The sequence below is a fragment of the Diabrotica undecimpunctata genome, chromosome 4 (genome assembly GCF_040954645.1).
Source record: "Diabrotica undecimpunctata isolate CICGRU chromosome 4, icDiaUnde3, whole genome shotgun sequence".
In the NCBI taxonomy this organism is placed as follows: Eukaryota; Metazoa; Arthropoda; class Insecta; order Coleoptera; family Chrysomelidae; genus Diabrotica; species Diabrotica undecimpunctata.
The window spans coordinates 79,801,876-79,867,854 of record NC_092806.1 but is presented as its reverse complement, the minus strand read 5'-3'; the positions used below and the strand labels follow the sequence as shown (position 1 = coordinate 79,867,854).

Sequence of the window (65,979 nt, the reverse complement as noted above, 5' to 3'; positions counted from 1 at the left end):
ATCAAAAGTATGACTAAAGAAATTCTCTGGTATGACCATAATGATGTTTTTGCCATTCTACAAGAATTGTGTTGTTTCCTATAATTACTTTAATTGTACTTGTACATGAATTGCTATCTTACGTGATCTTTGACCCTTTTGTTATCTAGATCTTTGTTGTATTTTTTGGGACATAACCTATAAAGAATAAATCTGTGAATATTTAATTATTCAGTTAAATATTTTAACATATTTGATTTACTTCTATTACAATTAAAATAAAGTATTTCTACAGTGGTACTGTTGTAACAGTGTGGTTACATTTACTTTTTAAAATGTCAGAGCAATTGTTTGCAAGTTCGATTTCTCATTTCCAGTTTTCAAAGTCTGTTTTTTTTTCAAATTAAATCACAATCAAATCACAGTCGAACTTGGCGCAAGTTATCGCGCAAAGTTGGTTTATAGTATAGTATACTTACTGAAATTTTGTGTTTGGTATTAATATTTTGTGTTTGAAATTAATATTGGATTAACTATTTTAAGGTATGTAATATATTATAAAAAATATTTATTCTAGAGAATCAATTTCCATTTTGTTACTGTGTCTGAATTTAAGATGTTCAAAATATATGCTTAGATGTATATTTGTTTTTGGATATATTTATATGTGTGTAATGCATTACAATCATTATAATTATATTGTCTGTATAAGCCGTACGCTAAATAAATTGGTTATGTAAATTTTAGATGAGTGGAAATGGCAGTAAATATGCACCTTACTCAACAAAGGAAAAAGTTCTCCTAATCCAGCTGGTAACTGAAAACAGTGTGGTAGAGAATAAAAGGACACACGGTGCTTCGGCAATGGAGAAAAAGATGGCTTGGGAGTTCATAACAACAAATTATAACTGCCAGCCTGAGGTCAACAACATCAGGACCAGCGACCAGCTTAGAAAATTGTGGAACAACCTAAAACAAAGGTAGAATACTTTTATTAATTTAAGCAAATGCTTAAGTATTGACCAATAAATTTTTTTATCATAGGAAACGCAAAGAAACAACAGCACTGCGTCACAGCATGTTAGCTACAGGTGGTGGTCCCCTGATAAAGCCAGAGTGTGATGCAGTGCTGGAGTTAGTTGAAGAGGCTGTTCCCAATATAGACGTCAGCATCGACTGTACTTTTGATAGCACAGCAGTCTTTGAAAAAGGTAAATGTACTAAATTTGTAACTGTGCTTTACTCATAGTATAATTGTAGGCCAAAAACAGTTCAACCAGCTAGGAAGCTTAATAGCAGGACCATCAGTAGCCTCTGACCCCCCTCACTTCTTTTCCACTACAGAGTTCAAAGAAATGGACTTGTTATGTAAGTATGATGTAATAATTTTGAGCAGTCTTCCTGTACACTTAATAATAGTTTCAGGTAATACTTGTAGTGTGACACCTGCTGTTCATACAGAAGAGGATGATGATGATGTGCTTCAAAGTGGTAAGTGTTTTAAATGTAGTTAAAGCCATATGTAACAATAATATCAATTTTAGCAAACACTCCTACTTCTAGTAGGGCACTGAGTGCTATACCACAAATATTGTCAGAAAATAAACAACGGTTCAAGAAAATGAGGGATACCATCAGACCGCAAGACGAGATTCACAGGATGAAAATGAAGATTTTGGAAGAAGATATGCTGAGGGCAAAAGCCTTAAGAGAAGCAGCTGAGAAGGAGAGGCAGAGAGCTACTGATGAAGCTTAATTAGCTTCATTGAAGTTAATAGACTATAAAAAAAGGGTAATTATAGATTTTATCATGTTTGACTTGTTACTAGAATTTGGCTATAATTAATTGTATATTTTGAGGCGCTAGAAGATCTTTTTCCTTTGTTGGGTACTCTGCATTTTTAGAGAGAATGTTAGGAATAAGCCACAATATATTTATTTACATATTTTATTTACTGATTTTTTTTCAATCTATATGACCAGAGGCTGTTATCGTAGATACAAAATTGTGATTTATTTTCAGAAAATAAATCAAAATTTTGTATTTTTGGTAACAATATCTGGTCATAGAGATCAAAACATCAGTAACTATAACATATAAATAAACATTGTGGCTTATCCTGTGCCGGTCTCAGCTTGGGTAGAGGAGGGACCCTGAATTAAGTAGGGGTCCTTCAGCACTTTGCGCAAGACAGACTGGGCGGGGAAGTCCTCAACCCCGACACGGCGCGTCCCAATGGCTGATAGGGGAGTTCCTGTAGATATACAGGACAGGTACGAATAAGGCTTAGCCAAATAAGTACCCGCGGATCAACTGAGGACATGACATTAGGCAGCAGTAATGTCATTACTGGATTAAGGCTGTGGGAAAATAAAAAAAAAAAAAAATCCTGTAGGCTTAATTCTAGATACTCACAGGCGCCACTCGCATTACGAGTCAATCGGTTGTGACACTGCGATGGGGAAGGCAACGGGAAACCACCCCATAAATAGTCCCTAGTTCATTCATCATGGTTAATGTAAACCAATTTGGAGAATATACTGATCATGGACTTCGGATACCAAGATCCGGCAGGGGAGGAAGAACACAAAAATGTAAGGCTTCCCAGGTCGTCAACCCACGAAATCCTTACCAATATTTAAACACTAATAAAGATAAAGTGTGCACGTGGAACGTTCAAAAAATCTGTACTTGGAATGTTCGAAGTATGTTTGAAGGGGGAAAGATACACAACACCATTCAAGAAATGAAAAGACTAAATATCGACGTGATGGGAATCAGCGAGATGAGATGGCCAGGCTCGGGACAGTGCTGTGTGGATGAGCATATGGTATATTATGCGGGAAACGACAAACCACATCACTGGAATGGCGTAGCATTGATTCTGAGCAAAAAGGTCGCTGGGGCTGTGATCAGCGTGATACCTCTCTCTGACAGGGTCATTCTGATGAAGCTGCAAGGCAGACCCGTTAATACGAACATCATTCAAATTTACGCTCCAACATCAGAAAAACCAGAAGAGGATATCGAGGAGTTCTACGCAATTGTACAAAAAGCACTAAAATACACCAAGAAGAACGAGCTAACCATCATCATGGGTGATTTCAATGCCAAAGTTGGCAAAAGCAGTGTAGAAGACATCGTCGGACAACACGGCTTAGGCGAGAAAAACGAAAGAGGAGACCGACTCATACAATTTTGCCGTGAAGAAGATTTTACCATTGCTAACACGTGGTTTAAACTTCCCCCGAGACGACTTTATACGTGGAAGTCACCTGCAGATACAGCCAGCAATATCATCAGAAACCAGATAGACTTTATTCTCATTAACAAAAGATTCAAGAACAGCTTGACTTCGGCGAAGACCTACCCAGGAGCAGACGTCTCATCGGACCACAACCCATTAGTGGGCCAGATAGAACTCAAACTAAAGAAACTCATCAAAAATAAACCTAAACAGAACCTGGATTATGACACTCTAAAAGACCCCGTAGTTCGTCAAAACGTGAGAGATACAATGAGACAAAAACTAGAAACGGCTCAACAACAAGAACAGAGTGTAGAACAAAAATGGAGTTATATCAAAGACGTCATGCTGAATGCGGGAAAAGAACATCTGGGAAAGAAAAAAAGAGTAAAAAATAAAGAATGGATGACTGATGACATTCTACAGATGATGGAACAAAGAAGATTAATGAAAAACAGGGACGCGAAGAAATACCAAGAAACCAACCAGACAATTAAAAAAGAAATACGAAGAGCCAAGGAGACATGGATGCAAGAAAAATGTAAAATAATCGAGGAGCTCCAAGAGAAACACGATCATATAAATATCCACCGAAGGATTCGTGAAGCCACTGGTCAATACAAGAGGAAAAACACACACCTCCTCATAAATAAAGACGGTAATCTGGCGACGACAGTGAATGAGAAGTTGGTTACCTGGAAAATATATATCGAAGAACTTTTCTGGGACGACCGCGGCAACCTTCCGGAAATAAATTGCATGACAGGGCCGTCAATTCTAGAAAGCGAGGTAAAGGCTGCTTTACAACAGTCTAAGAATGGTAAGGCTACAGGTCCGGACGAAATACCCGTTGAACTTATTAAGGTGATGAGTGAAGTGAGCACGAAGGAGTTAACTGAACTGTTCAACGTCATATACGATTCAGGTAATATCCCAGAGGAATGGCTATTGTCAACATTTGTAACGCTACCAAAAAAACGATCTGCGAAAACGTGCTAAGATTTCCGAACTATCAGTCTTATGAGTCATGCACTTAAAATTTTTCTTAAAATCATACATGCCAGAATTTACAAGAAATGCGAAGAAAATGTCGGTGAAATGCAATTCGGATTCCGCAATTCTATGGGTACACGTGAAGCACTTTTCACCTTACAAGTCCTACTTCAGAGATGCCGCGATGTCAGTTGTGATGTCTATATTTGTTTTATTGACTACGCCAAGGCATTTGACCGTTGTCAGCACCAGAAGATGGTCACCGCACTACAAAGAGTTGGATTGGATGAGAAGGACATTCGGATCATCATGAATTTATACTGGAACCAGCGTGCTCAAGTCAAGGTCGAAGACCAGCTGACCGACCAAGTGAAGATCATGCGAGGAGTAAGACAAGGATGTGTGCTATCGCCGACTCTTTTCAATATATACTCTGAGGAGATTTTTAGTGAAGCCCTCACAAACCTAGACATGGGAATCCGAGTGAACGGTGAATACATCAATAATATCCGCTACGCCGATGACACTGTGTTACTAGCAACCAGCCTAAACGATCTGCAGGCCTTACTAGACCGAGTGCGAACTGTGAGCGTAACATACGGACTGAACCTTAATATTAAGAAAACTAAATTCATGGTTGTCAGCCGTACAAATTTAGATCCCGGGGCACTAATGGCGGGTAGCGAAGAGATCCAGAGAGTCGACAGATTCACTTACCTCGGAACTACCCTCAACGTACAATGGGACTACGCTCAAGAGATTAGATCCAGAATTGAAATGGCACGGTCTACATTTATTAAGTTGAGATCCTTGCTGTGCTGCAGTGATCTTAGTTTGGGAACTAAGATGCGAATACTGAGGTGCTACGTTCTTCCAGTGTTACTGTATGGAGTTGAAGCCTAGACACTGACGCAAACCACTGAAAAACGAATCGAAGCCTTCGAGATGTGGATATACAGAAGGATACTAAAAATATCTTATGTGGACCATGTCACCAACGTTGAGGTCCTACAGCGCATGACAAAAGAAAAAGAAGTGCTTAATTTAATTAAACAACGCAAGCTTGAGTACCTCGGCCACGTGATGCGGAACGAAGAAAAATATCGAATTCTTCAACTTGTTATGCAGGGTAAAGTATTTGGCAGAAGAGGACCGGGACGCCGTCGTATCTCGTGGTTGAAAAATCTCCGACAATGGTTTGGGATGACCTCAGCGGAGCTGTTTCGCAGAGCAGTCAACAAAACCATGATAGCCTTGATGATCGCCAACATCCGGACCGGATAAGGCACTGAAGAAGAAGAAGAAGTGGCTTATTCCCAACTGAAGATAGTGTTAACTCGGTCTTACAGTGGCCTTTTCACTTTCGGAGCACTGAATGTCAGAGGAGGGTCTGTTTTAACAGGTAGGCATTTGACGTTGAATCAGCGACGAGAGGGCGTTTTAAAGTACCTCGGGAACTATCGCCGGGACTACGAAGAATGAATCCTGTACTAAGGTCAATCAGGCGGCGTCCTGGACTGAGATGTCTTTTGAAGATTTCAGACCCCCCTCTATAAAGACGAAAAAAAATTAAAAAAAAAAATATACTTTGTGTTGTAAAATCATGGTTATGTTCTTTCTATTCTCCTTCCTGTTTATTTTATTTCTAGATAGTATTTAATGTAGATTTAAGGTTCTTAATATTTTAATTTCAGCTGGTAAGATATGGTTTTACCTTTTTATTTGTTGTATAGTCTTTTGTTTTTAGATTATGTATGTTTCTCTTTCAGTTTTTTTAAGTATTGATTGCTACATAGATCATATTTTTATGTTGTTTACTGAAAATTATTAAAATGCTGAGTTTGCATAATTTTTAGTAAATTGCGCCACTTCAATATATATATATATATATATATATATATATACACTCAAAAATGTTTTGCATAATGTAATATTTTCAAAATTATCCACTAAATCTGTTGAAATCTATTTTTTTAACAAAATACTTTATTATATATATAAAATTGTATGTTTTGAAAAAAACAATAAACAAAATTTAAAGGATTAACAATTTATTATTATCATTTATAATATGTATTAAAAATATATTTTTTAAAATTTGTACAGATATGGGAACTAATACTTAATATGCCGTATTTCCACCTCTTCCATCAATGCAAGACTGAATGCGATATCCCATGCTTCTTATAAGTGTATTAATGTAGTTTTGGTCCATGGTGCCCCATTCTTCAATCGCTGCTATTCTAAGCTCTTGTAGTGTCCTTGGGGGTGGCTGCCGGGACTGAATTTTTCTTTTGAGCATATCCCATCCGTGCTCAATGGGATTGAGGTCAGGTCAGCAAGGTATCGTCATATTACCATTGTAATATGACGATATCTTCTGTCTCTAAAAAATCTGTCACATGTCTCGTACGATGGGGAGGCACATTGTCGTCCATAAAAATAAATTCTGGACCAACAGCTCCTCGCCGCAAGCGTACAACAGGCCTAAGAATGGTATCAATATAAATTTCTCCATTCATGTTACCAACAATAGGAATTAAACGAGTTTTATTATTTAACATGATGCCGCCCCAAAACATTACGGAGCCACCTTGATATGGAACTCTTTGGACAGCTTGGTTAAGTCTATCCTGTCGATTTGGGTTCCTCCAAATCCTAATTCGTTGATTATCCGACAAAAGGCTAATTTTGGCTTCATCAGAAAATAACAAGTTTCCCCTTCTGTTGTCATGACATTGTAATTGTTCATTGGCCCATTCCAGTCGAGTCCTTTTCTGCTCAAACGTAAGCTTTGGTACAAACAATGATCTTCTTGTAAATAAATTCGCCGAATGTAACCTGTTTCTAATAGTCTGATCGCAAATTACAATATTATCAGCTTGCTGGAGCTCTCTTCTGATAGCTGGAGCAGTCATAGAGGGGTTTTTTCGGGCAGTTAACGTTAAAAAGCGTTCTTGGACATTGGTAGTAATACTGGGTCTTCCGCTTTTTGGACGATCGCTTACAGAATTCGTCTCTCGATATTTTTTCACAATCCGAGACACATCACTCTAATTAACTCCAACCTGGACAGCAACGTCAACTTGTGTGTGGCCTTCCTCAATCAAAGTAACGATTCTAGCTCTGTTGAACTCATATATCACTTGTCTATTCATATTGTTCACTACAAAGTGAATAAAACGCAAACCAATTTTTACCAATATCGGTTTTCGAAAACTGATGAACGTAATATGAATACTGAGAATCTTTGTGACGATTAAGAAACAAAAAACAAGCAATAAAATACATTATTTTAGTAGACAAAAAAAAATCTGTGCAAAAAATTTCAAATGAGATACGTTCAGTGGCGTTACAGATAATATGCAAAACATTTTTGAGTGTGTATATATATATATATATATATATATATATATTATTGTGATATTTAAAGTCTTGGTGCGCCAAGCAATAATTAGCTAATTAATTTTTTTGATTAATTAAAATTATTTAAATGATATGATTATGACTCTATCACAATTTTTAATTCTTTTATCTCAGGGTTAAATTCGTGCTTCAATATCTATGCTATTACATGTGAAAGGTAAGGTCCAAAGAATACCGGAATAACAAAAAACACATATGATCTAACACTATATATTGAAATAAAAATAATGAAATAATTCACACTCAAAAGTTTTCAATAAACAAATCTCATATAATGATTCTCAAAATTTTGTTCTACGTACGTGAACAATCAAAATTAATGGTACAGACAATATTAATTGAAATCTCAAAATCCCAAACTATTCTAACTCTCCTAATCAAAATATTTATATCCTTTCTAAATGAAGTGTAAAAATTGTGTTATCAATAAAAGAAAAACTGCAGAAAACAAAAATATCTCACTCCGATGATGAGTGGTCCAAATCCTTGTTCCTTGTAGACTATATTATCTCCTCTCAACCGCTCCCTATGTAATCAGCAATCTTACAACAGATTGTTGCAAGTATATCGTCCTTAATGATCTCCTTCAAAAGCACAAATCATTCAAATTATGATAGCCTTTCTCCTCTCGATAAACTGAATCTCTCGTTGGCCCGAGTGAAAAATGACTCTTGGAATATCTTCTCTTTACGATAAACTGAATCTCTCGTTGGCCTGAAAAGTGACTCTTGGAATATAAGTAGAGAAATATGACTTACAATATTTTGCTGCTTCAGCTTCTGTCAGATACACTAACTCCACAAAAACTCACTAACATTCAACACTACTGCTTGCTACATTTCGGGAACCGCCAGAGAACAATCACTGTTCGTCCTACAGACTTGGAAAACCAACTCATTATCTTTTCTCTCTCCTAAATCTAGCTAAACTTTCATTCCTACATACCTATCCCACCTTTTTCAATCTCCGCCAATCAAAACTCGTCACAATTCCCCATTTTTTCATTTCGATAACAAACAAATTTTTACCTATAATTATAAAATTTCCTAAAACTTATTTACAAATAATATTTTTCTATAATTCTTAAAAACTAACAAAAACCTCTTTCTAAAATCTCTTCTATTGTCTTTAATCACTGCATTAATGTATTTGGAAAACCCGGTTCAATTGTCTTTTGGATTTCACTTAAAATTATGCGGGTCACTCAAGTATAACAAAGAAATAATTTATGTATAGCTTACATTTTGTTTAGTACAGGTAATCCAAGAATTTAATAACTTTCCTTCTTCGAAATATTTGTTGGTTATTCTTTCTGAATTATTTTAATGTTTTTTTGAAATTTGAAATATTTTAAACAAACCAATATTTTTCTCGATTTTATATATCATAACAAATCCCCTCCATTTGATCTGCCGAAAACTCTTTGTTAAATTTTAAAAATGACAAAAGTTTTCTAGGATCAAATTATTTCACTATGTTATTAAAATCTACTTATGATACTGATAAATGTCGTGAATGTTAAAATACCCCGTATATTGCCTGTCTTTATACGGGATTGGATATATTTTCGTTTTACATTTTTCCAAGTATTTTCCCTTAAAAGAAAGTTCATAATTTTTAGCCACTCGGTTTACTTCATTAATAAGATCTCCATGGTTTCCTAAAATCTTCTCTATTTTCTTTCCCCTGTTTTCTCCACAATTTATTTTTCTTTCATCCTCCTTTTGTTCACATGTGTTCACTGTCCATAATACTTCTTCACAAAATTCTGGATTCTCGTCCATCAGTGCCATTTTTTCTTCTGTTTTCTTTTTATCCTCTAATTCCCTTTGGTATTCCGAGCACCATGTTTCTATTCCTTTCATTTCTCTGATGATACCTTCTTTTTCTTCCTGCTTCCATTCTGTTTTATCGTCGGTTGCCAACAATTCTTCTGTACCTTCTATTTCCTGTTTTTCTCTGGTCTCCATCTTATTTTCCTGCTTTCTTTTCGAACTCTTCTTCTTTTTCTTCCTTCTCTTTTTCTTGTTACGTTCCAAATTTAAAGTAAAAAGTCCCACCTCTATTTTATCAAAATTTAAATAATTCAGGACGTGTAAGAGCGGTTGCCTATAATATATTATAAGCAAGGTGGCGAAAATAAAATTAGTAATTTTCAAATAGGGGTAATGTCTGGCAAATTGTGCTGAAGTTAAGGGAACATGTCCTCTTTTTTGTGAAGAAACTAATTTAGATCGTTCTTTCTAGAGTTATCTTGGAAGAATTGGGATCATAAAATTGAAATTTTTGAATCTCGGTATTATTCGGTGACCTCCGTGTGTCAAGTTGTCAAGTGTTCGGAAAGACGACGGAAAGAAAGTGATTCCAGGTTTGACGGTGTAACTGAAAGGTTGGGCTAGATTAAAAACGGCATTTTGTTTTTTGCTTTTGCTGCTGTTCCATGTGGGATCTGGACTAGTCCGAACCGTGTGGATATTCAAGGGGATTTGCTGCCTTCGTGGAAGGTTTTTTTTTTGGAATATCCACAATTTCGCTAAAAAAAAGCGGATCTACAGTACACGTGAATACCGGGAGTCGTATTTAGATCAAGAAATTAGCCTTAATCACGAGTCCAAATAGCCGACTACGCTTCGGTCCAATTTGGGATATTTCAAACCCCTAATCTGGCTAAGAAGGGGTTGGTTTGTTTGTTTTTTTCTGCTTCTTCTTCTTCGTATTTTTCCGTCTGGCTGTAATTTCCAACTTTTCAACATTGTCACACAAGTCTATGTACATCGGCAATCGTATGGGATTTTGGATTGAAGACACGCTGAACTATAACTGGAATTCCACGCGGTGAAGTATATGAAAATTCGAGGTATGGATCGATAATGAATTTTTCAACGGAAGATTTAAGCGCCGTCTAATTTGGTTTGCGGAATACAATAGTTTTTTTTTTAAAGATTATTTGCTGTTAGTTTTTATTTTCATATTTACAAATACTTTACAGATTTTTTTTAAAGATAATTTGCGGTTTATTTTATTAATTCAATATTTACACATACCTATTTTAATTTTGTAAACTGCGTCTAAGGGGGGGTTATATATTTGAGATTTATTTTTTTTATATTATTTTCTGCGCACGCACTTGAGCTCACGTGGTGTCCTATTTGCGTTAATTATTTTTTTTTGGTTGGGTATTGAACCGCACACCCCTTAGCGTCCGGTACTTTTGATACGTCTTACCTTTCATTTTGTTCTGTTAAATAAAAATAACTTATGAATTTTTGTTAGGCAAGTAGAAGCCGCATTTTTATATTATTTTTTTATTAAGCCTATGGTAAAGTTAAATAATATTGTAATATGTATTTATTTTTAACTATCTTGGGAATCTATTTATTAAAATTGACTAAATTCTAATCTGACAATTTCATTTATTTTTTTTATTTATTCAGGTTGTATACTGTTACTTAGTATTTTAGTAGTAAACCTATTGGTAAGTTGGTGGTTTATTGAATAATAACGTAGGGAAGGCTGTGGGCCAATTTACCTGGCGCCCCTGATATAACTTCGGATTTTTTTGTTTTGTGGACCGCACGACCATCTCCACTGTTTTGTCTAGCCGCGAGCCATTCCCAGACTGTCACCGTATAGTACTTTTCTTTCCGGGTGTACGTCTGATTTATATTTGGTACATTTTGTAATTTTTTTTTATATAGATTCGGTTTTGGACGCCACATATTTTGGCGCCCAACGTGGGGCCCTTAATTAATTAACCTTTTTTTGTCAACCCCTTGTGTAGATTCCTTTTAATTAGTTAACCTAACGTGTTTGGGCTTTAATTGACTAACTTTGATTTATTTACTTTACCACTGGTTTTGCACTTAGTAGTAGTCTTAGAACTTCGTGTTTAGTGGAAGTGTATGCCAAGAAGTGCTTACTAGTTTTTTTTTGTGTGACGTGAAGTTGGAAGAAGCCAAAAATGGAACTTAAAAGAAGATACTTTGAAGTGGTGTTGTGGAACTTAGAAGAATTATGGATATATTAGGACTTTGAAATATTTCTATTTCAGTTGGAGTTCAAATTTATTTTTTTGAGAAGTTGGACTTCGAAATTCTACATTGTGGTTTAACTTACTTATGTTAGGGAATGTAAAATCTTTTTTTGAGATTATGTTGTGACTTGTAATTTGTTCTGAAACAATGAAATTTTGAAAATCTTTTGTGAAATTTTATAGATTGAATAAAGCGACTATTACTTTTATTTTGCTTTTGGTTTGCTCCCATTAATAAAGTAAACTGTACCTGTGTGTTAATATTTTTACTTATATCTTGATTTTGTTTGAATATTTGCTCCTTTCGGTTGATACAGTTTTTTTTAAATTTTGAACTTTGACAAGATGGTGCGAAAACTTGTACCCAACTACTTAAGGAAAGAGGAACTGGAATATGAACTCAAAATTCGTGGAGTGTCTACTGGCACTGTTGAGTCTATGAGGTCTAGTCTGTCTGATGCACTTAGTCGTGAGGCAGCAAATGAAAGCTTTAGATATCCTGAGCACCCATTCACCTTTTCACAGGATAAAACTGCAATCGAGACTAAACTTGCGGAGCTGAATAGGGCTGTTGGAAAGTTTGCTGGAACTCCTACTTGTGCTGAGTCCTTGAGATTGCGGACACAGATTAACCATGTCTTGGGGAGAATTGATCTTATGGTATTGCCAACAGGTGATGATGCAGACGCAGCCCAGGTTGTTAAGTCAGACTTTCTTGCTGAGATTTTGAAGTTGTCACAGGATTTACATGATAAGCAGCATCCAATCGGATCTGGTTCGGTACCAGTAGCGCTCGATGTGATTTCGGTTTTAAATCAGTCTTTTCAGGCAGGGGTAGGACAAGTTCATGCTTCTTCTCCTGGAGCGATGTCACAAGCTGGTAATAATGTTTTTTCAGGGTCTGTCTCTAGTTTTTCTTCTGGGATGATACTTCCTCATAAATGGGGAATAGAAAAGTTTTCAGGTTCTGCTAGGGGTATGTCTATTTCTGCATTTTTTGAGATGGTGAATGAATTGAGTCTCGCTCGTCATGTACCAGATAGTATACTTTTGGAATCAGGTATAGATTTATTTTCGGATAAAGCCTATCAGTTTTATAAAGATGTTCGTCTACGTGTAGGGAGTTGGGCTGAATTAGTTGAAGAGTTTCGTAGGGAGTACCTGTCAGCTCACCATGGGGAAGCGCTTTTTGAAGAGCTTCGGAGGAGAACTCAGCATTCGTCTGAGACTATTGGAGTTTACTTGGCAATAATGAATAGTTACTTTAATCGCTTGCGTTGTCATGTTCCAGAGGAAGTTAAATTGTCTATAGTTATTAGGAATTTGCATCCGTTCTATCAAGATAGATTACGTGATCCTTTGCCAGCTACCTTGGAGGAACTTCGTGTTCTATGTCGCAGTATGGAGGAAAGACGTGATTGTATTAGGAACTATGTTGAACCGAATAGTAGGAAAATGAATACTTTGGAAAAGGACCTAGCTTATATCAGTGTGGATGCTGAAAGTTGTAGTAGTGTTAGTGAGGGTCCTGTTGTTTCATCCGAATCGGAGTCCGCTAGAGGAAAGTTTAGGACTTTAATCTGTTATCGTTGTAATCAGTCAGGCCATAAGGCAGTAGGGTGTCTAATGAAGAAGGAGGCTGTTCACTGTTTTAAGTGTAAGAAAGAAGGGTTTACAGTCAGAACTTGTCCTTCGTGTAATTCGGGAAACGGAAGGAAGCGCACCTAACTGGTCGAAGAGGTGTTGCCGACGTTGACTCGACCAACCTACGTCCTATTTTAGACTTTATTTTACATCATTCCGAAGGAGATGAACGTCCATATTTGAAAGTTAAAGTCTTAGGAAAGGAAATTTTGGGATTATTGGATTCTGGTGCTTCAAAGACCATTGTAGGAAGAACTGGTTGGAAATTTTTACAAAACTTGGGTTTAGAGTTGGATACTTCGAAGAAGACCGTTTGTAGAGTGGCGAATGGTCAGATGTGTGAATCGTTGGGGGAATGTTTAGTACCTTTCATGGTTAGGGATCGCTTGCGTGTCTTGCCAGTATTAGTTATTTTGGACGTACCGCACATTCTGATTTTAGGATCTGATTTTTGGCGTGTTATGGGTATCGTTCCAGATTTGAGGCATAACGAATGGTATTTTTCGGACGCTCCAGCAATGGTAGGTTCAGTGGATCATCTCCGAGGTCAAACTATTTTGACCGATGCAGAGAAGTCGCAATTGGAGGAAGTTATTAATAGAAGTCGTGAACTAATGGGCACTTCTCTTGGTTGTACTGATGTCACTGAGCATGTGATTGTTTGTAAATCTGCACCCATAAAACAACGTTACTATCCTGTATCCCCAGTAATCCAAAGCCATATTGATAAAGAGCTAGAAGATATGTTGGCGAAAGGAGTAGTGGAGCGATCGAATAGTGCTTGGTCGTCCCCGATTCTCTTGGTGAAGAAAAAGGTTCCAGAAGGTGAAGAACCAAAATGGAGGTTCTGCGTAGACTATCGAAAGCTTAATGCCGTAACAGAGAGGGATGGCTACCCATTACCGTACATCTCTAATATTTTAAATAAATTGAAGAACGCGCATTATCTTTCCACCATAGACATTAAGTCGGCGTATTGGCAGGTACCTGTTGCTAAGGCTTCCAGGCCTTATACTGCTTTTACGGTTCCTGGTCGAGGTCTTTTTCAGTTTTGCAGAATGCCTTTTGGATTACATAATGCCCCGGCTACATGGCAGAGGTTGATAGATCGTGTCCTCGGTCCGGAGTTGGAACCCTATGTTTTTACTTACTTGGATGACGTGGTCATCGTGACAAAGTCTATTGAAGAACATGTAAGGATCTTAGAGGAAGTCTTTAGACGCTTGAGAGAAGCTAAGTTAACCGTTAGCTGGGATAAATGTCAATTTTGTAGACCGGAACTAAAGTATTTGGGTCATGTGGTTGATAGGAATGGACTACATGTTGATGGTGATAAGGTCAAGGCTATGCTACGTATCCCAACACCCACATCCGTCAAGGAAGTTCGTAGCATCATAGGCACATTTTCCTGGTATCGAAGATTTATTCCTTCCTTTGCGACACTACTAGCTCCAATTACAGCGATATTGAAGAAAGGAAGAAAATTCAATTGGACCCCGAGTTGTGAAGAATCTTTTCAGAAAATAAAAGAATGTCTAGTTTCTGCTCCGATACTTAATTGTCCTGACTACAATTTGCCTTTTGTTGTCCAATGTGATGCCTCAGGATATGGAGTGGGCGCCGTGTTATTGCAGCCAGGCCCGGATGGTGACGAAGTAATTAGTTTCCTGAGCAGATCACTAACGCGTCAAGAAAGGAATTTTTCCACGACGGAACGGGAATGTTTAGCTGTGTTATGGGCAGTCGAAAAACTGCGTCCTTATTTGGAGGGTGTTCCGTTTACGGTCGTGACTGATCACGCATCCCTCGTATGGCTTCAAAATTTGAAGGATCCTACTGGAAGATTAGCTCGATGGGCGGTAAGATTGCAACAATATGACTTTAAGATTGTGCATCGGAAAGGAAAAGAACATGTTGTCCCCGATTTGTTATCTCGGTCAGTTCCCGTGCTTGATATGGTTGAAGAGGTTGTACCGCTTCCTAGTGGTGATAGTTGGTATGATAAACTTTGTAGAAAAATCGAGTCTAATTCCTTGAAGTATCCTCAGTGGAGAATGTCTGGTGGCAAACTTTATAAATACATCCGTCCCAGTCATGGATTTTTGGTCGAGGAAGTGGACAATTGGAAGGAAGTCGTTCCTAAGGGTCAACGATTGGAAGTGTTGAAGTTGTGTCATGATAGTCCTTTAGCAGGTCATATGGGGATCCTGAAAACTTATAAGCGTATTAACGAGAAGTATTTTTGGCCGAAACTGCGGAGTGATGTGTCTCGTTACGTTGGACGTTGCTCACTGTGTGCCATGCATAAGGTGGAACAAGGTAAGCCCAAAGGCTTTATGACTCCTCAACCTAAAGCTACTCAACCATGGGAGATAGTAGCAACCGATCTTATGGGACCTTTCCCAAGATCAACTCAAGGCTATAAGTTTATCTTAGTGGTAATGGATGTGTTTAGTAAATTTTCTTTGGTATTTCCGTTGCGATCCTCAAAAGCCGTGCATGTCGTTAAGAAAATAGAAGAAGAAGTTTTCCTCGTATTTGGAGTTCCACGTCTGTTACTATGTGATAATGGTGTCCAGTATACTTCGGGTATTTTCAAGAAAATGATGGAAACCTATGGTGTCTCAGTTCGTTATAATGCGTTGTATCATCCACAGTGCAATCCATCTGAACGCTATAACCGAACCCTTAAAACAATGATGGCAACTTATATAGCTGACAACCATAGGAAGTGGGATGAAAATTTGGCCAAACTAGCATGTGCTACGCGCACTGCATACCACGAGTCGACTGGTCAAGATCCCTACTTCATAAATTTCGGTCGGAAGATGGTAGTGGATGGACGAGATTTTTCCCGAAAGGACAAACTCGGAGACCCGGAGGACGAAGTAGCTAAAATGGGATATAATCGATCGCGTGGACTCCAGGAATTATTTGTTGATGTTAGAAAACGTTTAGATAAAGCTTCGGCTAAGTGTGAGAAGACCTATAATCTACGGAGACGTCCAGAGGAATTTCAGCCCCATCAGTCAGTATGGCGGAGAAATTTTGTGTTGTCAGATGCCGCTAAATATTTCACGAAAAAGTTAGCTCCTAGATGGATAGGACCCTACTTCGTGAAGAAGAAAGTTTCCCCCTGGACATATAGTTTAGAGGATGAAAATGGCAAGGATCAAGGTATTTGGAATATTAAGGATTTAAGGATTAGTAACCCGACTGGTGATCCCGATAGGATTTAGGTCGGAGTAGAACGGACTAGCAAAGTTTTGTCTAGTCTAAGTAAATTTAGTTAGTCTTCTGAAATTGGTTGTATTTATTTTTTTTTGTTGTGTCCGTGAAGGATGACTGAGTGTTGGCTATGATCGGTTCTTAGGATGTATTTGGATGGTCAACCGATTCGTTTTTTTTTGTGTTAGGTAGCCAATACGAAGTCGTAGGGTTGCGGTAGCCTTAATTTCTTTTGATTTATGGAATTGAATGTCACTTAGGTTTGGTCAGAAATATGTTGTCTTCGATGATATGGCGTTGGGATTTGTTTTGATGTTAGTAAGCCATTCTATTTAATTGGGATTTTTTCGAAGCCACATAATTATGTTTTGGTGAATCTTGTTTTATAATAGCTTAGTTTTGGATGATTCACTAAATTTCGTTGTATACGGATTTAAATTCTGGAAGACCTATCTCATTTTTATTTTAATGAACAATTGGAATTACACTACTGTTTCGGTAGATGTTTCTCGCAGTATCAGTAAGAGTGGAATGGTGGAGAGTTTCTTATGGACTCATGTTATGCGAGGTATAGTGAAGTACTAGCGATGCCCCAGAGCTGGGAGGTCGCGAATAAGGGCAACATCCAGTAACCGACCTAATCAGTGTTGTCAGATTGACGTTGGAATTTGAAACTATTCTACTTGATCTCATACGATGAGAGATGACTGTTGTGTGGAAGTGGAGTAAGTGTTGTAAGTAAGTTGTTGCTTTGTGCGTGTGGTTTGAGATTGGTATGTCTTTCGTTGTCCAAGTACTTGCGCATGGTGAAGACGGTGTGGATGATGATTGTGTTGTGGACTTCGCTCGGAGTTTAGGTAGTGTGTCGCTAGCGCGAGGGAAAATTTTCTTCGTCTAGTTTTTCCTCGTAAATTTTCCTCTGGGAAAGGGAGGTGTTGTTACGTTCCAAATTTAAAGTAAAAAGTCCCACCTCTATTTTATCAAAATTTAAATAATTCAGGACGTGTAAGAGCGGTTGCCTATAATATATTATAAGCAAGGTGGCGAAAATAAAATTAGTAATTTTCAAATAGGGGTAATGTCTGGCAAATTGTGCTGAAGTTAAGGGAACATGTCCTCTTTTTTGTGAAGAAACTAATTTAGATCGTTCTTTCTAGAGTTATCTTGGAAGAATTGGGATCATAAAATTGAAATTTTTGAATCTCGGTATTATTCGGTGACCTCCGTGTGTCAAGTTGTCAAGTGTTCGGAAAGACGACGGAAAGAAAGTGATTCCAGGTTTGACGGTGTAACTGAAAGGTTGGGCTAGATTAAAAACGGCATTTTGTTTTTTGCTTTTGCTGCTGTTCCATGTGGGATCTGGACTAGTCCGAACCGTGTGGATATTCAAGGGGATTTGCTGCCTTCGTGGAAGGTTTTTTTTTTGGAATATCCACAATTTCGCTAAAAAAAAGCGGATCTACAGTACACGTGAATACCGGGAGTCGTATTTAGATCAAGAAATTAGCCTTAATCACGAGTCCAAATAGCCGACTACGCTTCGGTCCAATTTGGGATATTTCAAACCCCTAATCTGGCTAAGAAGGGGTTGGTTTGTTTGTTTTTTTCTGCTTCTTCTTCTTCGTATTTTTCCGTCTGGCTGTAATTTCCAACTTTTCAACATTGTCACACAAGTCTATGTACATCGGCAATCGTATGGGATTTTGGATTGAAGACACGCTGAACTATAACTGGAATTCCACGCGGTGAAGTATATGAAAATTCGAGGTATGGATCGATAATGAATTTTTCAACGGAAGATTTAAGCGCCGTCTAATTTGGTTTGCGGAATACAATAGTTTTTTTTTTAAAGATTATTTGCTGTTAGTTTTTATTTTCATATTTACAAATACTTTACAGATTTTTTTTAAAGATAATTTGCGGTTTATTTTATTAATTCAATATTTACACATACCTATTTTAATTTTGTAAACTGCGTCTAAGGGGGGGTTATATATTTGAGATTTATTTTTTTTATATTATTTTCTGCGCACGCACTTGAGCTCACGTGGTGTCCTATTTGCGTTAATTATTTTTTTTTGGTTGGGTATTGAACCGCACACCCCTTAGCGTCCGGTACTTTTGATACGTCTTACCTTTCATTTTGTTCTGTTAAATAAAAATAACTTATGAATTTTTGTTAGGCAAGTAGAAGCCGCATTTTTATATTATTTTTTTATTAAGCCTATGGTAAAGTTAAATAATATTGTAATATGTATTTATTTTTAACTATCTTGGGAATCTATTTATTAAAATTGACTAAATTCTAATCTGACAATTTCATTTATTTTTTTTATTTATTCAGGTTGTATACTGTTACTTAGTATTTTAGTAGTAAACCTATTGGTAAGTTGGTGGTTTATTGAATAATAACGTAGGGAAGGCTGTGGGCCAATTTACCTGGCGCCCCTGATATAACTTCGGATTTTTTTGTTTTGTGGACCGCACGACCATCTCCACTGTTTTGTCTAGCCGCGAGCCATTCCCAGACTGTCACCGTATAGTACTTTTCTTTCCGGGTGTACGTCTGATTTATATTTGGTACATTTTGTAATTTTTTTTTATATAGATTCGGTTTTGTACGCCACATTCTCTTCTGTTAGATCTTGTTCTTGTACTTTCGGTTTATCCTCTACAGTCATATCGATTTCTTTGCGTTTTTCCTGTGCATTGATCCTTCCAGAATTTGTTTTCCGATCTGTTTGCTTTTCTTCTCCTGTGTTGTCTGGTTCTGCTCTGATTTCCAGTTTATTTTCCGAAAAATTTATGGTGATATCTTTTTTCCCCAATTCATCAATTCCCGCTATCATATCATGATTTAAATCTTCAATCACCACACATTTCATAATATGGAATTTGTTTCCCACTCTTATCTGTACTCCCAAACCTTCGTTTACTGTCGTCAAATTTTTATTGTTTGCACCCACTAAATCAACCCTAGGAATCTTATACACAAATCTGTCCAAATTTAATTCTTTTACTAGTTTTTTATTGATTAGCGATATCTCCGAGCCAGAATCAATCACAATTTTAATCGCTTTATGTTTTATAAATGCATCTAAAAATATTAGATTAGAATTAGAAATTTGTCTTTCGTTTCCTATTGCTACATGATTCATCTCCCTTCTATTTTTTTGTTGTAAGCTCTGGTTATTTCTATCGTCCCTTTGTTCGTTCGTATTCCTATTCGGAGGATTTTGTGCATCTCTATTCCTGTTGTGATTTTCATTTGTTCTATTTTGTGTATCATTCCGGTTATCGTAATTTTGTTGTCTATTGTAATTATTGTAATTTCTCGGCCTATATTCGTTTGTTGATCTGGGATGTCGGTTTCTCTGGTCATAATTTGATGAATACCTTTGTAGAACACCGGGGGATTTTATCTTTTCCTCCTGACGTGTTGCTCACTGCCTGTTAGGGCAGTACCTTCGATCTGGTTCTAATTATATCTATTAATTAATTAAACATTACCTTACACTTGGCGATCACACTTCCCGTATTACACTTTAAAAAACATCTTACTACTTGAGAAACTTTATTTTGCGTTAATTGAACATTGTGTGTTGAAAAAATGAGCGAATTAATTTTAATTAATCAAATGTGACAGTGACACAATGACTGATGTTTTTTTTCTAATAAAATTGAGAAGAGAATACGTGATAATCTCGCAATTATGTGCAAAGAGTATATGCAACATCTATCGTGCATTCTCGGGTACAACTCGACTTAAAACTAAAAGTAGTATTTTTTAAAAAAGGGTGTTCGTCATTTGGATCATAATTTTAGGTTGCGCTACGCAACATAGTCCCCCTCTTGATGTGAACGCATCAAAAAAAAAATATTTATGTACAATTTGAAGAAAGGTATAACTAATCTAAAAAAACTATTAAAATTCTTGAAGGTGAGTCATAGGAAGAGGACACAGTTTAGCAATAGAGCGAACGTATAACCCTTCAGGAGTTCTGACCTTAACAACTCTTACCTTGTTGTCCTTTCCCGGATATGTCTCAACTACCCGTGCTATAGGCCATTTGAGAGGAGGCGAGTTTTCGTCCTTAAGCAAGACGAGATCATCAGGCTTTATGCCTACCTGAGGAGTGAACCATTTAGGTCTATTTTGAAGCCTATTAAGATAATCGCGAGTCCAAACCTTCCACATATGCTGCTGAATTCTTGTGCATTTATTCCACAAAGACAATTTATTTTCTTGAATATCAGAGAGATCTAATTCAGGATAAGACATTAAGTTAGATCCAATAAGGAAGTGTCCGGGAGTAAGAAAGGAAAAATCGGACGGGTCGTCTGAGAGCGCACAGATAGGGCGTGAATTGAGCACTGCTTCAATCTGCGAAAGTACAGTGGATAGTTCTTCGAAAGTAAAATTGGAGTTACCCATTATTCTTACGAGATGATATTTGAAGCTCTTTATGGCAGCTTCCCAAATACCACCGTGGTGTGGTGAGCGTGGAGGGATAAACTTCCATTGAATTTGACATGAAGTAGCGAAAGAGCGAATAGATTCAGAGGTATCACCTTTGAGAAGCAACTCATAAAGTTCTTTCAATTGATTTTTCGCACCTAGAAAGTTGGTGCCATTATCGCTGAAAATGATACTCGGATTACCCCTTCGGGCGATAAATCTTTTCAGAGTCAATAAGAACGCTTCAGTAGAAAGACTGGAAATTAATTCCACATGCACGGCGCGAGTAGCTAACATACAAACACTGCCATATAGGCCTTAGTAAGGGGAGCTCTCTTGAGGTCTTGATTGGAAATGGACCACCAAAATCAACTCCAACGTTTATAAATGGACGTGCAATTTGAACTCTTTCCCTCGGGAGATTAGCCATGATTTGGGAAGCGACTTGTGCGTTAAAACGGTAACAAGTGAGACAATTTTGTATTATACGTTTGATTTGTCGAAGACCATCAAGAGGCCAGAATTTCAATCTAACATTGGACAGTGTATTTTGAGGGCCAGAATGTAGAAGTCTTCGATGTTCTCGGGTAAGTAATAAATTGACAATATGTGATTTTGAGGGCAACAGTAGAGGGAATTTCTAATCATAAGAAACATCTGAAAAGAGAAGACGACCGCCTACTCGTATCATTTGAGACGAGTCTAGAAAGGGATTCAATTTACGAATAGACTTATCGTTAAGCAGACGATTATTAATTAAAAATTGGATTTCCGAACTGAAGAAATGAGACTGGGTCAATTTGATAATCATTAACTCAGAACTAGAGAGTTCATTTGGAGTGAGAGGACCTGTACGTCTATGAGACTTAGCTCTTACATTGTGAATAAAACGAATGCAGTATGCAAAAGCTCTCTGAAGTCGAGTGAAACATGAAAATTTGCAGAGGGCATCATACACTTGTGAATCTGGTTTTCTGATCAGATGAGTAACCCTTTTGAGTTCAGGCAGTTCATCAACATTAATACTCGAAGGACCATTATATACAAAGAGGTTGAAATCAAAGTGTGGATCTGACAAAAATTGAGGACCATTAAACCAAAGATCACAATCGAGCAACTGCAAGGGTGTAGCACCACGAGATAATATATCCGCAGGGTTGTCTTTCGATCGTACATGTCTCCATGTATGGTTGGAGGTGAGTTCTTGAATTTGAGTTACTCTATTGGCTACAAAGGTAGACCAACGAGAAGGGTGTGAATTAATCCATGCGAGGACGACTTCGGAATCTGTCCATAAATTGACAGAATTTATCTGAGATTGGGATGGAATCAAGACAGAAAGAATCTTCGTAACAAGATTAGAGAGTAATAATACTCCTAGAAGTTCTAATCGAGGAAGAGTCACAACTTTTACAGGACTAACACGACTCTTTGAGGAGATTAGATTGCAAGAGATAAAGCCATTTTCATGTGATGTTCTTAAATAAACGCAAGCACCATACGCGCTAAGACTTGCATCCGAAAACCCATGTATTTGAGTACTTGTTACATTGCTAGAATTTTGCAGCAACCTAGGAATCTTGAGATTGGAGAGGTGAGGAAGTGTTTGTAAAAATAGATTCCATTGTGTAAGCAAATTTGGACTGAGGTGGTCATCCCAATTCGACCTTTCTAACCAAATCTTTCTCATAATTAATTTAGCAGATACCACTACAGGGTTAATCAATCCGATAGGGTCATAAATGGAAGCAATTAAAGAAAGAACTTCTCTTTTTGTATAGGTATCCTTAACGGTAACCTTTGGCACAAGAACTGAAAAATGATCGGAGTGAAAATTCCAACATAGGCCGAGAATTTTGTTCGTGTTATTTTCACGATTGATTACATAACTAGCTTCATTAGAGATATGAGAAATACCTGCGAGAAATTCAGGTGAGTTTGCACACCATTTATGAAGCGAGAAACAAGCGAGGTTCAAACATTCGGTTAATTAAGGATGAATTTCGAAGAGTGTTTCAAAATCGTTACAGCCATACAGCACATCATCGATATAACAGCAATTTAAAAGAGCATCACTAGCCAAGGGAAATTTGTCGGAATGTTTTTGAGCTAATTCCTTAAGACATCTAGTGCTGAGAAAACCGGAGTTATTTAATCCATAAGTGACAGTTTCAAGTTGAAGACATTTCAAATCCTCTTGAGGTGAATCACGCCATAAGATGTTCAACAGAAATACCTGTTCGGGATTTACTCGAATTTGTCTGTACATATGACGTAGATCTGCTACAATACAGTATTTAAATAATCTAAAATTTATCAAAATATCGAATAATTCGCGTTGTACCGTATAACCAGGAAGCATTATGTCATTAAGACTTAGATTTGAGGTAGTTTTCATACTGCCATCAAAGACAACACGCAACTTATTTGTTACGCTATCCTTTAAAACGCAATGGTGAGGAATAAAGTATTTTAAATCAGAGTGAATATTTCGAGTGGAGAGAGGCACATATCTGCAATGTCCAAGTGCAATATATTCATGAATAAATTGTTTATACTGTGCGTATAATTGATCTGACTTGATCAGTTTCTGTTCGAGGTTTAGGAATCGCTTCTTTGCGAGGAAAAACGATTCGCCCAATTTTTTATATTCGTTGGGAGATTTGAAAGGGAGATCTACTTGGAATCTACCAGATGATAATATTTTAAGTGACGATTTAAAAATATCTTCGGCTTGTTGCTCCGAAGGAGTTAGGATTTTTGGAGTACAAGTAGAAGACGAGATTTCTTCTATTTCCCAAAACGACCGTACGAGTGAATCGGTATTTTGAGTTTGAACGAACAAGGATACTTCATTTCGAGGTTGAGTATTTTCTTGAATGTTAAGTATAGAATATGAGTCAATTGACCCAGATGATTGAGGTACATTTCCACCTACAAGATAACCGAGATGAGTATTTGTTAAGGTGGGAAGATTAGGGCCTAATCTTATTAACCCGTAAGTAAGTAAGTCGAAATAAACATCTGCTCCAAGCAGCATTTGAACTTCGGCAGGAGTACAAAATTCTGGATCAGCTAGGTGAATGTTTGGTGGAATTTTGAGAGCATTAAAATCCAATGTAATTTGAGGGTGCTTACAAGTGATGGTTGGGAGAATCGCACAAGAGAGTGTAAAATGTTTTGTGGGATTAACATTTGAGAAAATATTTAAATCCACCATTTTATTCGACGTCGAACAGATTTCGGATATTCCAGAAATTTGAAGACTTTTTGTGTAAGGAATACATTTCAAGCGACTTGCTAATTCCTCAGTGATAAACGAAAGCTGACTAGCTGAGTCTGTAAGGCAGCGAACCTTAACGGGATTATTATGAGAATCATAAATTGTAACACATGCTGTTTGGAGTAGAACCTCCTTTTTGCCTGAGAGTGTAGAGAGAGATGATGCTCGGTAGACATCATTAGACTGAGATTGATTTGCTATTCGTGGGATTGCAGGTGAACTTGAAGTTTCGCTTTGAGTATTGGGATCACGAGAGACATTAGAGTGAGTACGAGAATTTGGAGTATCATGCATATTGTGAGACTGGCGAGTATTTTGAGAATTATGATTTTCTTGTGAGTCTTGAGAGTGACGAGTGTTTTGGAAATGAGTGTTTCTAGTGGGTAGACTACGAGAATCTTGATTTGTTCTGAAACGAGAACTATTTGAGTTATGAGTAGAAGCGTTAGAGAAGTGGAGCAATGTGTGATGTCTCCTGTTACATTTAGCGCAATTTGACGCAGAGGTACATGAGCTTGCTGAATGACCACTAGCCAAGCAGTTGAGACACGCTTTCTTTGCCTTGACCGTTTGAAAACGCTCATCTTCAGACATATTTAAGAATTCCCGGCAAGTGTATATTTTATGGGAGTTATTTTGACATAAGAAACATTTAAAATACTGATTATTACTACTATACTGCAAATTATTGCTAACTGTGTTAAGAGAAGTAAAACGAGAAGGTTGTTTTTGTTTCGGAGAATGAGAGTATTCAGGAACAAGATTTTCGAGAATTTTGCATTTTCTTTCAATAAATTCAAGGAACTCCATTAAACTTGGGAGTTTGTTTATATTACGCTCGGTTTTAAATGATCTTTTAGTATTATAGTCTAATTTTTGAGTAAAGAGATTGATGAGAATTAAATCAGTGAGTTGATTCGAGATGTTGAGGTTTTCTAAGGCAGCGAGATGGCTTTTAATTTGAGTTAAGAAATCCCTTAGAGCATGTGCATTGGGTTTTGTAATGAGTGGAGCATTTAATAAACTGTTCAAATGACTGTTTACTATTAAATATTTATTTTCAAATCTATTGCATAAATTTTGTATTGCAATTTCAAAATTGGAATCAATTATTTCTAGATTGTCAATTAACTTTAACGGTTCATTCCTTAACACTGATTTGAGATAAATAAGTTTTTGAGCATTAGATAACTGTTTATCATTTGTTATTAATTTGGTGAAAACATCAAAAAAGCTGGGCCATTCTGAGATTTCGCCCGAGAAAAAAGGTATTTTTAATTCTGGCAACTTTACATTTTGAATTGTGCTAACAGATGGTATTACATTTGTTACAATAGGTTGAGTTTGAACTGGTTTTGCAGATAATTGCGTGATTTTCTCGTACAAATATGAATCTAAATTATAATACTGTTCTTCAACTATGTCTCTATCTGAACAATATTTATCAAAATCTTCTAATTCAAGTTCCTTTTGTAGGTTGAGATACTCGCGATAAGTTTCATTTAATACATTTTTGCGTGCAATATATTGACCGCAATCTAAAACTACATTTTGGTTTTTTGAGACAAATGTTTGAATTCTAGTAATACAAGCTTTAGTATGCCCTCTCAATTTTATAATTTTTGCAACATCAGTCATTTTGAACGTGAGAAAAAATAATACAAATTTTAAATACAACAAGAGATACTTAGTATCATGAACTAAATAATATTACCATAAAAATCTACTTATAATCACTGCGAATCTAAAATCTAAAAATAAAATGACATGCGACGATGCAAAAAACAATTCGTAAAAGTTACAATAAATGATCAAACCGCACATTAAGTCCAACCGCGACCTCACATAAACTCCTTATCCCTTGCAAGTGTCGATGTCGATATACCGGCCTCCCGGCGCTAATAGAACAACCTTGGATCCTGGAACCGCCAAAACTCCAATGTGTGTATATGAGAGAATAAAAACTATGTCTTTTCTTTGCGAAGAAATGAGGAAGCGAGTGATGTTTTTTACGAATAGTGTGAGAAAATCTTGAGTACTGCGTGAAAACGCCTTTGCAGAAACGAGAGATGATCGCCCTCGTGCTATAATTAATGAAAATTCAGCTTCCAGCTTTACATAAACGGGAACAGTTGCTGTATCCGGCTCGTTAGGAACATGTAGAACACCGGGGGATTTTATCTTTTCCTCCTGACGTGTTGCTCACTGCCTGTTGGGGCAGTACCTTCGATCTGGTTCTAATTATATCTATTAATTAATTAAAATGTGTTACCTTACATTTGGCAATCACACTTCCCGTATTACACTTTAAAAAACATCTTACTACTTGAGAAACTTTATTTTGCGTTAATTGAACATTGTGTGTTGAAAAAATGAGCGAATTAATTTTAATTAATCAAATGTGACAGTGACACAATGACTGATGTTTTTTTTTCTAATAAAATTGAGAAGAGAATACGTGATAATCTCGCAATTATGTGCAAAGAGTATATGCAACATCTATCGTGCATTCTCGGGTACAACTCGACTTAAAACTAAAAGTAGTATTTTTTAAAAAAGGGTGTTCGTCATTTGGATCATAATTTTAGGTTGCGCTACGCAACAACCTTCTTTCCGGTCCATTATATTGGTCATGTTGTCTTCTATTTCTCATTTCTTTTCTTTTCGCTTCTTTTAATTGAAGGAATTGGCACAAACTATCAATATCTTGATAGTTTCTCAAAATCACGTGATCTTCCAACGTTTCCTCAAAATGTCTGCTGATCATTTCTACCAGCTGTTCGGTAGAATATTTGTATTCTAGATATTTTGAATTGTTATATATCTGCAAAGCATATCTTTCTTCAGATATTCCCATTTTTTCGTGATATTTTCCATTCTGTAGCTCTTGGTTGATTTCTCTCTGTTTATTTTTCCCCCAGAAATAGTTGAGAAATTTATTTTCAAAATCTGTCCAATTTTCAAACTCATCTTCCTTGCTTTCATACCATAACGCTGCTCCTTCTTTCAAATGGTTTCTAATTGTTTCTTTGCAATCGTCAAAATATCTAATATGTTGTAATTTGGTTTTCAAATTTTTAACAAACGGTACTGGGTGTGTTTCCCGAATATCCCCGCCAAATTGTATTTTCGCCTCGCTTGTTCCATGGATGACCATTTCCCTTCTTTCCCCGGAATTTTGTTCCTTTTTGATTTCCTCCATTTTTCTTTCTATTTCTCGCATGTCTTCTTGTAAAACGTTTTCAAATTTTGTTTCTAATTTTTCTAATTCCTTTTTCTGGACAGTCTTAATATCCTTCATTTTAGTTTCTATTTCTTCTCTCTGCATCTCTAGTTCCTTTCTCGGGCAATTTTGTATCTCCTTCATTGTATTTTGGATATCTTTAATCTCTGTCTCTTGTTTTGCATTCTTTAGGGTTATTTCTTCTATCTGTTGTATCAGTTCTTTCTTTATCCCCTCAACACATCCTTTAATTTCCTGTTCATAGTTTTCCAGACGCTGCTCTATATTCCTGTTATTTAGTTCTATTGCTTGTCTTGTTTCCCGTTGGTTTTCTTCCATTGTTTGTTTTGTTTCCCGTTGGTTTTCTTCCATTTTTAGTGATGTTTCTTGTTGATTTCTATCCATTTTATCCATTTTCTTTGATGTTTCATTTTGGTTTTTCTCTATTGTTTGTGTCTGTATTTGCATTAGTTGTAATATTTTCTCTATTCCTGATAATTCTTTTTTTTCCCCAACTATTGTAACATTTCCTTCAATATCCGATCCTTCTTCAACAATTGTTTCCTCTTCTCTGTTATCCTCCTTCCTTTCTTGCATTTTGCTTTGACTCCTTGTGGTCGACATGTTGTTTCTTTTCGTTACTGTTTTTGTCCCCGCCAAATGTGAAATTTTACAACACTCTATATGTTTCAGAACACGACAATATTTCTCCCCAAATGTATTAAATTTTCACGACAAATATCAAATATGCAATCAGTAAAATTCAAATAATTCAAAATAAATATCAAATGTACGATTGGTAAAGAAAATAAAATCAAATAATTCAATAGCAGTAAATCTCCACTAACTACGATCAATCAATAAATCAAATTTATATTCCCTGGAAAAATTGTCAAAATACTTTCAAATTCAAATTCCCTCAATGTTATATGTTTTTATCTCTGGATCACCTGTACTTATTCCAGATCTCTTTCCCTTCCTTCAAATGTAAAGCTGCGATATTTTCAAGCCCCACGTTTTGGAAGCCAGTTATTGTGATATTTAAAGTCTTGGTGCGCCAAGCAATAATTAGCTAATTAATTTTTTTGATTAATTAAAATTATTTAAATGATATGATTATGACTCTATCACAATTTTTAATTCTTTTATCTCAGGGTTAAATTCGTGCTTCAATATCTATGCTATTACATGTGAAAGATAAGGTCCAAAGAATACCGGAATAACAAAAAACACATATGATCTAACACTATATATTGAAATAAAAATAATAAAATAATTCACACTCAAAAGTTTTCAATAAACAAATCTCATATAATGATTCTCAAAATTTTGTTCTACGTACGTGAACAATCAAAATTAATGGTACAAACAATATTAATTGAAATCTCAAAATCCCAAACTATTCTAACTCTCCTAATCAAAATATTTATATCCTTTCTAAATGAAGTGTAAAAATTGTGTTATCAATAAAAGAAAAACTGCAGAAAACAAAAATATCTCTCTCTGATGATGAGTGGTCCAAATCCTTGTTCCTTGTAGACTATATTATCTCCTCTCAACCGCTCCCTATGTAATCAGCAATCTTACAACAGATTGTTGCAAGTATATCGTCCTTAATGATCTCCTTCAAAAGCACAAATCATTCAAATTATGATAGCCTTTCTCCTCTCGATAAACTGAATCTCTCGTTGGCCCGAGTGAAAAATGACTCTTGGAATATCTTCTCTTTACGATAAACTGAATCTCTCGTTGGCCTGAAAAGTGACTCTTGGAATATAAGTAGAGAAATATGACTTACAATATTTTGCTGCTTCAGCTTCTGTCAGATACACTAACTCCACAAAAACTCACTAACATTCAACACTACTGCTTGCTACATTTCGGGAACCGCCAGAGAACAATCACTGTTCGTCCTACAGACTTGGAAAACCAATTCATTATCTTTTCTCTCTCCTAAATCTAGCTAAACTTTCATTCCTACATACCTATCCCACCTTTTTCAATCTCCGCCAATCAAAACTCGTCACAATTCCCCATTTTTTCATTTCGATAACAAACAAATTTTTACCTATAATTATAAAATTTCCTAAAACTTATTTACAAATAATATTTTTCTATAATTCTTAAAAACTAACAAAAACCTCTTTCTAAAATCTCTTCTATTGTCATTAATCACTGCATTAATGTATTTGGAAAACCCGGTTTAATTGTCTTTTAGATTTCACTTAAAATTATGCGGGTCACTCAAGTATAACAAAGAAATAATTTATGTATAGCTTACATTTTGTTTAGTACAGGTAATCCAAGAATTTAATAACTTTCCTTCTTCGAAATGTTTGTTGGTTATTCTTTCTGAATTATTTTAATGTTTTTTTGAAGTTTGAAATATTTTAAACAAACCAATATTTTTCTCGATTTTATATATCATAACAATATATATATATATATATATATATATATATATATATATATATATATATATATATATATATATATATATATATTTATATATATATATATATATATATATATATATATATATATATATATATATATATATATATATGTATATATATAATTACATCATTTTTTTGTAATGTTCTAATTGTTTTACAGTTTACTCCTGATGAAGCTATAAAATAAAATAATCTATTTTATATTGTATTTAATTATAACTGTATAATTTTTTAAATAAAGAATATTAATATTCTAAATTTGTATTAATTTTTATTTGGTAAGGAAATTTTTATGAAAGGAATAAACACTTAATTAAAAGGAGGGAAACTCCTTGTACTCAGTAAAGACATACTTGCTTAAGTTGTCTGAGCATAGTGAGTGAAAAACCCTCATTTATTTTAAATTAAAACATAAAAAATTACATTTTTATAAATAAGACAAAAACATACTATATTTAACATAATATAAGTATTCAATAATGTATTTTCAAAATAAACAACTTTGAATTGAACTGAACAAAGATTAGATATAAGAAAGAAATAAAATAAAAAAATAAATAAATAAAAAAAAAATATGGATTCAATCGTAGATCCAAAAAATGGTGGCAAAGATTATTCTTTGGATTTATTGACATTGCTTTTGTCAACACTTTTATTTTATACTCTCAATCTGAAGAAGAGGCAATGACACTTTTAGATTTTAGACGACTTAGACTTTTATTTTTTAGTAGCTTTGGGGCTCATCACTAAATTGAACAACAAACGACGAAGAAGTAACAACAATCACATCCAAGTGTCCTAACGCAGGAGATACGCCTATAGTGTGCCAAATGATATAAGGTTAGGGAAGAGAGGAGTTCATTGGATTCAGTATTATAGTGAACGTGGAAGATGTGAAATGTGCTCTTCTCAGGCAATACAGTCTCGGCCGCATTCAAAATGTATTACTTGCAAAGTTTTTCTTTGTTCATATGAAAAGAAAAATTGTTTTAATGAATATCATGACATTATGTAAATAAATATTTGTAGCAACACCTCTTACTACCAATTTTTTTTGTAATATCCCTAAGTCCCGAAGGTACTTTAAAGTACCACTACCCCTACATGTGAGATAAGAGGTAGCATATATTTTTGACTTTAATTATATGTTTAGAAACATCATTATATCTACAAATTTTAAATATTACGTTTATTCTTAAAAAAAATCTATGTTTGGGACACAAAGGGTTAAAAGTTCAAAGTAAAACAAAAATTCATTAATAGTTAATTAATAGGTTATGTTAGTAAACACTACAAAAAGTATTGAGCATTGTCGATTAAAAATTTAATTTGTTAATTGAAAGGAATTTTATCAAAATGCTGACTGATTCTTCAGTAAGTTTATTTAATATAGAGTATATAGTAATTGGTGAATTATAATTCATATAAATGAATTTTGTGTATAGGTCAAAACTCGGAATGATCCTTATCGGGCATTCAAAAAATATATGATTTAGGTTCTCTATTAGGCCATATTCACAGTAAGGGTTGTCCACCAAATTCAGTTTGAAAAGATGTTGGCTTGTTAAACAATGACCGGTCCGCATTCTTATAATAGTTGTAATGTGTCTCCTATCTTTATATGAGAAGTTGTGAAACCATGTCTTATTAGGAAAAATATTTTGTACTCTGTAATACTCATACGATTTTTTGCTAATTAAAGTTTTCCAAGTGTTTTTAATTTTATTCTTAATTATGGGTAACATGTCTTGAGAATCTAATTTCATATTCAAAGGAACATTAAGATCTCTCCCTATTTTGGCCAGTGTGTCAGCTTGTAGGTTGACCGGTATATCGGAATGACCCGGTATCCATGAGATAAGTATTTCAAATCCGTTTCTATTTGCAGATGTAATAAGATTTTTTGTTTTAAGGCTCCAATAATCTACTGAAGCAGAAATATTGCTATTAATAATTTTAGAAATTGCACTAGGGAGAGAATAAGAAAATATAATAACTTTATTGATCTGTCTATTACCTAATGGATAAATTAACTGCTTGGTATATAGCCATGTTTTCTGCTTTGCATATGCACAGTTCATCAGGTAGTCTGGATGAAAATTTGTAATTGATACTAGGAATATAAATGCCAAAACCTACTTTGTTACAATTTTTTGAGGCATCCGTATAAATGAACGTGAAATCATTGTAATATTTTTCAGTAAATATTGCAAATTTTTCTCTAATCATATATTCATTCTTTGTTATTTCGCAATTTAGTGTTTTTACTGGACTGACTAATGTATCAAAATCCAACTCATAACATGGAAAATTATTACCTTTATATATTTTGTTAAAATATGGAAAAAAGTATTCTAGTGTTAAAACTAAGTAAGGACAGTTATCTTCATTATAAAAATTAGGTTTGATTATAAGTTTATTCCGTAAGTTAACAAGGGACAAAATCAAAGGATAGTTTTTGATATTAACGATCTTACTTAAACATTTAGTAGCTAATATTAAACTTCTAATCTTAAAAATTCTAAGCTTAAATCATATTGCGCTGATTCTGGTAGCAAAGCCAAGTGAGGGATAGATTTCATACAACCTAAAGAAATTCTTAGCCCTTCAAAAAATACTGTGTTAAGTTTATTAATACATTTCTAAGATATAGGTCTGAATAAGAATGGACCATAGTCTAAATGAGATCTTATTAAAGCATTAAAGACTATTAAAAGAGTCCTAGGGTCTGCACCCCATCACACTCTGCAAATTGCACATAAAATATTAATATTTTTCTTTGTTTTAACTAATATATTATCAACATGTTTGTCCCACTTGAGATGATTTTGAAAAATTATGCCTAAAAATTTAACTTGATCTTTTAATGGTATAATTGTGTTACTAAGTTTGATTTCTGGGGTAAAATTTTTGCGTTTCCCCTTCGAAAACCATATAGCTTCACATTTGTCTATAGAAAGAGATAGATCATGTTCTAACAACCATTCTTGTACAATGCCATATTGACTTTATTAACCATTTGTTGGGTATCTTGAAAATTATAGTGGAAGTGAGGATTTTCTGGGGAACATTGAAATAACAAACGCCATGTTTTGTTCGATAACAACGACTTCATCTTTATTTTAATAATCAATATTGGCAACACGCCATACACCGAGTGTTTACAAACATTAATACAAAGATGGCGCTACATGTATTAAAATACTTTTTTGATACATCACAACACCCCCACTTATCAAAAAATATCTAAACTTTCAAACCCAAACCTAGCCTAAATTTAGAATTTTTAACATTTTTCAACCCTTTAGTAAGGATGTCAGCCACCATTTCATCAGTACTCAAATACTTCAACTAAATAACATTATTTTGGATAGCCCCTCTGATGAAATGGTGGCGAATGTAGCCTCCCCTAAAGCTACATACTCCGCTTCAGTGCTAGAAAGAGCCACTGATTTCTGTTTAACACTCTTCCAAGAAATCGCACCACCCGAAAGTTTAAAAACAAAACCTGTGTAAGATATTCTATCTAACTTATTTGAGGCCCAATCATCATCAACAAACCCTGTTAAATCCAAATCATCCCTTTTATAAGTCAAACAAATGTCTTTAGTCCATTTCAAATACCTCAATATCTTTTTAGCACATTTCCAGTGATACTCATTATGACTTTTATTAAATTGACTCAAAAAACTTACACTATATGCAATATCTGGTCTTTTCAAAACTGCTAAACACATTAGACTACCAATTAATTTCTGATATAAAGGATTTTCAACTTTTTCTAAGCAATTACTTTCCGTAAAATCAAAATTATCTATTGGTGAGCTGACAACATTGCACTCCTCCATATTAAACTTTCTTAATAACTGATCAATATATGCACTCTGGTCTAATCTAATAGTATCTTTATCATTATGAATCTTCATACCAAGACACAATTTTAACTGACCTAAGTCTTTAATTTTAAATTTTGAACATAATTCTGCCTTTAATAAATCAGTTTGGACCTTATCATTACTGAAAACTATAAAATCATCAACATATAGAGCCACTACAAATAAACTCTTATCAATTTTTTTAATATAGACACATGACTCATAATCTGATTTATTAAATGCTAGGCTAATCAAAATTTCATTCACTTTTTGATACCAGGCTCGAAAAGACTGCTTTAATCCATAAATGGCCTTTTCTAAATGACAAACTTTTTTTCACTACCTTTAAGAACATAACATTCTGGTTGACGCATGAACACTGTTTCTTGCAAGTCACCATTTAAAAAAGCTGTCTTCACGTCCAAGTGAATAACATCTAAATCTAACTTTACAGATAAGGCTAATAACAATCGTAAACTTGAATACCTTATTACAGGAGAAAACGTCTCCTCATAGTCCACACCTTCACGTTGAGTGTACCCCTTAGCCACTAAACGAGCCCGATAACACACCTGATCATCACAATCAACTTTGGTTTTGAAAACCCACTTGCACTCAACCAAAGTTCCACTTTTTGGAGTATCGACCAACTCCCATGCCTCATTTTCTGCAAAAGATAGCATCTCTTCATCCATGGCCCTCTTCCATCTGGCCGAGTCTGGTCTGGATAGAGCTTCTGACACACTGGATGGGATATCTTTCAGATCTACTTCCTGCTGCTTATCACAATTGAAATGTCACATAGTCTTTGAAGACCTTAGGCTTCTTGGTTCTGTCGGATCGTCTTGATGTACTTGGTATTTCTGGTGTGCTCACTATGTCTGGAACATACTCATTTGAGAGTCATTTGAATCATCTCCGAGATCATCATCCAAAACATCATGGTATTCTTCCTCATCTGAGAGTCTATCTGGGAATTTACCTTGGTCTGGATCCCCCACTTGTGGTAATACCTCTGTCACTGCAATATCATTGCTTGGTGATCCTAAGAAATCAAAGTTTTTCAGCAGCTTTGGTTTTTCATTAATGACCACATCTCTACTGGTAATTACACTCTTCTTACTGGGATCATAGAGCCTATAGCCCTTCACATTTTGACCATAACCAACCAAGAACATCTTCTCTGCCTTTTTGTCAAACTTCTGCCTTTTTTCTTTGGGTATATGAACCATTGCCTTACTACCAAAGATTCGAATATGACTAACATCTGGCTTTTTACTATAGAAGAGTTCATATGGTGTTCTACCTTCAAGACCTCTGACCACAGATCTGTTCCTTAAGTATGCAGCAGTATTGATGGCTTCAGCCCAAAACTGTTTAGGAAAATCTGCATCGAATAGTAAGCACCTCGCCTTCTTTAATTTTCTTTATTTCCACTACTCTTGAATGACAACCGAGTCTGCTTTCCCTCACAGCACACTTGACACATATTATGCAAACTTGCCCGCCCTTTATAGTTCAAGCCCTCAACTGCTCCGTCCCTCATTATACCCAAATCTCTAAAGTTGATGTGACCAAAACGTCTATGCCACAAATCACAACAGTCCTGAGCATACATAGAGAACGCCACTGGCTGAGACTTGACAAAATTAAGTCTATACACTTGATTAATCAAATCAGCTGTAGCCACACTTGTACCTTTACTATTAAAAATCTCACAACCCTTCTGGTTAAAAACAACCTTGTTACCATTTAAAATCAACTGGCTAACTGACACTAAATTGGTTGTAATATTGGGTACATAATGAACATTTTTAACTACAATGTCAAAGTTTTTATTGCTACTTACTGTAGTTAACTCTACTTCTCCAGCAGACAACACTGGCATTTTTTCATTGTTGGCTACTAAAATTTCTTTGAGCTGTATATCCTGGGATGCATTTTTTATCCAGTCATTTCTTGACGTTAAATGCACACTTGCTCCAGAGTCAATATATCAAACTGAATTTTTAAATTCACCATTTAAAAAGACCGCACTAAAAGCACTCTTATCCTCCGGTTTTCTCTGCTGTTTTTGAAAACTTTCAAAATCCCTTTTCAAAACTGGGCACTTGTTTTTGTAATGACCTATTTGTTTACATCCAAAACAAATCACATGTTCTTTATTGTCATTTTTAACACTGCCACCGCCATCTTTGGGATGTTTTCGGAACTTGCCTTGACTGGCAAACAAAGGCACTACGAGTAGATTTCTCGCTGCCCGCGTTCCTACCAGTTCCATCTTTCTGCATATCAATTAACTTGGACTTTATTGCATCCCCTGTAATTTGAATTCCAGAATGTTCCAGAGCCATTATCATTGGGGTGAATCTGTTTGGCAATCCTGCAAGCAACAATGAACCAATCCACTCACTAGTAATTTCGAATCCACTCCGAGTTAATTTCTGGGCTGTTTCAATCATCTGCCCTATATAATTCTCCATACTGTCACAATTATCCAACCGCAAACTTATGAGAGTCCTAAGTAAATCAATTTTTCTCGCCATAAAGTTTTTTTAATGTTATCCACACATCCAATGCCGTTGACGCCTCTCGAATATGCACATAAATGGATGGATCAATGGATAAACATAGCTTTGCCCTCGCTTTATTCTGCGTGTCTGCATTTGTTTCACCATTTTCTTCCAGGCATTTCGATAAACCATCAAGCACAAAAACGTTTTCAATCGCAAAAGACCAATCATCATAGTTCTCGCGACCCATTAATTTTGGCACACTGGCTAAATAATTCGTAGCCGCCATTTTCAGTCCACAAAACAAACTGCGAATTTCACTCGACCCTACGTGACTACGTTACAAAAAAAAACTCACAACTGATACCTTCAGGTTATAGAACTTTAAAACTGAATGCTGGGCCCATAACCTCTTGAAAATTATAGTGGAAGTGAGGATTTTCTGGGGTACATTTAAATAACAAACGCCATGTTTTGTTCGATAACAACGACTTCATCCATCTGTCAAAAAACTGTCAAAGTTGAAACACGCTTTTTGAAGTTCCTTATAATTTTTTAGAGATTTAAATAGTATTAAATACAGTTCCGTAGTAGTATTCATAGAAATTAGACGTACAATTAGAAATACAATTAATATTGTGCTTTAAATTGTGAAATTTGTTGCATTCTAACAGCAATATCGTTTGTTGAACCACCTACCATATGAGTGTCAATAGCGGGGGGAAACCCCCTGACCCCAAAAAACTCACAAAACCAGCTATATCTGGAAATATATTCGATAGTCAAAGTGATGCCGAAATGGATATTTCTGTAAGTACTCCAATTCCAATCAATTTGATGAATAATGCAAATACAACCAATCTGAATGAGACACAACAAAAAGTAATAAAACAGGTAAGGCTAGCATTTTTATTCAATAGTAATGATCTAGGCCCATATCATGTATATATCGAGAATAGCTCTACTGAGTTTAAAGGTAAACTAAATCCTTTAAAGATTGGTGAAATTATTTTGTCTAACTTTCCTGAAGCAGACAATATGATTTCAAGTATAGACGCCATTGGCCGAAATAGAATTAGAGTCAAATGCAAAGATTATAAAACTGCCAATAACCTCATTAAAAACAAAACTCTAGAAATATTTCGTTTAAATAATTTAGATCTGTATATTCCAAAATTTATTTTACACAGACAAGGAGTTATTAGGGATATAGACACAGATTTATCGGAAGAGTATATTAAAAATAGAATTAAACAGTATGATAGTCATTGCATATTTGAAATTGCAAACGTTAAAAGAATTACGCGTAAAGTAGAAAAAATTGTTAATGAGGAAAAAATTGTCGAATATGTCCCTACTAAATCTTGTATTGTGACCTTTAAATCGCAAACTTTACCTAAATATATAGTAATCAATAAGGTTATTAAAGAAGTTGAAATATATAAACAGAAAGTTTTGTTATGTTTTAACTGTCTTAGATACGGCCACTTGGGAAATCAAAGTAGGAGTCAGCCAAGATGTAACAGATGCCAAGAAACCCATAATTCAAAGAATTGTACAAAAGTTGAGTTCACACAATTATGTTTCAGTTGTAAGGGGAATCATTTGACCACAAACTTAAGCGCATGCCCAGAATTTACACGACAAAAGTTAATAAAAGAGACGATGGGTTTAACAAACGTTAATTTTTACGATGCAAATAAACAAGTGCCTAAGAATTCATATGCTAGTGTTCTTAGGACCAATACAGCCCACAATGACACAAATTTTCCACAAAATTCACAACCTTGTACTGCCTCCCAAGGAAATAATTTTGCTAAATTTATATTTAATCCTCACACAAATACCAGTAGGCCGAATAAAAGGCAGAAACCAAATAATTCAGACCCAACTGATATAGCTAGAAAAGAAATAATATCTACAGTTTCCATTCCAAAACATCCTGAGGGAATAGTTAAAAGTCAATTTTACCAAAAAAACTTAAACATTGCAGATTCACGGTCAGAAGAGTTAAATTCTGTAATAAATGTCATTTTAGATTCGGTTCTTACAATTATGAATTCAATTAAACAAAATAATAATTTTAATATTTCAAAAGCTGATGTAATTCAGATAATTAGTAACCATTTTAACCAAAATCTAGCATCAAATTCGCAGACTTAAATAAAATAAACATATTACAGTGGAACTGTCGTTCAGCAGTTGCCAATAAATAAAATTTAGAATATTTACTTCATCAGAACGACAACACTATAGCTCTATTGTCTGAAACCTGGTTCAAACCGGGAAAATATTATAATTTTAAAGAATTTAATTGTGTTCGAGCTGATCGCCCTGATGGATATGGCGGTTGTGCAATCCTTTTGAAATCCAACATCATATATGAAGAAATAAATTTTCAAAATACGTATTCGTTTACATATAAGTGTATTTCAATAAAAATTTCACATTTCAAGAAACCTTTACATATAATTTCTCTATATAATGAACCCAGGAATAAGGTTTTAATTCAACAATGGATAAATTTTTTAGAAAATATACCAAAACCATTTATAATTGGAGGCGATTTTAACGCACACAATTTGGCATGGGGCTGCGAAGTTGATGATAGATTAGGTAAAGATCTTCTAGATGCTATAGAATACTGTAATTTAGAATATTTAAACGACGGATCCCCCACTCTTGCTATTTCCAATAAACCTTCTGCTGTAGACTTAACCATTTGTTCCCGAGATATCACCTCTCATTTTTGTTGAAATACTCTACAAGAACTTTATGGATCTAATCATGTGCCAATTATTTTTTCATCACAAAGTTTCTCCGCAGCAGAAGCCACATCCAGTAGAAAACATAGAATATGGAACCTTAGCAGAGCCAATTGGATGATCTATACCAGTACTTTGAAAACAATGAAAATACCATTAATCTACGAAGAATTGTTGACAAATATAAACCAAGCAGCCAACGTCGCTATCCCAAAACATTCTTCCATTAAAGAAAAAAACAAAGGTCATATTCCGAAACCATGGTGGAACAATCATTGTCAGTTAGCAGCTGAAAATAGAAAACATGCGTTTATAAATTATAAACAGAATCCAACGCTCCAAAACCTAATGGAGTATAAACGACTAGATGCTATTGCAAAGAAAATCTTCAAACAGAAGAAAAAGAAGAATTGGATTGATTTTTGCGAAAGCCTTAACTCAAGAACACCAATAAAAGATGTCTGGAAAAAAGTTAATTGTTTTAAAAACCGCAAACAAGCCAACAAAGTACCTATTGATCCCGAAGATACATGGTTGCAGGAATTCCATAGAAAAATTGCACCGGCATGGGTTCCAAATGACGACACTGTACAAGAGCATATCCAAACAGTACCCCGAAAAAACCACAATTTTGACGAAAATTTTCATTTATGGGAATTGCATCGAGCCCTTGAACAAAGAAATAATACTTCTCCAGGCATTGACAATGTGTCATATTCGCTGTTATACAACTTACCTATAGAATATAAAATTTCACTAGTAAACATTTTCAACAATACAGAATGACGGTATTAGATTTTTGTTTTGATACAGTGCAGCAACAACCGCTGATATGTATTTCGACCTTCTTAGGTCTCTTCAGAACGGTATAGTCACTGCTCTGACTGTATAGTTTCGCTAAGTAGAAATCGTTTGATTTCTCTTTTTATTTTCAACAATATTTGAAAAAATAAAATACCAGTACTAAATAGTTGGAAAGAGTACCTGGTAATTCCGATTAAAAAACCTGGCAGACCAGAACGTGATCCAAGTTCTTACCGACCTATCTCCTTATCATCATGTGTTTTAAAAACATTTGAAAGAATAATTCAAAATAGATTTGAACATTGACTAGAACACAATGGTATACTTCTAAGTTCCCAATATGGTTTTCGCAAGTCTAGGTCCACTCAAGACGCAACTACAGCTCTAGTTACTTCAATTCAGCTTAATTTTACATCAAATAAGTCTACAGCAGCTGCGTTCCTTGACGTTTCTGCTGCTTTTGATAATGTCAATTTAGACATTCTTTACCAAAAAAATGTTGTATATTGGAATCCCTAGATCATTTGCTCTCTTTTTACAATCTTTATATTCTGACTAACTTTTTTAAAAATTAATAATGAGGAATTTTCATACCCCCGACTCACTAATATTGGATTGCCACAGGGGAGTATTTTAAGCCCGATTTTATACATCCTGTACAACATAGATCTTGAAGTTAGTATACCGAACCATACAAAAATTCTTCAATATGCTGATGATGTTGTTTTATACACAGCAGGAAAATTGTTAAGTACCTGTGAGGATAATTTGAAAGTCACATTAGAAATCGTAAATCAGTACTATGAAGAAATAGGTTCAGTTGTGTGCTGGCATCGATAGTGTCCACATCAATTAAGTGCTAATTAGTTTTCAATTTCTAAGCAGTTAAAGTTTAGTTTTTTTAAATAGTAAGGAATAATAAAACAAGGTAGGATTGTTCTTTATATTTAAAAATGGATGATTCTTCGGGTGGCGAAAAGCCACCCCCTGATAAAGGTGAAAATATGGAGGCAGTAAGTGCCCGTTTTGATTTAAATAATAGATATAAATCTTCTGATAAAAGCCCGTTTTTTGTTTTTGTCGAGTCCATCGACCCAAATATTAAACGTTTATCACCAGTCCGAGTAGGATTGGATTGATTTTTGCGAAAGCCTTAACTCAAGAACACCAATAAAAGATGTCTGGAAAAAAGTTAATACAAATGTACAAATGTAATGTACAAATTCTACAAGAAATTCCATTTGCTTTAGAAAGAATAATTAAACAAATTGACCCCAAACTAGTCTCAGTTGAATTCGAAAAAGTCACTCAAAATGAAATCAGAAATATACTTTCTTGTTTATCAGACAACGATAGTGATGGGGAATCATAGAACACTTAATATTCTTCAGTGGAACTGCCAATCTATTATAAAACAAAAGACTAATTTGCTTAATTTTCTAGAAAGTCATACAATTGATGTCATTCTTCTGAACGAAACTTGGTTGTCACAAAATAAAAATTTATATATTAAAGGTTTTAATAATGTTAGAGTTGATCGACGTGATGGCTATGGAGGCGTTGCTGTTTTAGTTGCAAACAACATTTCCATTTCAGATATAAAATTCAAAACAAATTATAATCCAAATATAGAGGTTTGCGGTGTTTTTCTAGAACAAGTAAAATTATCAATACTATGTGTTTACAAACCTCCTAAAATATATGTCTCATCCAAAGATTGGGAAAATTTATTTGGACAAATTAAAGGCAGAGTTTTAATTGGTGGCGACTTTAATAGTCATCATTGTAGGTGGGGTTCCATACAGGATAGTGCACAAGGTAATATTTTAGCTGACGCTTTAGACAATACTAATCTAATTTTACTCAATGACGGAAGACCAACCAAAATATCCAGACCAAACGAACGTCCTTCAATGATAGACTTAACATTAGTATCTCCTCATTTAACAGGCTTTACTACCTGGAATCCTCTAAATGACTCACTAGGTACAATCCACATCCCTATCCAAATCACCATAGATTTGAAATATTCCCCAAGAACAATCCATACCTCCACAAAATGGAAAGAGTCTTCAGCGAACTGGTCTATATTTGAAAATTACTTAGAAAAATGCCTTCTAGACACTCATTCTATAGATGTTACATCTTTAGAAATGTTTAATAACTTAATAAAAAAAATTAGCGAAACTGCAGACTCTGCTATGAGTACTCAAAAATCATTTCAACCAAAATCCGGTCTTCCCGTATGGTGGGACGACGAATGTAAAAATTTAATATCGTGTCGAAAAAAAGCTTTTCGAGAGTATAATATTGTCTCAAATCTTGAAAATTATCTAAAATTTAAACACATCCAAACCAAATGCAAAGTTACTTTTATGAAAAAACAAAAAACATCTTGGATCAACTTTGTAAATACTATCAATAAAAATACACCGCTCAACAAAATAAGGAAATTTGTTAATAAACTGGCTAACAAAAAATTATCATTCAAAGACACAACCAATTTCAACAGAGCTAATAGAAGAGTTACTTGACAAGTTCGCTCCACCATACGTTCAAGACCAATTAAAACACGTATCAATATGCAATTCCAGTAAATTTAAATTACTAGAAAATCCAATAAACATCCAAGAACTGGATGCAGCTATTAAAATATCAAAATCTACTGCGCCCGGGAAAGATTATATTACTTATTCCATAATTAACCACCTTCCCGATAAGGCAAAAAATCATTTATTAAAAATATTTAATGATTGGCTTTTGAAAGGAAATTACATTGACAAAATGAAAGAAACAATTATATATCTTTTTATCAAACCCAATAAAGACAAAACTCTCTCATCGTCTTATCGACCCATTTCTCTATTGTCTTGTATAACAAAAACTTTCGAAAGAATTATCAAAAATCGTCTTAACTGGACAGTCGAACACTATAATCTTTTGCCAAGCACTCAATATGGATTTCGATCTGGTCTGGGAACACTAGATGCAATAAGTCACTTAACAACAGATATCCAACTAAATTTTTCAAAAAATAAATATTTAGCATGTTTCTTTCTAGACCTTAAAGGCGCTTACGACTATGTTAATTTAACAGTAATGCATTCAAAGTTATGCAAACTGGGGTTGTCCACAAATTTATCCGCTAATATAGTTAATCTTTTTAGCAACCGAACTTTATATATCAGAGACCATAGTAATCAGTTATATGGTCCACGAATAACTCATACAGGATTACCACAGGGGTCTGTATTAAGCCCAATTCTCTTCAACATATTTTCGGCAAGTATACACGACATTTTTGTTGATTCCATAAAATGTATACAGTACGCCGATGATATATGTATTTACTCCGTCCGTGATTCATATGACGATTGTGTGGAGGTCCTGGAACATATCATGAAACTAGTAGATAATTGGACTAAAGACCACGAACTTACTATATCCCCAGAAAAATCTGCCATTATGATATTTACAAGACATAGGTTACGTACGCCTGATAGTCTACACCTGTCAGGATATGATATACCCGTTGTCACTGAGTATAAATATCTTGGTATAATCCTAGACCCCAAATTACTATGGTCTAAACATGTCCAATATGTAAAAAAAAGATGTGAGAAAGGCATTAATCTCCTTAAATGTGTCACTTGCAGGAAATGGGGTGCTGATCCCAAAGTTGCAATGATGTTTTACAGGACCTACGTGCGATCAATTTTGGATTACGGATGTGTGTTATACGGATCAGCAAGCAAAACACATTTACTAAAAATAGATCGTATTCAGTTTAAAAGTTTGAAATTAACCTTGGGTGCTATGAAATCAACACCATGCCCCATGTTACTTGCTGAAAGTAATGAAATGCCATTAGAAAATCGTAGAAATTTATTAGCAACAAAATATGTATTAAAATTAAGGGCTAGAACAAGTGGCCTACTAAGTATGCTGTATGAATTATCCATACAAAATCTAGTAAACAATTATGGGAAAATAAAAAATTCACCACCATTAGCAGATGCCTTTCTGGAAACCAATGATTTACTGGTTACACTTTCAACAAATTTTATTAAACCATCTTATAAATTAGAATTTAATACAATCTTCAAAAAATTAAATATTATATTTCCGAAATATTCAGATTCACATCAAATAAATAACAAGCTGTTGAACTCCATATTGAGTGATTATACTAATAAAACTATAATTTACACAGATGGCTCTAAACTGAACGATGAGAAAGTAGGGTCTGCAATGTATATTCCTTCCAAAAACAAATCACTTAAAATAAAGCTTCCTCCACATTGCTCTATTTACACTGCAGAAGCGGTAGCTATTAGGAAAGCTCTGGATTGGCTAGAGCACGCAAATTTGCAAGATGCTGTGATCATCTCAGACTCTAAGTCAATTCTTAGTGGACTTAATAATACTGCATTAAACCATAAAACATGTGAGCTGATATGTGACATTAAACAAAAAATAAGAAACAAAGATATAACATTTATTTGGGCAAAAAGTCACTCCGGGATAAAAGGTAATGAAATAGTAGACGAGCTCGCTAAGGATTCTACTCATTCAGGTATACAAGAACATATTTACACAGTATCAGACCTAATCAATTTTTATAATAAAAAAATAAATTTTAACTGGCAAGACAGATGGAAAATATTGGCGAATACTTCAAATAATCATTATTACAAGATCCATCCTACGTTACCATCCCTAACAGAATTACCACACATATTCCATTATAATATATCTAAACGATCAGCAGCAACTATTACAAGATTAAAAACTAGTCACGGTGCTGTTCCTGCTCACCTGGCTAGATTAAACATTATAGAATCAGGAAAGTGTTTATGCGATAATATTTCCCAGTGTGATGTTAATCACATCCTGTTTGGATGTATTAAAAATAAAGCACTCTCATCTACGTTTTATGAAAACCTAGTTAAAAGTAATGTGCAACTTCCAGTAAACATAACCCACCTACTGTCATTAAATCAGAAATCTATATACGAACTCATATGTAATCACTTATATGCATCCGGATATATAATATAAATTTAGTACAATCAAGTTTTTAATTGATAAAAATAACATAAATCATTTAAAAATCTGTGGCAAAAGGACTAGTTTCCATGCCAAACACACTATCATCATCATCATCATCATCAAGAAATAGGTTTATCAATTTCTGACACAAAAACTGAGGTGTGTTACTTTTCACAAAAACATAGAGTTCCACAAGGCAATCTTAATGTGGGAAAGTTTAATTACCCTATAAAAAACTGTATTAAGTATCTTGGTACCTATCTAGACAGGAAATTGTTATGGAAAGATCACATTCATCAAATTGTCAAAAAATCAGAAACTCAATAAACATTTTAAGAGCTTTCTGTAAAACAAATTGGGAGCAGACCCAAATATTGCTTTGATGTTTTACCGTAACATGATCAGGCCGATTTTCGATTATAACTGTCATTTATTTGGATCAGCGTCCAATACACATCTAAACAAACTTGAAATTCAAAAAAATAAATGCCTGAGACTATGCCTAGGTTATTTAAAATCCACTCCAGTCCAAATAATGGAAAATGAAGCGGTGGAACCTCCATTGCATTTACGCCGCCAATTTCTTAGCGACAAATTCACAGTCCGAATTATGTCCAAAAATTGTAAATACCTGCAAGATCTTAATGAGCTATCAGTTTTAGATCTCGCCCATAGGTACTGGAGAACTAAAAAATCTATTCCTTTGGTAGAAAGCTATCTAAGTACGGTAAAATATAACGATATTCTCTATAAAAGCCAAATTCCGCCCTACTACGGTGAAATGGCAAAAACACTATTTTCTAGAAAGGTTAGGATATGTTACTTAAACTCACATTTACTCCCAAATATGTTTGATATAATTATTAAAGAAAAATGGACAAATTATCAGTACATTTTTACTGATGGGTCAAAAGATGCAAATGGAACGGGCTGTGCAATGTTCCACGAAAATAAAAATTACCATCACCAGTATAGCTTACCCAGTGAATGCTCAATATACACAGCAGAAATGATGGCAATAATGTTTGCTCTTCAGTATGTAGTACTGAATCCGACTAGCAACTATGTTATATTTACTGACAGTAAAAGCGTGGTCGACAGATTTAACAACATTCAAACAGTTAAACAAATAAACCACATTGAACTGGAAATTCTTAAAATTCTTTATGAAACTATACAATTAGGATTAAATGTAATAATTACATGGATCAAGGGCCATTCGGGAATAAAAGGCAATGAGATCGTTGACAATTTGGCTAAATCAGCTTACATGCTAGGAGAAAAAGTAAACATAAATTTAATTCCAGCGACAGATATTGACACCGTTAGTAGACAAAAACTTAAAAATAATTGGCATTTACATTACAGAGAATGTAAGACTGGCTTAAACTTTTATCATTGTAACACTAGGATACCCTCCATAAGATGGTTCTACACAGAATCTAATCGACATTTTATAAAGACCATTAATCGGCTGAGAGCAAATCATGCTCTTACGCCATCTTACATGCATGGAATCGGCTTATCAAATACTCCCAATTGTACTTGTGGTAAAATAGGCGAACTAACACATATTATATTAGAATGTGATTTACAAATTATTAATATAAACGAACTTTATAAGGAATTAATAAATTCTAAGTGTTGTTTTCCAACAAACCTTAATCTTTTAATATTTTCAAATAATATGGAAATTCTTCATTGCATTTACAAACATGTTAAAATATGTAAATATAAGTTGTAAATAGTATATAGGCGTAATCTGTTAATATGGTTTGAAAAAAAAAACAAAAAAAAAACAAAAAAAAAAGTATACCACAAATTAAAAAAAAAACTAAAGAATTAAGAAAATAGAAATAGAACAAAAAACAAAAAAATAAATCCAAAAAAAAAGAACAAAAAAAGCAAAAAACAAAAAAAAAATCAGAACAGCAACAAAACAAAACAAAACAAAAAATAACAAGAAAATAATAAAAGAATAAAAAAAAAAAACAAAATAAAAATATATCAAAACAAAATGTATGTACCTATCCATAAAAATATTAGCTATATGTAGTACTAACATTTGACTATGACTCTGCAATCAATAATAATTGAAATTCAGTCGATTTTAACAATAAACACAAACAAGTCTGGCTAATTGGCTAATTGGCTCTGCCAAAGCCATTTTTCAAAAAAAAAAAAAAAAAAAAAAAAAAAAAAAAAAAAAAAAAAAAAAAAAAAAAAAAAAAAGTATTAAAATACTTTTTTGATGCATCACAACAGGATAACTGATCCTTCAACATATAAAATCGTCAGCATACCCATTAATATTTATATCTTTAGGAAGAATGGAAAATAGAAAATAGAATAGAAAATAGAAGAATGGATAAATATGTATATATTGTAGTTTGTCTCAAAATATATCGTTTTGACTTTCCCGTCGTTAAAGGATTAGTGGTATTATCGCCATTATTAATAGACAAATACGTTTTAAATTTCTACCTGACCGCTCAGGGTTGAATCAGGTACGGCTAATGTAATCAGTCATTAAAAATCTCTACTTGCTACTGTGTGTATAGTATATTAGTGAAGATTGTTCGTAACAAATATGTTTCGTCCACGGAAAAATAATCGCTCGGGACCTACTAAACATAATCAAAAGCATTTGTCATTGGACGCAAAAAAATAGTTAAAAATGTGTGTCATACTTTAATAGATAGGGGCCTAATCAAACAGAATGTTGTAAAAAGAACATATTTACTTACAAAAACGTCGATATCGTCGACAAAGGCTATTGTAAGCGAAGAACCATTGACAGGACGAAAAAAGGTAGTAATTTTTAGTCTCATTATTTGGACAGTACTCAATAAGATATTATAAGAAAAACGATAAGTTGTTCTTTACGAAAATCAGATAGTTCCTACGTTAGATAAATTAAATTGAAGTTGTAGGAAGAAAAAACAAATATAGATACCACTCTCCATACAGTCCTTTCTAAAATAAGTTTTAAACACTTAAAGAACTGAGTATCTCTCTGAAATTATAGGTTAGAAAACAAATCTATCATATATCTGGATAAAACATGGTTTGATACTCATGATATAGTATGTAAAAGAAGGTCGATTTTAGTAAAAAATGTCATACGAAAGCATCTTTAAATAAAGGAAAACGCATAACAATAATTCATGCCAGTTCGAAAGATATGTGGGTTCGAAACTGTTTGTTCTTATCTGCAAAGAATAATCGTCGATATCGACGTTTTTGTAAGTAAATATGTTCTTTTTACAACATTCTGTTTGATTAGGCCCCTATCTATTAAAGTATGACACACATTTTTAACTATTTTTTTGCGTCCAATGACAAATGCTTTTGATTATGTTTAGTAGGTCCCGAGCGATTATTTTTCCGTGGACGAAACATATTTGTTACGAACAATCTTCACTAATATACAGTATACTCCCTCTATAACGAACACGGTTATTACGAGGTTTCGCTTATAACGAGATACATTAGATGTCCCGTGAAATTTCTATTGAACTATAACCGTCTATAGCGAGGCAAATTTGGTTATAACGAGAGAAAATAAGATCCAAAAACGTGTTTTTTATGTTTTTGGTCCGGTCGTGGCCATAAATAAATACCTTTTCAAACAGCCCCTCAATAAACTTAACTGCAGCCCGCAATAAACTTCTTTACAATGAATAAATACAACTGTTTCACATCTTTAGAAAATATATGATAGAATGATACTGGGCCATTTAAAGCAGTTAAAAATGACAGAGTTCTTAAAATTGCAGAAGCAATAATTTATGTTATCCTTGAAAATACGCTTTATACATTATGTAGTTGGAAAAAAATATAAGTACAGATTTTTTGTTTTAACGTATATCATTGATAATAAAAGTAAACAACTCTTTTATGTTTTAATATATTTCATTGACAGTAAAAGTAAATAACTTTTTTTCAAAAACGTCATTCAAACAATATTTATTAGCATATTATATTGCTCCGAATGGCTTCACTATAGGAAGTTAATGGTTTAGAAAACTACAGATTCATATGTATGCACAGTATTATTATTGTCTGATATAACGAGATCGGCTTATAATGAGGTAATTAGTCTGTCATTTCAGTTCTCGTTATAGAGGGAGTCTACTGTACTATACACACAGTAGCAAGTAGAGATTTTTAATGACTGATTACATTAGCCGTACCTGATTCAACCCTGAGCGGTCAGGTAGAAATTTAAAACGTATTTGTCTATTAATAATGGCGATAAGACCACTAATCCTTTAACGACGGGAAAGTCAAAACGATATATTTTGAGACAAACTATAAATAAAATTGTGCTTAAAGGTGAACCCTGGGGTAAACCTTTAGTTACTACAGATGGGCCCAAAAAGTCACCTTTATTGGATCTAGTATATAAAAGCCTGTTTTGCAAAATTTTAAAAATAATATTAATTATAGGACAAGGGACATTTAAATTTTGTAATTTATTGTAAAGTTTATATATATATCCACATTACCATATGCTGATTTAATATCAATGAAGACGGCAAGGACTGGATGGGAAGATTCAAAGGCTTCTGAAATGAAGGTATGAAGGAGAGCTAAATTGTTGGCAGTTCCTCTACCTCTTCTGAAACCTGCGTGAGTATTTTTGAAAACGAGATTATGTTCTAAAAACCAATCTAATCTATTTTTTAAAATGATTTCTAAAGTTTTTAGTATGCAAGAGGATAAAACAATTGGTCTAAAACTATTCGGAAGAAGTGGGTCCTTTAATGGTTTTAAGATGTTAAGAATATTAAATTTTTTCCATAAAGACATTCATTGTATATATTTAGGAGGATTTTTTTGGCTTTTAGAGGGAGATGTTTTATCATTGAGTAAGAAATATCATCAATTCCCGGGGCAGAATTTCTTTTATTGAACAATGCAGTCATGTCAATGTCTGAAATTGAAATAAGTTCAAATTCTTGGTTAGCGTGAAGTAAACGGAATTCAGGATCAATAGAAACTGATGACATATTATATAATATTTCTCTTTTAATGTTATCTGAAGGATTATAAAAATTTTTGCAATTATTATGGTTTGAAAATTTTTTTACTTTATTCCATACGTATGTAATATTGGATCCTCTATTTAATGTTTCACAAAATTGTTTAAATTTATTTTTCTTTTTTAATCTAAGGTTACGCTTAGTTTGTCCAATTATATGTTTAACATACAAATAATTTTCTAGTGATGGTGATGAGTAGACTTCGGCAAATATGCAAATAAAAATGTAGAAAATATGCGCATAAATATGCACGTGTTTACCCGAAAATATGCAAATATTTTACAAAATATCCATACAAATAAATAAAAAAATCGTAAAATAGTAACAATTTTATTAAAAAAAAAAAAGTGTACATAACTAAATATTTCCTACTATTCATTAAAATTTACATTTATTTTAAGTAACTACATCATTTTTAAGTATGAATAAACTTATTTAGAATTATGGTAACAATAAATGACCAAGTGGTGTTCAAAATTTTCTAACAAAAACTTGTGGCTTCTGTCTGAGTACATATATTTATATATGGAAAAACTTCGTTCAACATCAACTGATGTAACGGGAGCATTTTTCAAACTAACCAAAACATTTGGTTCTAAATTAATTGTTTCCGAGTTCTTGTTGAAGCAAGTTACTCTGAAAAGTTTGTTTAGAATCCAAAAGAGATTGGGAACTTTCATCTGTTAACGTATCAATTATGTTCTTTATTTTAACAAAATGATCTGCATAAAAATTAGCCTGCTTCTAACCATGTTCCCCATCGCGTTAAAATAGGTTGTGGTGGAAGAGGAATGTTAGGTAGCATTTCTTTATAAAGTTGAATTCTTATAGGAGATTTAAGAAATACTTTTTTGACACTGGATATCATGGTATTTACAAGAGGAAACTTTTTTCGTATTTCCTCTGCAACTGTTTAATCCATGCGCTACACAAGTAACATGTATTAAATCTGGGAAAAATATTTTTAAATTTTGTCCTGCTTTCACCATATAAGGAGCAGCATCCGATAAAATAAGCAGTAATTTATTAGAAGGAATAGTTGTCGGAAGAAAAAAAGTTGCTAATGTTTCTTGTATAAAACGCGAAATTGTTAAAGCATTTGTTTTCTCAAGTTACTGGCATGAAATAAGATGAGATTTTGGTAAGGTATCTTCTTTAAGAACACCAATCAATAAATGAGCAATATACTTTCCTGAGGAATCAGTGGTTTCGTCTACAGATATGTAAAAATAATTATCTGCAATTTCTTCCTTAATATTAATTAACACCGACGAGTATAGCCCGTTCACATTATTTCTTCTTAGAGACCGATCACTTGGAACATTAAGTTTGCAATATTTTTTTAGAAACGAACTAAAATTTACATTTGCTAATTTTGAAAGCGGTATGTTTGCAGACACTAATGCGCGACACAAGTCTTCATTAAAAGTTTCTTGCTCATCTAATTTTTTTGAAGTAGATTGGAAACATTTAGCCATTGAAGTTTGATGTTTTCCTCCTATTTTTCCTTTTTTTGCAATGTGTGAAGCAGTTCTCACATGTTGGTCTATCTGAAATTTCTTCTCACATGCTATCTATAAATAAAAATAAAAACCTTTATTTTAACCCAACCTTTAAAATATAAAAATATACAAGGTGTTTTTGGTTAATCAAATAACTGGTTTGAAAAAAAAAACACTCGCTAAGTGTTTTAAATGCAGTATTAATCCACAAATTAGTTTTTGTTACTAATCATTAGTACATCATATAACTTATTTTAAAATTCAACAAAAGTTTTTTTTTTGTTAATTCAATTACAATAAAAATAATTGTGTTTTAGAATAGCTGGCTTCATAAAAAAAAAGTAAAGGTGAAAATTTTTTCTAAATACACACCATTGTATTGTACCATGGACAATTTTTTCTCACTAAAGGAAGCTATTTTTCATTTAAAAACAACCTACGAGTACTAAATTTCAAGTAAATACGTTTATTGGTTTTAAAGTTATTGTTGTTATTAACTAAAAGAATTTAATTTTTTTTAATTTTAACACCCTGTATCTCGAAAAGTAAATAAGTTTGACCCCTCATTAACTATATCGTTTTGTTCAATTTTTCGAGAAGTATCTACAGTCAAACGTTGTAAGTGTCATTTGGAAACACCCTGTATGTATGAAATATTAGATATTTAATAGAAAATATTAGATACTTACAATTTTGCCACAGACTGAACAGTAGATTTTTCCCATATCCATAGACAGCTCTTTATAAGGTTTAATCCAAGTTGAAGCACTGGTTGTTTTAGGCATTATAAAATCACAATCTTCCTTTTTGTTACGCACAACGAGTGTTTACGCTTTGAATATCAAAACAAAAATGATTTACAAATCTGAGCATCAAATTAAAAATGTTTAGGTATCTAATTCAATAAACTGGGATATTTTGAAAATCCCTAAATTAGGAACAAAACTATTAGCCGTTTACCTGCTGTTAAGATACAATAAATTGTAGATAGATTTGGGGATTAGATCATAAAATGCAAATGAGCGAACCCTTAGCGATTATCCAATAACTGAATGCCTCAGTGACCGAGACTTTCTAAGATTGTTGAGGGCTACTTAAATTGATCTTCTTTGAAATTGTAAATGTTTTGTATCTGTAGAGATTACGTACTTAGAGAATTTCTTGATTAAAATAACTACAAAATTTTATACAAGAATTGAAATAAATTGGTATGTTTAAAAATTTTCAAATTCAGTATAAAAATCTGAACTTTTATGCACTTTATGCAAACTTTTATAAAAATATGCCAAAATATGAAATATTTGCATAAAATATGCACAATATGCAAAATATGCAATATGCATATTTGCCGAAGTCTAGTGATGAGTCTAATATGTGCAATGCTTCCTTACGTTTCTTTACCCATAATGTACATTCTTCATCCCACCAAGGATTGAATGGTTTACCCTGTATCCTACAATTTTTATAAGGAATCGAAACATCTGCTACTTTATTGATAACTGACATGAATTGTTTGTAATTTATTTTATTTATTGAGAAATTTACTAGGTTGTTTAATATTTCATCATAAAAAAGATCCCAATCAGCTCTTGAAGAATTTCTTATTTTATAATTTTTTACAAAAGTTGTATCTGATAGTTTAATGTCGTTGATTTTTATGTATGTGAGAAAATGGTTACTATTGCCGCAGTCTTTAATAATTCCTCATTTGGTACATAAAGCCAGATTACTACTCACGATTGTTAAATCAACAGCACTGATATTATTGTTGGGAAGCTGAAACAAGGTTGCTGAACCATCATTTAGGATGATCAACTCGTTATCAAATATAAAGTCAACTATTTTTTACCACCTTTATTAATTAAACATTTATCCCAAATTGGATGATGAGAATTCATATCGCCCATAATGATTAATTTTTTTATGTCTAGGTTTTCTAACATGGAATTTAAAAAAAGGCACTGATATTTCGTTATTTGAACTTGAATAGATATTTATTAGGAATATGTCATCAATTTTTGTTATAATATATTGGACTTTGTCTGAATTATATTTTTTAAAAGTCTGAAATGAAATAGAATTTTTAATACAGCTAGCTACCCCACCATAGCCATCATCCCTATCTTGTCTAATAATATGATAAAATTTTAAAGTAAAATTGAAATCTTCTTTAAGCCAAGTTTCATTAATAACTACTATATCTGGGTCCTCCTTAGAGACTAAATCAGTCAGAGTATAACTATTTGAATTGATACTTCTGGTGTTCCATTGAATGATTTTTATTTTTGTTTTTAGGATCATTGTAAGTTTTAACCTATTAATCACTATCTGAATAATTATCTAAGTACATACAGGACTTAAGGTTAGAATGGGAAAGAACAAGTTTTTTAACCATATTTAAATTATCTGGTGAAATGTTAATAAAGTTTAAACATGATTTTAGGAAATCTTGTGAAGGTATTGTATCGAAATTATTATTACTATGCGATGCACTGGCATTCCAGGCTAAATTTGGATTTACATTATATGAATTAGAAGATTTTGGTTCCGATTGGGAGGGTATTGGAGATTTAGATTGAGATAAGGCAGTTAAAGAGGAGTAATTCTCTGGTCTACCATTTGGAACATAAAGACATTCATCATGTGCATTTCTGTCATAACTTTGTTGGATTACTCTTCTTTTATTATTTGTATTTGATACTACCTACTGAAATGTCCTTTTCGAAGATTTGAAATTGTGTGTTCTCAAGTACAACATGAACCACTAAGACAAATTCTAATAAAGAAAAATATAGACAGCCGAGATATTCGAATTATATGCAACCTATATTGGAATCAAACAGCAAATGTGAAGGTTGAGGGTAGGCTAACAGAAGAAATTCAAATCCGTCGAGGAGTCCGGCAGGGATGCATCTTGTCGCCACTTGTATTTAATCTGTATAGTGAAGCTATTTGTGAACAAGCACTCGAGGAAGAAGATCTTGGTCTGATAATAAATGGTGAGACGATCAATAATATAAGGTATGCTGACGATACGGTTCTCCTAACGGGAACGCTAGTAGAACTACAACATCTCGTTCAAAGTCTCAATATATACTGTAACAGTTACGGCTTGAAAATTAATTTGAAAAAAACTAAATTTATGGTAATCACGAAATCAAAGAACATCAGAGCTAATCTTGTAATAGACAATACAACGATTGAGCGTGTGTCCTGTTATAAATATCTAGGTGCTTGGATCACAGACGATACTGATCAGACAAAAGAGATTAGATGTAGAATAGAAATCGCTAGATCAGTCTTTAATAGAATGCGCAAACTCTTTTGCAATCGTGATATCAATATAAAGTTACGAATACGAATGCTGCGGTGTTATGTCTTTTCTACCCTGTTGTATGGAGTAGAGGCTTGGACACTAAAACAGTTGACCACAAAAAACATCGAAGCTTTCGAGATGTGGTGCTATAGGCGCATTCTCAGAATATCATGGATGGACCGCGTCACTAACACGCAAGTACTCCAAACTTTAGACAAAAGATGCGAAATTCTAAATGAGATAAAAACTAAAAAGATGGAATACTTGGGGCACATTGTGAGAGGTGAAAAGTACGAACTTTTAAGAAATATCATGCAGGGCAAAATTAAGGGCAAAAGAAGTGTGGGAAGAAGAAAAATATCGTGGCTTCGTAATCTACGTGAATGGTTCGGGTGTAGTTCGATTGAACTTTTTAGGCGCGCTGCTAACAAAGTCGCAGTGGCCATGATGATTTCCAATCTCCGCTAGGAGTGGCACGAGAAGAAGAAGAAGTTCTTCTTTCTGATGGTGAAACGGTATTGTGTTGAATAGTTTTATTATTAAGGGGTTTTACTTTAGTACTATTACTCGGAAGGGACGGAAAATCTTTTGAGTTGAAAATAAATTTGTCTTTTTCTATGTAATTTTTGGGAATGTATTCACTAGCTTCAAAAAAAGTTAAATTTTCGTAAGACATGAGTTCTTTAATATTTTTTTGACGTAAATATTCCGGACACGTACGTGCTGTTGAAACATGTGGACCTTTGCAAAAAAACATTTCATAGTGCAATCATCAGTGTGTTTAAGTTCACCACAATTCATACATTTTTCTTTTGCTTTACAATTTGTTTTGGTTTGTCCAAATCTTAAACAATTGTAACATTGTGTTACTGGGGGAATGTACACATTAACCAATTTTGGTAGATCGTAAAAATTTATTGTTTTAGGCATTAAAACACCACTGAATGTAAACAAAACTGTACCTGTAGGTTTGTATGTAGTTGTATCCCCTTTGACTACTCTCCTGTTTAGCCTTTTAGCATTCAGAATTTTAATATCGCTGTTAGTAGAACAACATTCAATAAGTTCATTTTCATTTATTTCAACATCTATTTGACGTACAATACCTTTACAAGATATATAATTAAAAGGTATATAAATATTATAACCTTGATCTAATAAATTTTTGTTATTTAGGAATGTATTTGCAGATTGATAATTATTAAACTCTACAGAAATTCTGTTTGAACCTTTGCTTCTAATTTTATTAATATTATTTAATTTTAAATAAAAATATCTCTTACAATTTTTATATTATTAAAAGAACCAACTCTAATATTATTTATATTTGTTGACCCAATAAACACAAAAAACGGGCCATCTTTTTCCGAATACATATTGACAGTTGAATTTAATTTTTTATTTACATCAAAAATGTCAAATTTTTGGTCACAAAAAATGAATAAAAAATTATTTTTATCAAACTAAAATTTAAAATAATATTATAGCAAAGTACAATGCTCAAAATACCTGTTCAATTTACAAGGATAGGTTTGATTCTGTTCTATTTGGCACAAACACGCACCTCTTTTCTTCGTTGACAGTAAGTAGCTCTTTACTGCAACTACGACAGGGGAATGAAGGGTTAAAAGTTAAAAAAAAAAATTTCTTCTTTGTTTAGTTTCTTGGCCTCTACTTCATAGGTACTTGGTTAGTTCTCAGTTCTCATATTTAAACTATGGTCACAGAATAAATAACAATCGGTACGTCCACTCTCAGATTCCGCCTTTGAAAATTGTCAGCACGCGATCGCCATATTTCAGACGGAAACATATGCCCGTATTTTTTTTGAAGTTATACTTCTATACGCGCGCTCCGCGTTGGAAATTTGTATGGGAGTGAATCTGTGAAATCATTACATATGTAAGATAATGAGTAAGAGAGAGACAGAAGATATATTTTCTCTCTCTTCCCCTCTCGAATATAAAAATGTTCCTTTTGTATATATATTTAATATTATATATATATATATATATATATATATATATATATATATATATATATATATATATATATACATATAATATTATATATATAATAAAATATTTGTTAATATTATTATTTATGTGATATGTTTTGTATTATTTATTAAATGTTCATAATTATATTAGTCTTTTGTATTTCAAAATAATAATCTCAATAAATCACTGTATGACCCAGAACTGTCAATTTTGAAATCCGTTTGTGTCATGTCCTCGGTAGTATAGTAGTCAGTATCCCCGCCTGTCACGCGAGAGACCGGGGTTCGATTCCCAGTCGGGGAGGACTTTTTTATTAATATTATTACATGGTAAATTAAACATACCTATACGTAAGTAGAAAAGTTATGTATATTATTGTCATTTTTAAATACTTATGAATATTGCATTTTAATTTGTATTGTATTATTATATTGACTTGCAGTTGCAGTGTATTGTATTATATTAATAACAAAATAAACAATGAATTTTACTGCAGAGTATGTGTAAAAAAATTTTTGCATTCAACTCCTTTCATACATATATGAAAATAAAAATATACATTTTCATCAAAATATTGATTCAATCCTTCAATTACTATACTCCTATTACAGGTCAAATGTTGTTTATTAATTGTTAGTAAGTTGTTATTAATTCTGTTTCTCTTTCTGCTATGTCTTACCTATGGCATTACATAGGTAATGATTGTGCAGATAGACTCCCAATAAATTTGTAACGGCGAATGCGTGTATAGAAGTGTAACTTCCACCGGCATTCCCACTAGACTGCCACACCCGTTTTTTTTGTTTGCGTCTTTATATCTTGGATAAACGAACAAGAAAATGTGGCTATCGTTTAGGTCGAAAAATTTATTTATACTTTATTAACCTTTGTGTAGTGACGTCACTGTGTGGGAGACCGGGTAGACTGTTTTTTTGTTTTTTTTTATGTTGGACTGCCACACCCGTTTTTTTTTGTATTTAGAGTCCCTACTCAAGCTCGTGCTTGAGCGAGCACGTGCTCCGACATAGATAAAATCAGAGAACTACGAACACAGAGAAGCGACACTCCTTTGAAGTTTCGTAGGCAAGCCACCAATGACAGTTAAACAACCAGAAAACTAATAGTCAGTGGGCATATCACACAATATAAATTCTTAAATAAAATTGAGCATTTATGTTGACTTTCAATAAATATAAAATATTGCATTGAAAAAATAGTTACATGCAGGGCCGGCTTTTGCTGACATTCCTAATGGTGTAATTATTTTTTATTTACAAAAGGTTGCAAATACATCGCACAACGCAAAGTAATGGTGAAAATCGTATTGATGGAACCATAGATGAAAATACTTTTTTGTTTATTCTGATGTTGGCATTGATAGACCAATAATACACCGATTCTTTTTGGCTTGTGTTGATACAAGATATAATTTGTTCGTCGTGGAATTTCCTAATAAATTATCTTTCGTAATACAATCGAAAAATAACAAAGCCATTGTAACTGCCACGGAAATTTCACAAACTCTGAAAATTCCAATTCTTTTTGGGTGACAACTGTTTGTGATCGACAACAAGAAATTTTATGTTGAAATCTATTGTTAATGTCTTGGAAACCTATTAAAATTACATTTTTTCTTTAAAGTCGAATATCAGAGTAAACGATATTCGACTAAAACGAATAAAAAACCAAGAAGTATTGTACGAGTATATTTCTATAAATATAAAAATGTAATAACCCAAAAAATAATCAAAAAAGTATTACGAATCATTACAAGAGAGCATTAGGAAGATAAAAAGAATTTATATTATTGTCATTACACCATGATTCGGATATACATAGTAAATCCAAACTTTTAGTTTTAAGTAATATTTCGATAGAATTTATTTTGTTTACAATAGATTCAGAGTTAATACATACGATTTTTAGTTGATTGGTATTGCCTTTAAAATTATTTGTAGTATCTAGTTTGCCTAAGCCGGATTTGTAACAATTATTTCTGGTTTTGTTGTTAACTGCAGCACTACAAATATTTAATAGAACAAATTTTAAACAAAGAACTTTTTCTGTATTTATAAATAATACTTCATTACTTACAACTATAAGAGTATTAGTATATTCTAAGTATATTGTAAGTAATGAAATATTTAACTTTTGTCAATATCTCATCTTAATAAATTTATAGTTTTCTTCTGATTAAGTCACAAAATTGTCACTAAATATTGAGATATACAACAAATAAAGTTTTAACATTTTTTATTTGTAATTCCCATTTAAAACTCCTAAATATTTTGTGTACTCCGATCCATATATTTGATCTTTGTTATTTATATTTAACGAATTAAACATTGACAGACAACTATTATATACAGCAAAAAGTAGATGAGTATTTAGTTTTTTCATAATTTAATGTAAGTTTGTTTATTTGGAACCATGTTTTTACAATTGTGAAGTCTTGTTCTGTTGTAATTTTAAGATTTTCCCAATTATCGGTCTAATTATGTTTCCAACAATTTTTAGTTTGAGCATTTTAGAAATTTCTTTGTTTCGTTTAAATCAAATATCCTCGTGTATAAAACCCTTTATATATTTTTACTTCCTAAAAATACTATATTCGTATTGTTGTCTTCGAGACACTCGGCCACCATCTGTTGATTTTTTACCTGAGCCTTCGGAGATACCAAATTTAATGTTTTCATTTTGAACCAGAGACTGTTTTGAACAAACTATCCCTTGACAGACCAAAGTTAATTTTTTTATTGTTCGGCGTCGGCTTACTGTTCGAAAATCAAACTAATACTATTATGTAATAACTAATAATAATTACAAAGCAATAGTAATTACCTGTTATTATTCTTAGTAAATCTAAATAAAATTATTCCTTTTCCTGTCACAATTGAACATCCGCGAAACGCACAACCATAACCAGACATTTTAAATATAAATTAAACTTTTAACTATAAACTATAACTATTATATATTTAACTTATATATTTTAACTATAACTTTTAACTACTAAATAAATTAGATAAATGGTCAAATGGACTTTGAACAAATTAGACAAAACAACCAGAGTTAAAGAATAAGCACGTGGTGATGACAGTTAAGCAAGAATCGGGCATGAGTATACAAAAACGGTACACGTTTTAGAACGGTCGTGTCGCTTCTCTGTGTTCGTAGTTCTCTGATAAAATTACACCTAGATTGGTAACAGGGATAGCCAAGGTCAAATCACGTTCGGATTTCGCTCCTATTCATTTGGTGGCGCTGCTAGTCTCGTTTCTGCGCGGAGGGAGTGTGCTGTGGTCAATTTAAAGTTGAGTTTAGACAAATACGGCGCCATATTTGTATTTGTTTTATTTTTTATAATTTAAAAATTTTTATATAAGTGAAAAAAGGTACAATTTTAGACGATTTTTTATTATGGCCTCGAACACATTATATGGAATACCAATAGAAAAACGAAGAAATGAACAAAGAAGAAGATGTTGTGTTCCAGATTGCATGGATACTACTAGCAAGCATTACCGTTTTCCAAGTCCACGAAATTATATGGATATGTTTGATAAATGGGTGAGTGCTGTTAAGAGCCCTAAATTGTAAATTTATGTGACTAAAATTGTAGTAAAATGCCTTTTGCAGAATTAGGCTTTTATTCACATAAAACTTGACATAAGAATGACAAAACAATTATTTAAATACTGACCAGTTGTGTTCACAACATTAAGGAAACTAAATTATATTACACTTGGCTTGTATTATTAATATTTCTTGTAACACATATAACATTTCTTGTAACATTTTTATAAATAAAGGTTTTATTCTATATTTTATTCTTTAATTTTTTTAATCACTTTGACATTTTAATGTAATGGAAAATAAATATAGTCTCAACATAACAAGAAAACCCAAAAAGTATATGAAAAATATTTATTATCGTATATGATAAGGATTTTTCTTGTTATTTTAGGATTATATCGATTTTCTATTACTTTAAAATGAGTTCACAATTTTAGGCAATATTACTAAACTTTTGAATTTAGCGCCATGTATACATAGTTACGCTCCCGGTCACAATCATTGTTTTATTCGTTACCATGGAAGTTTCAATGCTAGGTGGTAGTGTGCTATGTGCTCCGCCAAGTCGAACTTACGTCAAAGTCATGCCCAAGTATTTGTTGTGTTCTATAAACGATACTTCGGGTATTCTCGTAGAAGATTGATCTCAAGCATGAAAATTAGGGATTTTAAGTAAATTTGGAGAACCTTGAAAATATGGTTTCCCTGTCTGCAATGAGGCCTACAAATCAAATTAAATACATATCTTGCAATAATAAGTGCTACAGAATACTCTGCAATATATGTTTACAGGAAAATAATGATAGTGATAATGATTTTCTAGAAAATACTAATGTGCCAGTAAATAAAAATGTAAATGATGTGGAACAAGGTTTAAATTTTAGGAGACATTTTATTCAAAAATGTTATGCATGAGAATACTCATGCATAACATGAACAATGTGAATATATTATTGAATACTTATGTTAAATGTAATTCTTTTTTATTTTATTTGTCAAAATGTATTTTTTATATTTTAATTTAAAATAAATAAGGGGTTATACTATACTTAGACAACTTAAGCAAGTATATCTTTATTGAGTTCAAGTTGTCAATTAAGTGAGTTGGGGATATCTTCTTCTACAATGGTAAATTGGTACAATTATTGCAGAGAAGTGTTTATTAGTTTCGCTAAAAACAACTCTACAAAACTTGGCGGCGAAAATATGGTTGTAGAGATCGACGAAGCAGATTGGTAGGAGGAAGTACAATAGAGGGCGTCTGTACACTGGTCAATGGATATTTGGAGGATACGAGCGAAACACTGGGAACTTTTTCGTCTGTTGATTGGAGGGATGCCGATACTTTGCTCGGAATAATTCACGAATGGACTCTTCCTGGGAAAACCATTTATAGTAATTGTTGGAAATCATATAACTGTTTGACCCATGAAGGATTTAGACATCAAACTGTGAACCATTCCCAGCATTTTGTCGACCTTGATACTGGCACACACACCAATAACATTGAGAGGTTGTGGCGGGAAGTTCGCAGTACTATCCCCAAATATGGCGTCAGGCAGGAGCATTTTATTGGATACCTCGCCGAATTTTACTTTAAGAGGAGATATTCTGACCGCATGGAGACGCTGCACCATTTTGCCTTACAATTCTGCCGCAAGCTGCAATGTATCCACCGGCATACTAAGGTAGGTTATTATACATACATATTTGACTTTCTTTGATTTAACAATATATATCTTTGTTTGTTCCGTAAAAATAAATGTTAAATATGGCAACAATGTGCAGGTCTACAAAAACTCAACTAGCACGCATAACGGTAATTTTGATATGCAACTTAAATGAATTTGCACTATTTAACAATATTAATATGCATTTTTACATGATTTAACATCAAAAACCTGTTGATAATTACAATTGTTTTATTAGATCTCATATTATTATGATAATTTACTACTAGTGGACCAACTCAACATCGAGTTTTTCAAATGAAATTTTTATTTTGCGAGAAAAATTAAGAGATCAATACAAATAATATAAGCAAGTGTAGCAGTCACAACTGCTAACATATAATTAATTAATATAATTTATTATTGAAATCCTAAAACCCCTCAGAATCCCGTTTATGAAACGTTCATGGGCAATAGACGGTACGATGCGCAAACTACAGGTCAAGAGGCGCTCGCTAAAGTCAGTTTTGGCCAACAACTCACGCAGAGAGGTGTATTTCTCCAAGCCTTAACCGGCATTTTTTTTGTCTTTAAATCGGGTAGAAAATCTGGGATTGGATTTAATATTTTCCCCGAACATCAAGGGAGAAATTGGAACAGATGATAAAGAATCTTGATTGAAAAACCGACTTCCAAATCTATAGAAATGAATATTTAAGACCCGGCTTCCAAATCTACTGAAATAATTATTTAAAACCCAGATTTCACCCGATTAGGATAACGTTTAATACTAGAATTAGTTTAACCAAACACCTAATTCAACCCATTGGTAACCAGGAACCGATTGTCTCCAGAACCACAGCGTTCTTCTTCATTCGTTTTTTTTCGGAGCCTCAAGGATCGTCAGAGTCTTAAGGGGACTTATCCAGGACCGCTGTAGTGTTGTGACAGACAGTAACAACTAGTTTCTCAGGGTTAAGGTTTTTCTTGTAATTTACAACTTTGTATATGCATATACCAAGGTTAGTACTTATTACAGTTTTTGTAACATCTATAAAAGTTAGGTAAATAGCTATTAATTAATTAAATTAGATTCATTGTTAGGGAAGGGGTTCATGATTTTTGTATAGCGGTTTTTAAAAGGGAAGGGAAGAAATTTATGTATCAGGGTTTTTAAAAATTATATATATATATATATATATATATATATATATATATATATATATCTTTCCGAGTCTGTTGGCCATACTCATCACACTTGATCACTTTAGATATCTCCCAGCATCTATGTGTAATCATAACACTTACACATAGATCTGGTGTTTAGCTGCTTCGACACATATTAGTCGTATATTTGTTAGGTAAGGTAGTTTCTTTTGTATAACCGTCACGGTTTTTTTTTTTAGTATTTATATTCCCTACCTTACCTATCTAGGATTTAACTTTCGTAACTAACCTTAGTGTTAAGATCTCGCTTCTCCCATGGACTTAGATTATAGATTTACTAATACACCTTTTCGTTTGGCCCAGTAGTGGGGATATTTAATTTTGTCGTGGCTTTTTGGTCCTCGCATACCGTAGCCCCACTACTGTAATTATATTTTCTCTCTCTCTCTCTCTATATATATATATATATATATATATATATATATATATATATATATATATATAGGTGAGTTTTGTTAGTTGTTAATACTATAAATATATTTGTTACAAGTAGTTTTGCTTTTATTTCAGTTCCTGCTTACAATTATAATATAGCAGAACAAGGTCAATAGTGTCTTTTCGGTTTTTAAACATTATTACAGGGTATTGAATCAATAGTACTTTATTCCTTGTTGTTCATAACTTCATTTATTTTTTTTTTGTTAATTTCCTTCAGAAATTAGCTGGCGCCCATTTTAGTATTTTCCTAGGCATCTCCGTATATTCTCTTATCTTACCCCTTTTATAGTTCCAGATTTTCCGGTGCATTATTATATTGTATTCTTTTGGTTAAAAAGATCTCTTTTCCCCTTATCTCAAAGCCAAATTCTAGTGTAGTGAGGCTAGCCCGAATTCGTGCTTGAGGTTTTGTGTCTCTGTGTTCTTTTGAGCTAAGCCATTCTTTTTATTATAACTTCTTTGCTAGTTCTTCTCTAATTGATCATCTCCTTCTCCATATACCACCCCTAAATTTTATTTAGGTTTCAATTGGCGCTTTTGCGTTTGCAATTTGGTTAGGTTTCAATTGGCGCTTTTGCGTTTGCAACTTGAGTTGTTTCAATTGGCTAGACCCAAACGTGGGGCCTCTTTTTTTTGCACGTACTTTTGGCTTTATATCTTTGGTTTTTTTTTCTCCCACTTTAATTTCTGGTTGTGTACCTTTGGCGTCGTATATCGGAACTCTATTACTGGCCGAAGATGCGTCAAACTGTACGTAGCTATATCGCTAAATGCAAAATCTGTGCTACATGCAAACCGACAAATCTTCCCCAACCAGGTTTAATGGGTAGTTATCGACGGATTGATTTTCCATTTCAACTTATATCTTTAGATCTCATTGGTCCTTATCCTAGGTCTTATAAAGGTTCTCAGTATGCCTTGGTAGTTGTTGATTATTTTACAAAATTTCCTTTGGTTCATACTATGTCTAAGGCAACTACTCCATCCATTATCAAGTATCTTGAGAATGAGGTTTTCTTAATTTATGGTGTTCCACAGATCGTGTCTTGCGATAATGGACCACAGTTCACAGCTAAGGCTTTTCGCAACCTCATGTCTAAATATAATGTCCAAAAGATCTGGTACAATGCGAACTATCATCCACAAGTCAATCATACCGAAAGAGTTAATAAATCAATCGTGACTGCTTTAAGGTCATATTCCTTTCCTGATCAAAGAGCTTGGGATACTCATATCCACTCTATAGTACAGGCTATCAGGACTTCTTCTCACGAAATAACCAAATGTCCTCCATCTTATTTGATGTTTGGTCGTCATGTTCCTCTTTCTGGTGATTATTTTGGTACAATTTCAGAAAATGCCAATAACTTTCCCACTATATCAGATAAATTACACCGTTTAGAAGATATCCAGCATCTTCCTGATATTTATGTGGATGTTCGCAAACGTTTGAAAGCATCTTATGCTAGAAATAAATGCCATTATGACTTGAGAAAGCGAGAGTCATCCTTCAGAATTGGAGATTCTGTGTTGAAAAGAAACTTTGTCAAATCTGATAAAGTGAACTTTCAATCGGCCAAGTTATGTCAGAAGTACATACCTTGCACAGTTATTAAGGTCATTTCTCCTTTAATTTATGAGTTGAAGGAAACTTCCACTGGCAGGAAACTAGGAAGGTTTCATGTCAAAGACTTACTGGAGGACAAGACAGTAGGTCCACATAACTTGTCAGATAATTTGGATTCTTCATCTTCAGATGAAGATTAACTGGTCCCTTATCAATGCTGTCCCAGTTTGGTTGTTTAAGATCGGTTTATCTATTTTTGTTTACCTGGCAAAACAATAAGAGTTGTGCTATTTTGCCTTCTATTTTGTACCTTTGGTGTTGTATTTTAATTTTCAGCTGTGTTCTTTAACTCTTGGTTTCTTAACTGCAACATTGGTTTTTGTATTTCAATATTTAGTTTATCTACATTATCTATTAAATATACCCGTAGTACCCTTGTTTTGCTATATTGTGGGTAGACTGAATAAATTGCTTTTTTTGATTAACTAAATATCCATATTGGATTAATAATAAATAACATAAGTATATATTAAAAAGGAAAATTATTTAAATATTTTAAATTTAACTATCTTAACACTATAAAAGTCCGGAGTAGCACCAAAGTAATTCACCACTGTCTGGAAGTAACATTTTTGAAATTTCTAGGTTTCTCAG

At 33.6% G+C, this 65,979-nt stretch overlaps 3 protein-coding genes across 3 annotated transcripts; all 3 read right to left on the bottom strand.

Annotated features, from left to right (window-relative positions):
• Nucleotides 1–20,476: 20,476 nt before the first annotated feature.
• LOC140438739 (uncharacterized) lies at nucleotides 20,477–21,307 on the bottom strand. The gene has a single exon (XM_072528385.1). It carries the CDS (start codon nucleotides 21,305–21,307, stop codon nucleotides 20,477–20,479), a length of 831 nt encoding a protein of 276 aa, XP_072384486.1.
• Nucleotides 21,308–21,650: 343 nt separating this feature from the next.
• On the bottom strand, nucleotides 21,651–22,700 carry LOC140438738 (uncharacterized). Its single transcript, XM_072528384.1, has one exon. It carries the CDS (start codon nucleotides 22,698–22,700, stop codon nucleotides 21,651–21,653), a length of 1,050 nt encoding a protein of 349 aa, XP_072384485.1.
• A 300-nt stretch (nucleotides 22,701–23,000) lies between these two features.
• Nucleotides 23,001–25,931, bottom strand: LOC140438737 (uncharacterized). The gene has a single exon (XM_072528383.1). It carries the CDS (start codon nucleotides 25,929–25,931, stop codon nucleotides 23,001–23,003), a length of 2,931 nt encoding a protein of 976 aa, XP_072384484.1.
• Between the last annotated feature and the right edge of the window lie 40,048 nt (nucleotides 25,932–65,979).

What these genes read in the sequence shown, in the direction of transcription:
- LOC140438739 (XM_072528385.1), bottom strand. Translation starts at nt 21,307, where the DNA reads ATGTTAGCTACTCGCGCCGTGCATGTGGAATTAATTTCCAGTCTTTCT.
- LOC140438737 (XM_072528383.1), bottom strand. Translation starts at nt 25,931, where the DNA reads ATGACTGATGTTGCAAAAATTATAAAATTGAGAGGGCATACTAAAGCT.
- LOC140438738 (XM_072528384.1), bottom strand. Translation starts at nt 22,700, where the DNA reads ATGAGAAAGATTTGGTTAGAAAGGTCGAATTGGGATGACCACCTCAGT.